The 72,089-nt window shown below is 40.6% G+C and overlaps 1 pseudogene; it reads right to left on the bottom strand.

Annotated features, from left to right (window-relative positions):
- Positions 1–42,019: 42,019 nt before the first annotated feature.
- On the bottom strand, positions 42,020–67,544 carry LOC110595543 (annotated as a pseudogene).
- Positions 67,545–72,089: the final 4,545 nt, after the last annotated feature.

The following is a 72,089-nucleotide window of genomic DNA, read 5'->3' as shown; positions in this document are numbered from 1 at the left end:
GACCATGGGAGCTGCTGAAGGAGTTTTATCCTTGAGGTAATGGCAGGGGCCATCATAAGGAGGTGATCACAGCCTTTCAGGAGAAAGGAGAAACTGTGGCAGCCTGCACCAGGTAGTGGCATCGGGCATGGGGAGAAGTGAACAGATTCCAGAGATATTAGAGAGGTAAAACTGGTCAGATGTTGGTGAGGTGTAGGTGACATGTCGATAGATGGAGACTATCGATGGCAGACATCCAAGCATCTGGGTAGATGAGTCACCATTCACTGAGATAACAGGGAATGCTGGAGAACTTGGGTGGAGAAAGTGAACTTGGTTTGGGCATTATATCTACACATACAGATTGGGTTGATCCAATTTTAGGAAGCTTTGTAGAGGTATAATTTACATACCATAAAGTACACCCATTTTAAGTGTATAGTTAGACAAGTTTTAGTGACATATAGTTGTGCAAACATCATCATTACCCAGTGTTGGAAGATTTCCATTGTCCCAGAAAGTTCCACTGTGCCCATTTTCAGCCAAGTTCCTTCCACCCTGAGCTCCTGGGAATCACCAATTTGCTTTCTGTGAGATCCACTTTTTAAAGTATAAATTCCATAAAATGATAAGTGCAGAGATTCTCTGATGGGGAAGGGGGGGGTCATGATCACCCAGAAAAGTATACAAGAATCACCAGGGGGCTTTTTCAGACTGCACATCTGTCACACCCCCTTAAGGATTGAGTTCCCTTCCTCTTCCCCTCCCCCAGAGCAAACCAGTGTTAGAGTCAGGAGTATGCTTTAAGGAATATCCTTTAAGGGCAGAAAACTGTAGGAATCCCTGAGCATGCTGGTTTTTAATAACTAGCTTGATAGAAATTTTATTTTATTGTTTTCAACCGGGCATTGATAATTATCTAGATAGAGCTCAGATTGTGGTTGTGTCCCCAATACTATGAGATGGTGCTCTGACGCACACTCTGTATGACTGAGTGTCTTTCAGACCCTTCGTTTTCCCACAAAGAGTGTCTCAATATTACTGAAGTAGTGACCCCAGTTGCCCCTCTTTGAATAAAGTTCTTCAAGTGCAGTTCAGCGATTTACAAACCCAAAGGGTGCCCAGCCTCACTTGATACTATAACCATATTTTTTGGCTGTGAATGATTCCACATGTAAACACAGATGGATGATTCTTTTTTAGTGGCAGTGCAACTGTATTGAATGGTTTGAGGACACAATGGTTTTAATGTCCCCAGTTTTCTTCAGGAAGCCTGTTCCGTCACCCTTTCTTAGTACTTGACTTTAAGCTTATTATAGATATCTAAAGCCTCTCAAACTCAATTTCAATTATATCTATCTTGAGTAATATCAGGATTTCTTAATTAGTTGCTAACACCATCAATACTATGAAGCCTGACTGCTGTTTCAGAAATAAGAATTAGGCAGGCACTTTTTCCTCTGCTCTCTTAATTGTCTCAAAGCATTAAGGATTAAAAGTGGTGGCTTTTTGATGGAGACTGGTTTTATCATGTTTCCATTCCGCAAAGGGACTTCTCCACTGTTTTAACCTCCCTTGTATAGATAGGAAAAGTGATTTAAACCTCTTTAGAAATCACAAGTTTTAAAAACCATCGTATCAGATATTCTTCAAGTTCAACTTTCCTTCAACTGGTATTGCAGCTTCTTGAAATCAATGCACAACCTTTCCAGGAAAAAATGGCAAATGAGGTCCCCAGGCATTTCCTCATCCCACAGATATTTTTTGAGCACCTGCTATGTGCCAGGGCCTATTCTTGGCACAGGGGATACAGCAGTGAACAAGACAAGGAAGATCTCTGCTTTCTGGGGCTGACTTGGGGAGGGATATCAGGGAGGCCTTTGGAGGAAGTGGAATTTACACTAAGTCCTGGGATGAAGAGAAGGAGCAGCTGTCAGGAGGAGGATCATTCCAGAGAAGGTGCCGAAGAAGGAAGAGGGCTTGGCATGCTCCAGGTGCTTCCAGGGGGCTGGGGGTCTGCAGAAGAGAAATTGGTGGGTGGAAACAGGCAGTGGGGCAGCATCAAAATCAGCTGTCCTGTAATCCATGGCATGACATTTGGACTCTGATAAGGGCCGTGGAAAGTCAGTTACTGGAGGAAGGGCTTTAAGCAGATGAAAAGCAGGACACACTTGGCCGGGTAGGAAGATCACTCTGGCTGCAGAGTGAAGGCTGGATCATGGGCGGGGCAAGAGAGGGGACAGGGAGACAGGTTAGGAAGCTCTTGCATAATGGAGACGAGAGATGACTGGCTCTGAATTGAATGGTAGTGAGTCAGGCGGAGGGAAGGGGTGAGATGGGCATATTTTGAAGTTGGGGCACTTTCCTGCAGTGATATGGGGAATTAGGAAAGAGAGGACTCGAACCTGGCACCAAGGTTCTTGGCTTGGATGATTGGATGGTAGGGTACTGGGTCCAGGATGGGGAGGAGAGTGTGGGGAATTGAGAGCTCTATTTGAAACATGTTAAGTTTGAGATGTCTATTCACTCACTCATTTGCTCATTCATTCATTTGCTCATTCAACTCTCTCAGAATGTGCACGCACCAAGCACTGCCATGGGGATCATAAGGGTAAGCTGGAGTCCCTGTGTTCTAGGTATTCCTAGTCTAGTAGAGGAGACAGACGTGTAGGAAGAGAGTTGAGATAGGGGTATCAGTGACATAACAGAGGTGTGTTGATGGACCAGCTGTCCCCAACCAAGGGACGAGGGGTTAGGGATGCTTAGGAGGTGAGCTGAGTCTTAGGGGGTGAAAGCAGCAGCTGAGTTTGCCTATAAGGGGGTTTCCCCTGGACAGTGGAGGTGGTGGCTGTGGGGGATCAGTCATTCAGCCCTGGGAGGAAGGACCCTTGAGAGGAACCATTGAACAACAGTGACTGTGGCATCTCTTTTGAGCCTGGACCAAGTTGAGATAGTTACACTTATCAGAGATCATAGACTCAAATATATATATATACACATATATATGGCCAATGTAGTAGGGTATATTTGGACATACGATATATATATATACACATATATATATATATCGTATGTCCAAATATACCCTACTACATTGGCCAAACATAAGAATTCTGAAAAGGAAAATGTATTTTCCACAATATTGTTAAAGCTAGTTTCTCCATATGTAGGGGGCATAGAGACGTGAAGGGACTTGCCCAAGGTCACTTAAGTAGTAAGGACCTAGCCAGGATTTCATCCTAAGAGGTCTGGCTCCAGTACCTGTTCTTGCCCTGCCTGCCTTTGCACCATCATGAAATGATCAACTAGTGAAAACTAGAACATCCCCGAGCCGTGTGTTCAGTGTAACCATGCTGATCCCATTTATGTTTACGGTGAGGGTGGGAGGGCACCACACCACAAACATATATTCAGATGTCTATTCTGTGCAGAGAATTTTTCTAGAAGGATTTTTTTTTAACCTAAACATTAACTTTTTGTTTTAACTTAATGATTACCTTTGGGGAGTTGGAGTGAGGATAGAGGAAAAGGACATTTTACTTTTAATTTTATATCTTTCTGCCACTTGGATTTTTAAAAAGTGAGAATGTGTTAATTTGTCATGAAAATACTGAAGGTAATTCATCCAGGCAGGGCCATACCAGCACTCACGGTCCCTTTGCTGACCACCCATTCCACCTTTGTGGAATTCTTGGGCACTGGGTCATTTTCCACCTGGTTGTTGTCAACAGCCATTTTGACCTCATCCCAGGTCATACCTGAGTGGCAAGGATGATCACTTTTGGAAGCTCCTCTTTTGGAAATTTAGCTCCTTACCCCTCTTGGTTTCACCTCACACCAGTCTCTATTGCCCTCAGCTGGGAGCCTACAGCAAGAAGAGGTAATTGAATTCTTCCATGATTTCTCCCAAGGGAACATTCCCTGTTCTCTTACCCTGAGAGATTGCAATACAAGCCAGAGATGGTTTAGGAATCAAAACCCTAGACACAGGACATCTGGAATAACTAGAAGGTACAGGTAACCCAAGTGGGATACCTCCGGGCAGCAGTAAAGAGAAAACTGAGCATCTGAAGTTTAAACATGTCTTTTCTACATTATTTACCTGACACCATCTCAGTGTGATAAATACTGTGGTAAATAGGTTTTTACTACAAGTAACAAATCTGTTCAATGACCATTGCCTGCCAGCAATACTAAATTGAGAAAACTTTTGAGGCAATGTCTGAGCTCTGCAGAGAGAAGGGAATTAGCAATTGATTAGTGATGTCTGCCACAGGCAAGGTATAGCTAATACAAGTGTGTATGCCACGTGGCTCTCATCCCGGCTTGAGTTCAGTCCTACCTTTGACTCTGTCCTCAAATGCAATGAGTAATTCAGATTCTCCCAGTTGATAAGTATCTCATTCTTCCCACTACACTCATAGCACTCAGTTCATACTTCTGAAATCGCACTTGCCACAGCCTGCCTCGTGCCTGAATTAGTTATGTGTGTCTTTCTCTCTCTCTCTCCCTGGCTTACTGCTCTCGAGGGAAGGGGCCATGCCATATTCTTGTTTCCAACCCCACTTCACTCCATGGCATTTTATGAGGAACAGCACACAGGGAATGCTTGTGGGCTCAAACTATGTGGAGCTGAATGCTAGTGGGGTCCCTGAGACAGGGCATAATAGTGAGTCCCAAGGAAACACAACAAGGCAGAAGAGAAGCTGTAAAGAGAAAGGGGGCCATGTGGGTAAGATCAACTTCATTAATTGTCTATTGTACTATTGTATTCATTGTCTATGGCTGCTGTAACAAGTCACCATAAACTCAATGGGTAAAACAGATTTATTATCTTATAGTTCTGTAGGTTAGAAGTCCAACTCAGGGCAGATGCATGACTTTTGAAAGCTCTAAGAGCAGATCCCTCCCTACCTTCTCCAGCTGCTGGAGGCTATCAGCATCCCTTCCTCTAGAACCAGCAACAGCATCTTCCTGTCTCCAGATTCTCTCCTTTTGGCTGCCCCTCCCACTGATAAGACTCCTGTGTCTAATGGAGCCCACATCAATGATCCCAGAGTCTCCCTGTCTTAAGGTCAACTGACTGGCAGCCTTGATTCCATCTGCAACCTTTACTTTATCTTGCCATGTAAGGTAGCATATTCGTAGGTTCGGGGACCAGGGCGGGAACATCTTTGGAGGGGTTGTAATTCTGACTCCCATCTTCAATAGACTCACAGATAACTCTGAACCTCCAGCCATGGAGTTGAGGGACGTTTCGCCTGACTCACCATCAGAGCTCCCTCCTGCTGTATCACAAAGATCAGGGAGGCCACAGATCCCTAGAGACATGGCAGGGGACTGCGACTCTCCATCCATCATGGTAGCATCATGGTGGCATGGGTCAAGTCTCGGGGTCCCTGGGGGCGGCTTTTAGCTTCTGTAGCATTTTCCAGTCCGGGAATCTCAGCAGGGGGCATCCAGCTTTTCTGAGGACGAGCAAGAGCTTTTCTTCATCAAGACAGCTCTCTCTGTCCCCATTCTGCTTTGGGACTTCCAGCAAAACTTGTCCAGTGAACTGGAGTTCTTCCAGACAGGATCCCCTGCTAGATGCACACATGCTTCAAGCTTTTAGTGGAACAAAAATCCCTGGGGTAAAGAATTACAAAAGGCCTGACAGCTTGCTTGGAAATTGTGGAGGACGGAAAAACAGAGAAGGAAACAAACATGAGTGTCTCAGAAATGTCTCAGGCCACGCCTCTTGCCCAGTTTTGCTTGGGGCCTGTCTCAGCTCATAAATGCCTCATTGCAGGCCCTGTTGGAGTGGGCTTCCCATGTGAGCTGTAGGACCTGGTCCTCTCTGAGCCTTGGGCAGGAGGCAGCCTCCTGTCTGCTGACTGCAATGATAGTGAATACCCAGGCCAGGCTGGGCACGTCAGAGCATCCCCAAGAGCTAGCACATGTTTCCACTGCTGGCAAGAAGTCCGCCTCAGCGTGAGAAGAAGCCTGTTTAGAGTAGAACGCCCGGAAGGATTTATGGAGGGCCGCTGCTGAAATAGAGCAGTCATTAAGGAGAGGTGGGCAGCCGTTGGAAGCGGGAATATTTAGTAATGACATGGGCACAAACATTGGTCAGGGAGGGCCTTCCTAGAATGTGCTGTTTTCTATTTGCTTTGGGGGGAGGAGAGTCTGATGCCTTTTTTGGAAAATGGGGATGAAAAGATGTGAATTTAGTGCTTGTGAGAGGCAGAGGAGAGCCCTAAAAACGAAAGTCCTTAACTCAGCCCCAAAGGCACAGATGGGCCCTGATGAAGCCCCCAGAGTGGACAGGACCTGGAAACTTACCCAAGCAAATCATGCTGCCCCAAAGTCAGTAAGAGACACTTCTGGCTTTTCCATCTTGTCGGTACTTCATTTTATCTGCAGACACCAGCAAGACAAGCTTTTACTCCTCTTTTGGGATTCTTTTTAAAATTCCTAACACTCCTGAAAGGTTTTAGCCTTAGAGTCTAAGGCTTAGATGGGTACAATTTTCATATGAACTGCACAGGGGTCTTTACAAACTCTTCCTGAAAACTTACTGCTTTTCTGCATTGACCTTCCCTAGGCATAGTTAGATGCATCAGAAATTATTTCCCTAATAAATTTTTGAAATTGGAAGCTCCAAGTGTTGTGGTCCCCAAGTTCTTTGGGTCTGTCCAGCACCCCTTTCATTGGGGAAAACCCTCTCCCTCATCTATGTGATCCTGCTGGCCGGTCAATGATGGGACTCTCATCTCCCTACACGTGATGGGCACATGATCCAGGATAGGCAGTGATTGGTCAGGGGTAGACATGTGACCAAGACATGGCCAGACATAGGACCACTACCTCTGGACCCAGTGATTGATTGGTCCAGCATGAGCACATGACTCAAGCAAGGGCGTAGAGAGTTCCTTGGAGGAATGAATGCACGTTAATTTGAGGAGAAGTATGCTTTCTACTGGAGAACTTAAGCTAGGCCATCCTACCTAGCCACAGGAGGAAGCCTGTTTAGGAGAGAACAGAACTATGGCATGGGAAGCAGAATGGGCACAGGGAAAGCAGAGGCAACCAAAATCATTTTTGCCCTGGACTGAAACTGTTCTTGGAGTCAGTAACACTTCTGGGATTTTTAGTTGGGTGAACTGAGAAATTCTCTTTTCATATTTAAGCTGTTTTGACTTGGATTTCTGTCACTTACAACCCAAAGAGTCCTGACACATTTAGCAAATACTTTTTTTCCTAATAAAAAGGCGTGTTGTTTCTCTCCTTCACGGCTAATGGCTCAATCCTTATTTGTCCCTAACTCATCTGTACTTCCTCATCCGTCCTGTAACACTGAGAGGTCAAATAGCCTGCTCTTTGTCCCACCGGTGTTAGCAAGATCTCACCCCAGCTCTTTCTGGCAAGTGTATGCAGCTGAGGGGCAGCTTGAAGGAGTCACCCTGCTGCTGACAGTGAAGTGCCTATCATGAGAATGGAAGTCTGCACCGTGGATTTTGTGCCCTGATGCTCCCAGAGCTGCCCCCACGATGGTGCAAAAGAAGGAAAGTGAGTCACTGGGAGGCAGTATGGTGTAGTGGTTTATGGCAGAGTTCAGAAACCAGAGCAATCATGGTGCCATCCTGGAACTACCCCTTACCAGCTGTGTGAGGTTGGGCTTGTTCCTTAAGTGTCCTGTGTCTTGACATTCTTATCTGCTAAATGGATCTGATAGGAGCTAAATGGATCTGATGAGTCAGATGACCCATAGGACTAAGTTGAGGAGTCAGTGAGTTATTATTGTTACTCCTTGGACCCCAGAGCCCAGAAGCAGGACTACTTAGGCTCAGAATTTAACAAAATCTCTTGATATCCCAGTTCAGCCTTTTCCCAGCTGTATAACTTTGATGGGTTTAAATTTTAATTTTAATGCCCCTAAGTCCAGTTCTCCTACTTGAGAAAACAGAATAATAACGACAACTTCCTAATAGGAATGTGAGGACTGAACGAAACAGTGCCTGTAAAATGCTTGGTACTTTGCACCTACACTGGACACATGCACTGTCATGGTGATGATCAAAATAGCTCTTTTCCAGCAGTTTGAAATTGACCCACCCCAGCTGCCTTTGCCAGTAGCAAGCGTCTCCCAAGCATAAGGTGTGGCAAGGGGCACCCAGCCTGAGACAGCATTTGAAGTTCTGCTTCAGGCACATTCTCCAACCCTTACATTTGCATGTGCACAGACATACACACACACAGAATTGGGGACACCTTGTGCCAGGAGCCTCTGCTTTTTCATGAACAACAGGCCATTGCTGTGACAATTAGTTCTAATATTTTCTATTTGCTAACTACCGATTTTAACTCAAATGGAATCTCCTGAGGCCTTGCTTCAAGAGTTTCTTCCTTGTGCTGCATCACCCGACACTCCCCTCTCTGCTTTTCCAAGTCAGGAAGTACATTTCCTTGAAACTGTATTGTCCCTTCAAAAGGTATCTATTTTGAAGAGTTCCATTGTCTTATTGTATAGAAATAAATCAATACATTTTTATGTAACTTGCTTTTAAAAGTCATCAGATATTTACCCTTAACTATGTTTTTGATCCAAATTTTATTTGATAATTTAGACATTGTTCATTATTATATGTACTGTCATTATGCTAAGATAATTTGGCATAGTATATTTTATTTTCTCCTCCAGAGGAATAAATGATGCTCTAGAAACAAAAAAATTATTAAACTGTCTTTTCTTTTTTAAGAAAACCAAGGGTTTTTTTGGTCGTTTAAAACTTTTTTAAAAATTGACATATTTAAACATGTCTGTGAACCATTATTTTCAAGAATGAAAAGCATGAAGAACTGGCATTTCTAAACCATCTCTGTTGAGAGGATAGGAAATCCCTGTCTATAAACATAGCCTTGCAAAAGGACGAGGAGAGGTTCAGTGGAGAAGTGAGAAGGCGTTCTGCATGCAGGACACTGGTACGGCTGTGGTTTCCCTGGGCACAGAGGAACTCTTTGGAGATCTGCCCTCAAACTTGATGGGCAGGCGGACCCAGGAGTGAATGAAAGTTCCATTCATATGGCTCTTTTCATCCCAGAATCAAAAAGGACTGCTCAGCGCCCAGGTCAATGAGCCATGGTGTAACCGCAGACGGACAGCCACCTTCGAGACGAAACACAAACCCAGGTTCTGGCCAGAATATTTCACCAAGGGCATGGGCAGTCACCACACACACCTTCAAGGAGCCGTGGGCTGTATTCTAATGTTTCCCTAGCTATGCCAGATATTTTAGCCCTTTATTGCTCAGCTTAGCATTTTATCCTATCTGCCTTATGTTTGTCTTTGTTTCCTGCCTATAACTATAACTACAACCAGCTTAGGTATTTTTTTTGTTTTGTTTGAGTCGGTGTCTCACTCTGTTGCCCAGGCTGGCATGTAGTGGCATGCTCACAGCCACTGCAGCCTCGACCTGCTGGGCTCAAGCGATCCTTCCTCCTCAGTCTTCCAAGTAGCTGGAACTATAGGCACATGCTACCACACCCAACTTATTTTCTGATTTATTGTAGAGACGAGGTCTCACCAAGTTGCCCAAGCTGGTCTCGAACCCCTGAGCTCAGACAATCCTCTTACCTTAGTCTACCAAAGTGCTGGGATTAAAGGCTTGAGCCACCATACCCAACCAAACTGCCTATGTTTTAAACCAAGCAGACCAGGCTCTGAATCCCAGCCGAGTGTCTTAACAACCAAGAAGAATTTAAGACATGCTTACTATTTGTGTATTTGAAGTTTTTATTCTAATTCCCTTCTGGTCCTGTTTCCTCATCTGTAAAATAGCAATGCTGTCTGTTGTATAGGTTTGTTGTAAGGATTAAATGCGATAACTCAGAGAAGGCACCCAGCACAGAGGTTGTCACCTAGTAAGTTCTTAATACATATTAACAATTATTTTTTGTATTTTGACTTTCATCATCGGAAAAAATGTACAGGCTTCCAAGGTTTTAAATGTCTTACTTTGAAGAACATGAGTCACTCAAGACTAGCTTCTTGCATGTTTTTTTAAAAACTTATTAAAAAATAAAGTCCACCTCATTACAATCCTGTATCAACTTTAGAAGATAATACCTTCTCTACATTTGAACACAATAGGGTAAAATTATTTAAAATGTAGAAATAAGGCTAGGCGTGGTGGCTCACATCTGTAATCCCAGCACTTTGGGAGGCTGAGGTAGAAGGTTTGCATGAACCCAGGAGTTTGAGATCAGCCTAGGCAATATAAGAGACTTCGTCTTTACCAAAACAAACAAACAAACAAACAAACAACAAAAACATTAGTCAAGCGTGGTTGATGGGCACCTATAGTAACGGCTACTCCGGAGGCTGAGGTGGAAGGACCACTTGAGTCCAGGAGGTTGAGGCTGCAATGAGTCATGATCATTCCATTGCACTCCAGCCTGGATGACAGAGTGAGACACCAGCTGAAAAATAAAATAATCAATACTAGCATGGGTTTTGTAGAACTCCACCTGGTATTTTCAGCTCTTCCAAGGTCTCATGCACAATAAACAGACTCATGCACAATTAACTTAACGTGAAAACTGCAAGATGAATGAAACTCTTCTTCCTCAACCTTTCCAGACTCAAGGTAACTCACCCCGCCACTTCAGTGATGGCATGTAGGCTGGTGGCTAATAGAACGGTAGATTCACACTCACTTATGTAGGGACAACTTGTTCCTTCCAGTCTCGATCATTGGTGGGACATCAGTGCTACTGGACTGACCACGATCTGTGCTGAGTCATGAAGTTGTCAGGCTTCACTCACAAGAGTCAGTATAATGTGGGAAATCCTAGGTTAGATGTGAGTGAAATACATGAAGAAAATAGCTGCTTCACTTCTGCTAGCAAGCATTTGGAGAGTAGTCTGGAAGCTTTTGCTCTGGTTGTATTGTTACTTATTATACAGTATAAGTCCACAACTAGTATTAGTTGGCAGTGCTTTTTATTTTGTAGTAAACTATCAGTGGCAATGACCCCCAAACAATGTAAGTGCATGTTTAATGGATATACCAGTGGCTGGCACTGGGGCTCAGGCTGGGGCATGGGGATTGGGGAATGACTGGTCTAAACTTTTCTTTTGAGGTGATGACAATGTTTTAGACCCAGATAGAGGTGATGGTTGTCCAACATTGTGAGCGTAGTAAATGCCACTGAATTGTGCATTTTTAAATGGTGAGTTTTATTTCCATTTTTTAAAAAGCAAGGGAGCAACTGAGGATGTTAAACTAAGTGATTTAATTTTGCAATTCTGTAACTGTACTCTAGAATATCTTGGCTTATGGAAGAAATATTTTGGGAGAGTCTCCTATTTTTTTTAGATGTTTATTATTATTTTCAGTAGCAGAATAGAATATAATTGAAAGACCTGAATTTGGTGAAACATTAAAAACAATCATAGAGATGATTTATTTAATTAATTTTGCCTTGTACAAATATTTGTCGAGGAAAGATTTTCTGAGTGAATGTAAATGACAATACCTGTGAAAAAGGATTGGCTGAAATATTTGCTTATTTCAAATACTAGAAAAATAGAATACTCCATTTAATATAATTTGTTCTGCAGTTATGTGCTTCAACACCTGTGCACAGAGAATCTGATTGTTAAAACTTATGCTCTATAGAGAAAATACAGTTGAAGATGTTACCAATGCCAAATTTATTATGTATAATAAAATGCATTTTTGAGGATGGCAGCAGCAATTTTATGAAAAACTAGTAAGACCATATTGAAAAAAATAAGCTATTAGAAAAAGTAAGGCTAGGAAACTGAAAAAGTATGTGAAGATTCACCAAGATTAGTGATTCTGCTTATGTTTTTTAATGTCCAGATAATCAACATAAAGGCATTTAGTTGGGTTCAGTGGCTCACACCTACAATTCTAGGACTTTGGGAGGCCAAGTCAAGAGGATTGCTTGAGCCCAGGAGCTTGAGACCAGTCTAGGCAACATAGTGAGACCTTATTCTGCAAAAAATTAAAAAATAAAATAAAAACTGTAAAGGCATTTGATTTTTTCTGTTAATAGATATTGTTTTCATTTTTAAAGAAATGTATTTCAAAAATAATTTTTGAATAGAACTATTTTTACAATATAGTAAAACAAGTTATTGTTTAATAAATAAATATTTTAAAATAGCATTTTATGCTTTAGTGTCCGATTACACTATCAAAAGTATCAAGACAGTCAGTCATATGGTCACCCCAGGGAGTGCTGGGAGACAGGGAAGAGGACTTGGTCCAAGTCTGCTGCTTCTCTTTCCTATTTTACCTCCCACCTTGACAGAGGAAGGAGAAGTAAAGGTATAAGAAAGTCCGGCCAGGCTCGGTGGCTCTGTAATCCTAGCACTTTGGGAGGCCGACGAGAGTGGATTGCCTGAGCCAACGGGTTCGAGACCCACCTGGGCAATTTGGCAAGACCTCATCGCTACAATAAATTTAAAAAAAATTTAGCCAGGTGTGGTAGCGCATGCCTGTAGTTCCAGCTACTTGGAAGACTGAGGTGGAAGGATCGCCAGAGCCCAGCAGGTCGAGGCTGCGGTGGCCGGGAGTGTGCCACTGCACTCCAGTCTGGGTGACAGAGTGAGACTCCAACTCAAAAAAAAAAGCAAAGAAAGTCCAAATTTGACTGAATGTTCTGAGTTCTCAAGGTCTGGAAAATGTTAAGTGTGCACTTTCATGGGGTCTTTAAAGATTCTCTAAATTGGGAACCTCCACTGAAGATTTCAATAAGCCAACATTGCATTTGTTTTGGTGACCACTCCCCACCTGGCTCCCTATAACCACCATTTATCTGCTCTGATTCTGTCTATTGGAGTCATGCCATTCTTCCAGGAAACTCTTTTGTATTGAGAGCAGGATTTATTGGCCGGGTGTGGTGGCTCATGCCTGTAATCCTAGCATTTTGGGAGGCAGAGGTGAGAGGATTGCTTGAGCCCAGGAGTTCGAGACCAGCCTGGCAACTTGGTGAGACTTTGTCTCTACAACAAATAAAAAAACTAGCAGGGTGTGGTGGCACATGCTTGTAATTCTGACTACTTGGAAGGATCGCCTGAGCCCAGTGGTCAAGGGTGCAGTGGCCATGATCGTGCCATTGTACTCCAGCCTAGGCAACAGAGTGAGACACTGACTCAAAAAAAAAAAAAAGATCAGGACTTAACATTAACCTGGAAATCTCATACCAGAAAACAAAGAAATGCTCAAAGACCAACATAATTATGTCAAAAGGAAACAAGAGAAATTTGAATGGGTTCCTGCTGGCCAAATGTAGGGCAATATGTGTATCAAAATAATAATGGCTATGGTTATTTAAAACATATTTAATAAAAAAATAAAAACTTAATGTAAATATATTTAATGAATAAATATTCATTAATGACAAATAGAAAGCAATGGGAATATAAGGGGGGAGAAGCTCTCTTTTACAGAAAAAAGTCACTTGATAAATGTACAGGTGTAAAATGAGAAAAAAAATGACTCTTTTTTCAGCTAGCTCTCATGTACCAGCTGATCCCAGCAAGGGTCTTCTACAGTTGGTAAAAGACTGGATATTTGCATGATGTCAAAGCATCACTCTCTTTTTAAAAAAAATATATTTTTATAGTGAGAGTTCTGGACATTTATCTTAATGAATAATCAAACGACATCACTAACAGTGGAACAACTGACATTACCTGCCTCTGCTATGGTGCAATTTAAAGAAATCAGAACTGTTTATGAGATTCTTGCCAGAAAAAAGAAAAAAGAAAAAAAAATCCTATCCTAACTATGATCAAGCCTCTAGATTTCATCTCCAGATAATAGAAATAAGGGGAGTAGAGAAACAAGGTCAACAGCAGCATGAGAAAAAAACAGAGAAGTCTTGAATCTAGAGTGTTCTACAAGAAAATGAACCTGGGTGCTTTAAAAAAAAAGTGTCATTCAGCACCCATATTTTGGTCTCTAAATACCATTATCCACTAAAAGGACACAGAAATCTTTGGAGAATTTGTCAATGACAGGTCTGGATCAGGGATGGTATATGAAGAGCCCAGAACCTGTATTAGAGAGCAGAGAAACTATCAAAGTCTTTTGGAATCATGTTAAAAATCTCAGGAAGCTAAGAAAGCCTTAATTCAGGAACTCCTTTCAATACCCCGGGGAGAAGGACCCTATGGTGTCCTATGGGTATATATACTTTGTAAAACTTACAAAAGAGTTAAACCACAATTGGTTAAGACCCATGTTTTCTTCGCTTCCAACTTTCTCTCCCTCACACTTCTCATGCTAGCACTGGAATGGTACATTTAGTTTGGGTTTAGTGGGTTATATGTATGTGTATGCCGGGGGTGCCAAAAAATGTATACACATTTTAAGAGATGTCAAGAGATGTTTGGCATCAGAAGTGTCTGGACACAGATGGTAACCACTTTGAGCACCTCTTGTAATTGCAGAAGTCAAATGTGGCTTGTATTCATCTTATTGAGTATTACAATTTTAATACAGTTTTTTTCTTAAAATGTGTGTACTTTTTGTTCACCCTCTGTATTTGGTTTTCATCCCTTTTCATGCCTAGTGGAGTTACTGCTAGGTGTTCTGGTTTAGGAATGGCAATGAACATAGATACATCAGAGGAGTTCATTCAACAGCTGTGGTGTGTCAGGAATCCGGATGGTCCAAGTAGTCTGAGGAATTGACCAAGGAACTACTCACTAAGTAAGGAGAGGGCCTCTTCCCAGGGTAGTTCTTAGGATGACAAAGGAGATGCTGTGTTTTTAAGTACTTTCAAAACTGTAACAAGTATTAAATTTAGGCTGTCTCCTCCTCCTCCTTCCCTCCCTTCTTCCTGTTCATCACAGTGTTTCAGCAAGTTTTTAACATTATTAAATAGATAACTTATAACAACTCAAGGATTCACAGAACAAATCTTGGAAACAACATAATTCTATATATTTGTTACTGCTATTGTAACATTTTAATGAAATCATTTTTTGTTTAAGTGAAATGTTTTCTTCTCGAAAACAAGGACATGATAATTTTGTATGTACTATAGCTCAGTTTCTAAAAATTTTAAATGGAAAGTTCTTAGGAATAATTTTCCAGAAATAATAATCCTCTTCTTTCAATTCATAGAATCCACTGCCAGTTTATTATTTAGTCATTTTATGAAGGGAAGGCTTGATTTCTTCCAACATCTCTTCATCTTTTGATGTCTAGTATCATGTTGTGAGCTAAAATATAGAATTATTTTCTCAATGAAAAAGCATCCTTTCATTAGAAATGCTAACAATAGAATATAAATTTCTGTCTTGCCCCGGTGCAAATAATAGTAGGAGTGCAATGAACATATGAATGCATGAAAACAAGGAAGTTCTTTATTAATCCTTGCAATCCAATGTCATCCAGAAAGAGTATTTATTTATTTATTCATTTATTTACTTATTTTATAGGTGGGGTCTCACTCTGTTGCCCAAGCTACAGTACAGTGCCATGATCATAGATCACTACAGCCTTAAGATCCTGGGTTCAAGTCATCCTCCTGTCTCAGTCTCCCAAGTTGCTGGGACTACAGGCACACACCACCACACCTGACTACTTTTTAAAAACATTTTTGTAGAGACAGAGTCTCACAATATTGTCAGGCTCAGAATGAGTTTCAAGTGCTCCTTTCTAAATTACAAATAAACACAATAACACAATTTTGATCCAAGATACTTCCATTACCCATGAAATCCACCCGGGACTGAGCCATGGACAGACACTCAACCGTACCTAAGTTTCCCATCGCTGCTACTGAAAACTGTCCTAGAAATACAGGTTTATGTGTTTTTACCTGAAATGAGACAAATAGAGACTGAGCTGATGGTTTTTCTGATTTGCCAATGACCCCTGTCACAGGATCTGCAGGTCTGCCACTGTCAGCTAAAGCAGGAATGTGTCTCAAATGGTTCACAACTACAAAAGGTAAAGTATGTTCATTGAAGAAAATTTAGAAAAAACAGAAGGGCACAAATAATAAAACAAAAATTACCATAACCCTACCTCCCAGTAAAAGCCTATTAGGAACGTTGTGTGGAAGTCTTTTCCATCTGTTTTCTAAGCAGATGTGATCACTTTTTCATGATAGTCATCAATATGATTTGTAACTCAGATTTCTCATGTAATGCAGCATAAGTGGGATTTCATATTATTAAGTATATTCTAAACATAATTTTGTAAGTATTTTCACAGTTGCCATTCTAATGACTGCACCATAACTTACTTGACAATTCAGGATTTAGTGACATTTGTAGACGACTTCAAGTATATCCTTTCATTTACTCACAATACATCCTAAAAGTGGAATTTCTGGAGCAAAGGATCATCATGCAGTAACAAGCTTTTGATAAATAGATTTAAAATGATTTCTAGAAAACTTCCAATAATTTAAATCTAAGACGCCCTCAACAGACTCTAATATTATCAGTAAAGCAATAATGCACTTAAAGAAAAAAAGTTACTTCATTATTTTAACTTTCCAATTTGATTACTAGCGGGTCTGAATTTTTAAAATATGAGAGACCCCCCCCAAAAAAACCCTGGAATTATTTTTTGGAGGGTGACCGCCTTGTAGTACAGGCTTCCTCTGCTAGGTCAGTGTTCTAGGTACCCATCGCATCAGTGTGCCAGCTAGCATTGTAAGAGGCTGCGTTTGGCCTCAGGGAATTTTTTTTTTCTTTGGAGATTCTTTCAATGCATTTGCCCATCTCATGATGGGTGACTTATGAGTGCACCTACCCCCACACCGTGCTGAGTGTTCAGCAATTTTTGACCAAAAACTGCATGATTTTCATGTCCCGCCTTCCCTGTTCACCCAGTCTCGCCCCGAGTGACTTTTTTTTTGTTCCTCTGGATGAAAAAAGTCCTCAAAATGAAAACATTTTGCCGATGTGTGGAAGAGATCAAACAAAAAATGGCGGAAGTACTAAAAGGATCAAAATTGATGAGTTCAAAAACTGTTATGAGCAGTGGAAAAAGCATCTTGATAGGTGTATTGCATCAAACGGAGAGTTCTTTAAAGGTGACTGAAGTTTCAATATGTAAGAATAAACACACAATTTAAAATAAATCCTGGATTTTTTGGGTCCCCCTCTTGCATATGTCTAGTGGTAATTATATAGGTTTTTTTTTTAGGAGAGAGAGAAATCATCTCTGCATGTCTACTAAGGCAAGAGGCATCGTTTCACAAATGACAAATTTCCAGGACAACAGAATAAGTTAGTAGATGTTGGTCAGATTATATAATACAGCACAAATGCTACCATTGTCTGTGGGTCAAAACACTCACTGGACCGGGTTTGGTGGCTCAGCCTGTAATCCCACCACTTTGGGAGGCTGAGGCAAGTGGACTGTCTGAGCCTGTAGGTTCAAGACCAGCCCAGGCAACTTGGTGAGACCTTGTCTCTACAATAAATCAAAAATTGGCTGGGTGTAGTAGCACATGCCTGTAGTTCCAGCTACTTGGAAGGCTGAAGCTGAAGGATCACTGGAGCCCAGCAAGTTGATGCTGGGGTTGCCATGAGCGTGCCACTGCTCTCCAGCCTGGGTGATGGAGCCAGACTCCGACGCAGACAGATCCTTTCTGAGGATCCACAGCACTTCCCAGAGTGCAGATCCAGTGCATTCCCATATTTCCATCAGGAACAGGTTTCAGGGAGGGGTGGGATTGTCCTGCCCTACGCAAGTTGTAGTAGAGCACATGGTGACAGGCAGACCCCCGCATCTACCAAGTGGATGACCCTGGACGAGCTCCTCTCAGGGAAGCCTCAACACCATTTTTTGTGAAATGGGAATAATTGTAGCACGCCACTCATCAGACTGGTGTAACAAATGAGCTAAGAGGGCTAAAACACTTTGTGTAATAACACACAACACATATTAAATGTTTAATCAACATCTCAAGTACAGGGAGGCAGTTGACTTTTTCTTATCAATTTATAGGAAAAACCTTGTATTTTGGAAACAGCAACCAGAACTAATTTTCTGGGATGACTTAACTAGCTGGTTGATTTCTGATTACTCAACTGTAGAACACCAAAAGTATTATTATTTCTACTATTTTTCTACAAGACTGGCAGGTAAAGGAGAGCAATAGAGAGGAGAGGAGGGAAGAGAATGGGCTAAGAGCCTAGCCCCAGTGAACACAATTTTGCCAGTTCGGGTTGGTTGACACTCCCTCTCAACTTCCCACAAGTTTCTCTCTCGGAGCAAGACAGTCCCCACAGCTCTGATCACCAGGCACACACTTCAGTCTCTCCTCCTGCAAAGCTACAAAAGTACAAGGCTCTCTCTGGACTCCTGGTCCTACCGCTGTTGACTCTCACTCAACGTGGCAGAGCAAAACACATGGAAACATAATGGAGTCCTCATCCTCCGCCAAAATGCTCGCTGCAACCAGACAGCTGGCCAGGACGCTGCTGTCAGTGGAGGACGTGCGTGTCACTGAGGATTCCAAGGATTTTGGCTTGTTCTAGGCTCTGGCTATCCAGCCAAATGATTTCCACTTGTTCCCCACGTACGGGAGCTGTTGATTAGGCAAAGTGGTGGTATCCCTTCCCGGTACAATTGAAAACACTAATAAAAATAGATAACGTATTTTTAAAACCTACAGCAGATTGTCATGGCAATAAATAATTGTATCATGTTGCTGTCATAGCAACGAAGTCTGTGTAACAGAGACAAATCAAGCCTATATGGAATTTTTCTAAATTTAGGTGTTTGAAAAAAGTTAAAATAGTCTATAGCCCTGGGGAGGCACATTAAGACAAAAGTCCTCAACTTTCATTGAAAAACATTTTAGTCATTTTAAAAATGTGAATGCTTATTGTTATATTTTTCCCTTCTCTTCAAATTATAAAAGTCAACTTCCCTTTTTGTCACATATATTTTTAAGACTTTTTATAAACAGTAGAAGACTAGATCTCTCTCTCTCTCTCTCTCTCTCTCTCTCTCTCTCTCTGCCTCTTTCATCTCTATCTCTATCTCATTTCTATCTCTGTCTCCCCTTCTCCCTCTGTCTCTCTCACTCTTTCTCTGTGTGTGTGTGTGTGTCTCTGTCTCTTACCCTTTCACTTTCTCTTCTTCAAAAGTAACTCACAAGCATATCAGAACTCTACTAATTTCCCTTAGAGGCTAATGGCACAATATTAATGGAATAACAAGTTGCATTAGCTAAACCATGCCATATCAAATTAATAGCCAGTTTCCATACTCTTTGCTCCATTATTTTAAAAAGCATTTATTACTGCATGATATCCAGTGTGTCATTAAGAACTAAAGACTACAAGAGCAAACTATGATTATTTTCTGACACGGTAAACTTTCCCTCCTGACTTCAACTAAATGCTACTAAAATGACAAATAAGTGACATTGCCCAAAAAGGAGAGAATAGTTTTTTTTCCCCACAGATATGCAATTATTGTGCCATTAAGAGAAATCTCCAAGTCCAAAATAATTGCATTAAAAAACCCTGCAGTTTCCCGCATGACAAAACAAGACCTTGATTTTTTTTTTCCTTTCATTTGGTTTGATGAAATACACATGTCTCTTTTTTCTTTCGCAAAGATTTCTTCTATCTGAGTCCTCACCAAGGGCTGTTGTATCATAGAAACAGGGTTTCAATCTGAGCTTCGCTACATGCACTGTGTGACCTTGCAGCACCAATAAGGCAATATTATTTAACTCTGTAAACTATGTATAGATGTTATCTTTTTTAAAAAAATAAAAGTTAGATTATACATTTTTAAAAGATAAAATAACTAAATAAGATAGTACATGCAAATTTCGCTGTTTTTGATTAAAGCCAAAAATTGAATTATATATTCAACTTTGGTAAGAGAATAAAATGATGAGCTCCTTAAACATCCTTTATGATGTAGGAAAAAGCTAATATAAGCATCAAAGTAAAATGTATCTTAAATCAATGGCTCTGATGCTATTACTTTTTTGTTTTATTGTGTCCCTTTATAATTGTCATGACTCTGTGTTCTCTGACACACTATATTAAAGTGACTGTCAAAGAGTGAACAGATGCTGGCCTTAGTCAGGAAAAGAGGAGAGATGGTGTCAACAAATGACAGCATTTGCCTCACCGAGGTCACCAGTTTTGCTGCTTTGTGCCCAGGAGCAATTGGGACTTCGTGGAAGGGGAGACAAACCTCATGCTTCTGTGTCACCCCAGGGTCCCCAGCTCTGCCCCCAAAACCTGATGGCAGACAATAAATGTCTATGGAAGAAATCTGGAAGGAATTAGATTGTGATGCCCCCAAAACAAGAACTGAATAAAGTGAGCACCAAGCCCAGGAAAGGAGGTCCTTCCTGCCTCCTTGGGGGCTCTTCCTCAGGAACTTGTTCTTAACCTTTGCTGCAGACATGAGATCTTTTTCTCTTGTCAGCTGTGAAGACACAGAGAGAACCCAGTGTCTTCACAGAGAGAAAACTTCCTTTGGGCTGTTCTGACTTCTTCTCTTCTACTTCTTAGAAGAGTCCTTTCTGCCTTTACTGTCTGGGGTTTTGTTTGATTTATTTCATTTTGCTTTGTTCTTAAGAGGACTTTAAATGTCACCAAAGAACAGTTCAACTTTTTGATAATATTTTACAAGCAAATTATGTCTTTTAAAGTTATACATCCATAAAAAGTTATCACAAGTGTGAGAAATCCTTCACCGAACACATAACGATGCATGATTTCGCCATTTTTCTCACTGCAAGACATGATTTCATAGAATTACCACCTCATGTATGTAGAATAGGAATTTTGAGGTATGCTTATAGAGAAGGAGAAATGAAATTAATTATTATTTGAAGAACAAAATTTATTTCATCGTGATGGCACTAGGGATGGTTTTTATTTTCTTCTTTGTTGAAAAAGAATATTCTGTAGGAGAAATCAAATCAAATTCATCTTCATGTGTATTAATTGCCATAGCTGTAATTAGAAATTAAATCAAAATGGTGGGGTTGAGTCAGATACATTCTGTGACATCTTCAGATTTTAGACCCTGTGGGTTCAAGTTCCACCACTATGCCAACTGGGAAGAAGCAGCACAGATAAGGTCATCCTATTTATTATCTTAATTGCTATATTTATTGTTTGGGGACTATCACTAATATTATTATTGCATTGCATATGACATTTTTAAAGCTTTTCGGTTTCCACATTCGTTATTTTCTCGAGACTGTAACATAACTTTATCCATTTTATAGAAAAGAAGACTAAATCCCCCCATATCTGGTTTTCCAGAATCACTTTTTATACTGTCCCTCTAGGAAATCCAAAAGTCATTTAGAGTTGACATTGATTTATAAGTGGCATGAGGGGTGTGTGGGGGGTGCGACAAGGAGGAAGGGAGAAGGAGAGGGAGGCAGAGGTAACAGTAAATCATCTTCCTAATGATGTTTTGCTTAGGCGAACATCAAAATCGGCTTACATTCTCTGAGCATTCGCCAGCTGGGAAGTGGAGAGTGTTTGGAAATAGGGGGAAGCTGCCTTGAGATTCAAACTTGGCCGTGTTTAAAAATAAACAAATGGGGGAAAACATTTGTAGCATGTGACCAAGCACGTGTGCTGTGTATAGCAAGAGTTAATATCTTTATTAAATAAAGAGCTCAAGCAAATTGATAACAGCAGCATTAAAACCCAACAGATAAAATGGGCAATGCTTCCTATTTCTAATGTTTTCCATGACTAGGAAAGGAAATATTTCTGGTTGAAAATATAGAAGTGTTTGCTCAAACATTATATTTTTGCTCAAACTTCTAATATCCAAAGAAATTCAATTTAAACAAAATTGGGGTGAGACACATTCTAAAATAAACATTGAAAATGTGAAAGCAATATGCTTAATTTTGAAAATAACCCCTTTGAAAACTCAGTCTGTCAATATTGATCAATATGTATCAATAGCCATCAAAATGTCCAGTTATTTTGTAGTTTTAGGGGTTGCAGTTACATATGTGGAAAATACAAGAAGATGTTTGTGATATGTAAAAAGGACTATTCAGCAATGTGAAAAGAATGCCCCTGATGAAATGTTCACTGGGGGGCTGGGCTCAGTGGCTCAGTCCATAATCCCAGCATTTTAGGAGGCCAAGGCAAGTGGATTGCCTGAGACAGCAGGTTCGAGACTCACCCGGGCAACTTGGCAAGAACTCATCTCTACAATAAATAAAAAATTAGCTGGGTGGGGTAGCACACACCTGTAGTTCTGGCTGCTTGGAAGGCTGAGGCAGAAGGATCGCCAGAACCCAGCAAGTCGAGGCTGTGGTGGCCAGAAGCGTGCCACTGCACTCTAGTCGGGGTGACAGGTGAGACTCCAACTCAAAAAAAAAAAAAGAGAAAGAAATGTTCACTGGGAAAAGGAATACAAAATTGCCTGTTCCCTATGGTTATAACTGTGGGAAAGCAATGGAAAAGAAGGACATCTGGGTAACAGTGCTTATGGGGGTTTTATTCTTGTCACCTTCTTTCTCTTCTCAAATGTGATTGCTGTTATTTTTTCCTCTTTTAATCTTTATTATTTCCCTCCCTTTTTCTTCTCAATACTTTAATGAAAAAGATGAAGCCATGGCACATCCACACCTGGAAGGCTGAAGATGGGTTCACTACTCCAGAAACGTGATAGAAGGCAGACCAGTCAGTATCTCTCCCTCTCGGTTTAAGAATGCATGCGTGTCACTCTGTAATATAAACAACAGGAACTTTAGATGGGCTTATGTGGCATGATGTCTTTTTGGACATGTCTATATCATCAGGACTACCAAATCTCAGAAATGCTTTTTATTCAGTGACCATTTAAGAACTTCTATAGAAGGTGATTCTGAAAATGATCGATTTGAGCAGAATTTTTCTCTCTTGCAAAATCATACTTCCAAATGGTATTCTCTGAACCACTCACTTACCCTTTTAACAAGGACTATGCAGTAAATTCCTGCTTGAGTTTAGTTCTAGGAAAAACATTTTTACAAGAAGCTCTCTTAAAGAAGAAGCTCTCTTCTTAAAACAAAACAAAATGAACAAAAAACACCACTCTGTAGTTCCATCACCTGGATGAGAACTCTTTTTTCTTTTTTCTTTTACCCTGCATCTGCCAGGGAGCTTCAAGCCAAAGTCATTGCCTATTTGACTATTATCACAGTGCATATCTCCACTTTCTGTTTCCTTCAGATTGGCTGTGTCCTTTGGTTTTAATGCTTTGATGTTTTATCTTGAAGTTCTCTCAGAGTAGATACATACAGAAATCAAAAATAAACAAATGAAGAAAAAGACTGTGTTATACAAACTTAGCACACTAATTTTTTTTAAGATGCAAAAAATCTAAGTAAGGAGACATTGAGAAAATCACCAGTTCTTTACCCCAGTCCTGTTCCCAGAGGTGACACAGTTTGAAGAGTATCTTTTCATGTCTGTGAGCAGACAAATGCATTTTTTTTTTCCCAAAAAAGAAAGACACGGCCGGGCTCCATGGCTCAGTCTGTAATCCCAGCACTTTGGGAGGCCGAGGCGAGTGGATTGCCTGAGCCCGTGGGTTCAAGACCCACCCTGGCAACTTGGCGAGACCTCGTCTCTACAATAAAAATCAAAAAAATTACTAAATAGTGAATCAGACTTTTCTCTGAAGAATCTGAACTGCTTAGTGATGCAAATTCAAATGAAAACTTTGCAGAAACACAAGGGAGAAAGCCCTCAACTGTTGTTTCTGGGTTTGGTTTTTGTCTGTTTGCATTTTCTTTTGATTTTATATTTTCCCTTGGCAGGAGAAGACCTTCTGTCTGATAGTTCAGATAAAAAGCAATGCTTTCCAAGGGGAGCTTTGGATAAATTTCATCTTGACTCTCTTTCTGAACAGGAAGCCTTCATGGACACCAGAGAAAGAGTGGCCCCAACCTTTCAAAACTTAACTCTGAGAGCTTTCTGCTTTAAAAGAGGAGTGATTTCAGCCTTTTTTAAATAACAAAGAAGTGATAGAATTCTTAGTAATTTTCGCTGTTGTAGAAGGTAAAAAGATGACTGGGACGTATCCCATGTTTCATATTATAAATATTGGAATCAGGTTTGAAAGCTTAAAAAACAAAATTTTAAGATTAATCTTATAAGCATAATAAAGAAAGCACCAGAGGGTTATATAAATGTGAGCCTATAAAATGACTTAATTTAAAAAATATATTTCTGGAAATATTAAAGATAATTTTAAATCAGAATTACTTGTTATTTCCAGGGCTTTCTTTTAGATCTAGTACTTGTTGGCAAAGAGTATGTTTGCAGTTTGCCAAAAATGGATAGTTGTGTCATTACAAATGAATGAAAACAAAACAAAACAAAAAATTGAAGTGGATTATATTACCTAAATGACTATTGATATTTTTTAATGGAGAGTGTTATCCCTGTTAGAATAAGGAATTATACTTAATAGTTCATTTATTCCACCTGCAAGTAAGCTGAAAGGTCTACATTTTTTACAAAAGAGGCATTTTATTTATTTAAAAGGTGACAGAAGTTTACGATGGTTAGTAAACAAAATAATTTAAAATTGTGTTGGAAGGCTGGCCAGGTGTATTGTAGAGGATGGGTAAAAAATAGTGTTAGGAAATTCTATTTACTAACAGGAAATAAACATCATCCCAAATCAAGAAAATTTATATAAGAAAAAGCAAAAAAAATGTTCACTTGAAATATTCATGTGAACACTATGCAATTTTCACCTGACATAAAGACACTCTCTGTGATGCTCCATGTTAGTTTTAGATGGTGACCAGGAAGAATAACACAACTTTGAGCAATTTGGTGGTGATTAGGAACTCTGTCATGATTTAGAGAAATCTCCAAACCATAAAATCTGAGCGCCCGCGCGTGCGCGCACACACACACACACACACACACACACACACACACACACACACACACACATCTTAAAAGCAAAGTTGTTTTTGCATTCAATTTAAAAAAATTTTGTATGAGAGAAATTTCAAAATTACATTTAATTTTTTTTTTTTTTTTTTTGAGTTGGAGTCTCACTCTGTCGCCCAGACTGGAGTGCAGTGTCCGCTCCCGGCCACCGCAAGCCCCGACCTGCTGGGCTCCGGCGATCCTTCTGCCTCAGCCTTCCCAGTAGCCGGAATTACAGGTATGCGCTACCACGCCCGGCTGATTTTTTGATTTATTGTAGATATGAGGTCTCGCTGCCCAGGCGGGTCTCGAACCCGCGGGCTCAGGCAATCCACTCACCTCAGCCTCCCAAAGGCGCGGGATTACAGGCTGAGACACCGAGCTTGGCACATTTAATTTTTAAAATTCAGCATATTTCACCCTTAAAAATTGTATCATTCTTGGTTGAATGGTGAAACAAACTGTGATCTAGCCACACCTTGGAATGCTATTGGCAATGAAAAAGAAGGAAGTATGGACACATGCAACGACTTGGATGAATCTCAAAGAAATTATGCTGAATGGAAAAACCAATCCCCAAAGGTCATATTCTATGTAAATCTATTTCTATAACTGTCTTGAAATGAGAGAATTGTAGAAATGGGAACAGATTGGTGGTTGCCAGAGGTTTTAAGGAGGAAGGGTGGGGGGTACAGAACAATAATAGGCATGGAACTGTTTTCTACCTTGACTGAGGTGAGGGATGTGTGAACATACATGTGATCAAATTGTATAGAACTAAATACACACACAGGTGAGTGCAAGCAAGACCAGGGGGATCTGAACAAGATCATGGATGGTATCAATGTTGATAACTTGGTCGTGATATTGTATTGTCACAGTCTTACAAGATGTTACCATTGGGAAAAATGAGTAAAAGGTAGATGGGGTCTCTCTATATTATTTCTTACAACTGCATATGAATCTACAATTATTTTTAGATGAAGAGTTTTATGTTTAAGAGTCGCATTGTTTTAGGATTGTGTCTCCTATCCTAAGTTACAACAGTGTGTTGCTCCTCAGAATAAGAATAGTAATAAGACAGGCCAGGCGTGGTGTCTCACACTTGTAATCCCAGCACTTTGGGAGTCCAAGGCTGGAGGATCGCTTGAGGCCAGGAGTTCAAGACCAACCTGGACTACATAGCAAGAACCCATTTCTCAAAAAAAAAAAAAAAAATTAGCTGGGTATTGTTGCATGCACCTGTCGTCCCAGCTACTCAGGAGGCTAGAAGATCACCTGAGCCCAGGAGTTTGATGCTACAGTGAACTATGATTGCACCACTGCACTCCAGCCTGGTTGACAGAGCAAAATCTTGTCTCTTAAAAAAAAAAAAGAATATTAGTAAGACATGTGTGCTGAGAAAAAACGTATATTCCCCACCTATCCACCTTCCCTGCCTCTTTCTTGATGGAGCTGAATAGGCCTTTCTTTCTTTCTTTTTTTTTGGTCAGGGCCTCACTCTGTCATCCAGGCTGGGGTGGAGTGGAGTGTAGTCCCAGGCTGTTGGGATAACAGGCACATGCTACCACACCCAGCTTATTTTTAAAATTTTTGTAGAAAAGAGATTGTTGCCCAGGTTGCTCGCCTCAGTCTCCCAAAGTGCTGGGATTATAGGCGTGAGCCACTGCACCTGGCCAACCTTTCACCCTAAAACAAATAAATCAGACAAACTCAAATTCCAAAAGCTTCCAAATATTCAGAGGCTCTAGGTCCTGCCATGCTTCTCCTGGCCCCAGAAGATCTTCAGAAAAACCCTTTCAGAGTGTTGAGAACAAAGTTCTGATCTTCTTGTTCCACATAGAAAAGTGTCCAGCTTCGGAAAGCAAATGTTATCTAAAACATTTTCTCCCTCTGTGTGAACTTTCCTCAGCTGGTGTTGTGTTTAGATAGAACGGGAAGACAAGTCCTCCCTTCCAACCATGCATTCTACCCATGTTTGGGGTGTCCTGTGTGCAGGCTTCATGTACTCCTCCCCTGTGGCTCACAAAAGCCTGTGCACGTCCACACCCACCTCGGGTTACTCTCGCTGTTCCTTTATCCCCAAGCAACAGAATCTATCCAAGAAAACAATTGTTTGTAAGGGCTCTGAGCCACTCCCTGTTGTGAAGCCTTCAGATGCTCTTTGCTAAACTTTTCAACTATGTTGTGATTCTCCAAACCAGCTGATCTTCCAGGGGTAGCTGTTAACAACTGCTCTGGAAAGAAACAACCCTTACTGCCGTTAACACAGTAAAGCATCCTCCTGTGTGCCAGAACCTGTCCAACTCTTGACCCTCGTTTGGCTTCCCCTGTTGTTATTACTCTATTATTATTTTAAAATCGGGGTCTCACTCTGCTCAGGTTGGAGTACAGTGGCATGATCACAATGATCATGGCTCATTGCAGCCTCAACCTTCTGGGCTCAGGTGATCCTTCTGCCTCAGTATCTCTTGAGTACTTGGGACTACAAGCATGTGCCACCACACCTGGCTAATTTTTTTACATTTTTTTGTAGAGATGAGGTCTTGCTATGTTGCCCAGGCTGGTCTCAAACTCCTGGGCTTGAGCAATCCTCCTGCCTTGACCTCCCAGGGTGCTTGGATTACAGGCATGCATCACCACAACTGGCCTTGGTTTCCCCCGTATTTACTCCTGTTCTTCCCTACTTTCTCCTGTTTCTGTCTCCCAGAAGGTATACCTGCTTCCTTGCATCTTTTCTCCTTCAAGTCTGTTTAATCCACAGGTCTCCAGAGCCACTAACCTAACAGGTCTCTCCAGGTAGGATGCCACCCTCTAAACCTTGCCATGCATGAAGTTGGTAACCATGCCTGCCTTTTGTTGTTAGGGGGTGAGCTACGGAATGAAGGAGTTGCCAAGCTCCATGTAGGCAAGTTGACGCACGAAATTTTAATGCTCTTATCTGTTTGCAAAAGACATTACATACAAACTCTTTGATAGGGATACTTAACAGATTGTCTCCTGATAAAAACCAGAGTGAATCAGGATCCTCAAGCAATTGAATCATTCCAGGGGGACCATGGTATACATTATGTAAAATAAGTTTTGAAGCACTCCCTTCTTTGGCTTGCCTACTATGACAGTTTTGAAACCTCAGAGAACAAATAAACAAGAAACTTTCTTGACTGCATTGAAAATATGGCAGAAGGGAGCATGCTCTGAGCTATGGTGGCTCAGACAGCCCTGCCTGGAGTTGTGAAGATACTCACTGCTCCTGGGCTCCATCACCTCCTTGCACATTCGTGGGTCCCATGGCTCCATCAGAAATTTGGCCATTAACACAAGCCACCCTGCAGGTGATAGGTGCACCTTTCTGGGGGCCAGACCAGGCCACTCTTCCCCCTCCTCCCATTTGGCTAAAGAGATTCCATTCTCTCCCTTGTGTCCCCTCCTACAGCCACTTTGCAGGCAACTAGCGTGGCAGGTCTGGACAGACCCAGGTGAGATGAGGTGGGCAGCAGAGGAGGTTGCCGCTGGAGCCCATGATGGGCAGCATCACTGCCAGGGCTGCCCTAGTGCTAGGTGGGAAGGCTGTCCCGCTCACCTGACCCTCACCCTCGCAGCCTACTCTGCTGACCCCAGCTTTGGATTCCCTCCAGCCCTCCCAAGTCCGTCTCTCCTTCAAGGCTCTCTGACTTGGCTGCCCCATACTCCCCACCTCCATTCTCCCTGCCAGTCTCCTTGAGCATCACAAGAAAGGGCTGGATGACTAAAAATTATATTTTACTTCTTAATTGTATTCAGCTTTTGTACTAACAACATTGTAAAAGACACAACAATAACAACGAATAAGGAAGTTAGCCAGGCATGGTGACTCACACCTATAGTTCCAACTATTAGGGAGGTTGAGGCAGGAAGATCACTGTTTCTAGGAGTTTAAGTTCAGCCTGGGCAGCATAGCAAGACCCCATCTTTTTTATTTAAAAGTTAGTTTCTAAGATTTTATGCATTTTGTGATGTGAGACACACAAACATTGGTCATCTGGGGCTTCAGGGACCTAATTAAAACCATCTGTGTGAAACAAAACATTGGCGTCAAGTCATGTCCACCCAGGAGCCTCAGAAAAGCCACTCCCTGTCCCCAGATCTCAGTTTCTTCTTTTGGAAAACAAGGAAATTGAAACACATGATTTCTGTTTACTTTCAAAGCTGACATCCTATGGTGCTAGGACATTTATAAATGAATTCTTTTGAAGAAGGAGTTTCCTAAGAAATGCAATTCCATTTTAAAAGAGTTTACAGATTTGTGCACTTTTAAAAACCTGCAATTAGACTTAGATGCTAAGGATCCTCCTATCTGAATAATTCTAACCAAGAACTAACAATCTAAAAGTTGCATAAAGAGGTAAAAGTCATCACAACAAAGAAGATTGACTAATGAACTGATCAATTATAATATATATTCTCAATTTAACATGCTTCCAGGTGTAAGCATCTACCCACTCTTATCACATCAATATTATTTTAGGTCAGTCTCTCTCTGATGATGAGGATGCTACAAATACCTGACACTACAAGGAAAACAACAGCCAAACTGCCCACAAAGTGAAAGTATGAATTGAAAAAGAAAAAGCTACGAAGGTCAACTCTGATTTAAAAAAACAAGGCACATTATCCTATCATTCTGGAACCATTTGGCAAACCCCTACATCAAAAACGATAGCCAGATCACCCTTTGCTCTTAAAATCAGCACGTGGTTGTCATTATTGCTTAATTAATTAGGGTTTACATTTTAGATTATATTTTTGGCATAAAGTTCCATTAAAACATGTTTTTGCCAACCTGAGCAAGACCCTGTCTCTACACAAAAGTTTAAAAATTAGCCAGGACTGCGTGTGCTAACTCACACGCCTATAATCCTAGCACTTTTGGTGTTGGAGGCAGGAGACTTGCTTGAGCCCAGCAGTTTGAAACCAGCCTAGGCAACATAGCAAGACCTTGTCTCTAAAATAAATGAATAAGCCAGGTATAATGGCACACACCTGTGGTCCCAGCTACGCCGGAGGTTGATGAGGAAGGACATGAGCCCAGGCGGTTGAGACTGTCATGAGCTGTGATTGTGCCACTACACTCCAGCCTGAGTGACAGAGTCGGACCCCAACTCATAAGCAAAAACAAAACCCTTGTTTTCCACATTATTTGCTATGCAATTTGGTTCCTGCTTTAAGTGGGTTTAAGAGATGGTTCTCCCAGCATCAATCGTCAGATAATGAGAACCCACTAAACTTACTGAAGAAGGCCAAGAGAGTGTGCCAGTTTAGAAGTAGTAGCCAATACCTCAGGGAAATTGTCAAGTAAAATGGATAACTTAAAGCTTGTTCCATAGCACTGACATCCAAGAGCCTTGGGGCTGCAGGCTCATGAGAAAAGAACTGTAGGGGATTTGTCCCAAATTCTGTTTGGACAATAATAGGTATTGTTTACCGAGGACTGATTGTGCTTCACAATTCACATATGCCATCTTTTTTAATCCTCACATTCTTATGCAATAACTGCTATTAGTACCCCAATTTTACAGACCAAGAAGCAAGCATAGAGCTGTCCCAAATTCACATATCCCTGAAGAGACTGAGACACAAGCGCAGGCAGTCTGCTTCCAGAGCCCGGGCTCATATAGACCAATGGCTCTTAAACTACCTGTGGCTACTAGAGGTGGGGTTGGGGCCTGGGTTCCTTTGAAAGTCTCCCAGATGCTATAGCTGTGCAGCCAGGGAGGCGACCACTGCCTCAGGGCAGCACTTATCCTGTTCCGATGTGTACATGAACTCCTGGGTATCTTGTTAGAATGCTGACTCTGGTCTATAGGTGCTGCAAATTCTGTGATTCTGTGGTTGTAATAAGCTCCCAGAAGCTCAGGCTGCTAGCCCATGGACCACAGTTTGAGAAGCACCTTAGAAGGCCTCTGTCTTTGGGTGTGATTTTGGAGGGCTGAAAAAAAGCTCTGGTAAGGGTAAATTCCGGCCTCATCTATAAGCTACCCTTGGTGGCATTGTTCCAAGGGATCCTTGAAAATTTACCCTCTAGACAGCCCACAGACTGGGAAAAAATATTTGCCAACTGTCTAACTGACAAAGGCCTAACATCTAGGATCTACAAGGAACTCAAATGTGCCGAAAAGGAAAAAAACAAACAGCCCCATTACAAAGTGGGTAAAAGATATGAATAGACACTTCTTAAAAGAAGACATACGAGCAGCCAGCAGATACATGAAAAAATGCTCATCCTTACTAGTCATCAAAGAAATGCAAGTTAAAACCACACTGAGTTACCACCTAACTCCAGTCAGGATGGCCATTATCAATAACTCAAAAAACAACAGATGCTGGAGAGGAAGCAGTGAAAAGGGAACACTTCTATAATGTTGATGGGAGTGTAAACTAGTACAGCCTTTGTGGAAAACAGGGTGGTGATTCCTAAAAGATCTAAAAATCAACCTTCCATATGATCCCACAATCTTCCTACTGGGAATATACCCAGAGCAACTCAAATCACTATGAAAAAAGATACCTGCACATGCATGTTTATTGCAACATTATTCACAATAGCAAAAACATGGAACCAAATGGGCTGCCCATCAAAAGAGGACTGGATTTTTAAAATGCGGTATATATACACGATGGAATATTACACAGCCATAAAGAAGGACAAAATTATGAACTTCACAGCAAGTTGGATGGTCTTAGAGTCTATAATACTGAGCGATCTATCACAGAAACAAAGAACCAAGTATCAAATGTTCTCACTCATAAGTGGACCTTGAACAGCTATTATAATACTGTAAGAAGCCAGGCTCAGTGGCTCAGCTTGTAATCCTGCGCCTTTGGGAGGCTGAGGTGAGTGGATTGCCTGAGCCCGTGAGTTCGAGACCCGCCTGGCAGTGAGACCTCATCTCTACAATAAATAAAAAAATCAGCCGGGTGTGGTAGCGCATGCCTGTAATTCTGGCTACTTGGAAGGCTGAGGCGGAAGGATCGCCGGAGTCCAGCAGGTCGAGGCTGCGGTGGCTGGGAGCGGCGATTGCACACCAGTCTGGGTGACAGAGTTAGACTCCAACTCAAAAAAAAAAAAAAAAAAAAAAGACTGTAAGAAAATGATTGGCAATAATGGGAAATTGCCAGGGGAAGGTGGAGGATGTGATTGGCAGTAGTGAGAAACTGCCAGGGGAGGTGGGGACGCACTTTATCAACAAGAGTACCTGCATAATGAACATTTGTATACCTAACCCTGAATTGTACCCTGCATATTTAAAATTAAAAATTAAGGCCAGGCTCAGTGGCTCAGCCTGTAATCCCAGCACTTTGGGAGGCTGAGGCAAGTGAATTGCCTGAGCCTGCGGGTTCGAGACCAGCCCGGGCAACTTGGTGAGACCTCATCTCTACAATAAATCAAAAATTAACCAGGCGTGGTAGTGAGGACTTGTAGTTTACAGCTACTTGGAAGGCTGAGGCGGAAGGATCATAGCAGCCCAGCAGGTCAACATTGGAGTGGCCATGAGTGTGCCTCGGCACTCCAGCCTGGTCAAGAGAGTGAGACTCCAACTCAAAAAAAATTAAAAATTCAAAGGAAAAAAAAAGAAAATTCACCCTCAGCCAGTTTTCCACGGGTAGGTGGCCTCCCTTGCTTCAGAGGAAGGGAAATAAAGGACAGGCTAGTCTTTCACAGTCTTGAGCTGCGGAAACGCCAACTTGATCTAAGTAGGAATGGAAAGGAAAGTCAATTCTATGCACCATCCCTACCCCTCCTCTATGCTGTGGTGGGTTTTAGTATCAGCCTAAGGGGATGCCTGTCATTGCTCAGGACTGAAGCCACTCTATGTGTTCTGGCCCTTCAAGGGCAAGACTCTACTTTGCAAAGGGACCTTAAGGTCATTTGGGTTTCTTCTGGAACGCCAGAATCAGTGGCACTGGGAGGAAATAGATGTGCCCCTATTGGTTCCTGGAAGAAACCAGAAGCCCTTTGAGAGACATTGTAACCCTCCTACTTGTAGCTTCCACTGTCCTTACAGCCCTTTTGTCTCCAAGGTGCACACGTTGCTGTTATTAAATAACTATTATTGTTTAATAGTGAATAAATACATTGTATACAGAAAGATATAGTCCTTACCAGATGAACCTACAATCCAAATGATACAGATAGGTACCAAACAGACACATAGAGAAAATCCATGCTCCAGAGAATTACATAAGACAAGGAGTCCCAGGAACACACGGCAAGATGTTTATTGTCATGACTGGATATGTGTAAAGACGAAGCTGTGCTGTTTAACTCCAGAGTGGATGTAAAGAGCCATGTGTATATTTGACAGCTGGTGAGACACAGCTCAAATGCCAGGAAACTTGAAGCATTGACTTCTCTTCTTCCAGAGAGATGTGCAAATTGTGTTTAAAAGGGAGGGATGGAGAGGGAGCTATTTAAAATTAATAAGGATGCTACGATTTTTCCTTTCATTATGTTACATTCTATCTGGAAATGGATTACATTGTTTCAGTGTTTCAGTGTCTTTATCATGTTGCTTGGGCTTCTTCACTTACCAAGAGCAAACATTGAAGTCCCTGAGAATATGTCGCTGAGGGACCCCAGTAAAGAATGACTCTGCTCACTACTCCCACTCTGAAAATGTCTCCAGGTCTTAAAAATGTCCAGACCTGGGTGGAAAGGAGTTTTCTCTTTCCAGAGGCTAAACTGCAAATGACTGGCTGGTTCGTTTCATTTCTTGTTTTTACTATTTTGTTTTGTGTGAATAGGAAGCCATAATTGCCAGCCAGACATAGGAGGGAAACATGTAGCTTGGTGCCTCCGTCATTGCTGACACCCAGCTGGTCCCCTGACATCAGCCATCTCACCAAGCCTTCACCCATCCTCTGCATAAGGGATCCCTCTTTTCTGGCATCAGCCCATATCTAAAGCTACCTTACCTTGTGGATGGGCCCCTCAGCCACACCTGGATTGACCAATTTCATTTTCTTAGCACTCTGTCTCCCTTCAAAGAGTGTCCCAGAGCAGAAACTATGACTCATGTGACCAGGAGCTCATTGCTCTGGTCCTCTAAGAGCAAAACATCAAGAACAGAGAGATTCCCCAGCGTGTTTTTGAGGATTCTAATGGCATCCCAAAGGAAAAGCAAGGGCTCTCTGGACTCCCAATAGTTCTATAAACACCGAATATGGATTTAAAAATTAAAAAAAAAAAGAACCTCTTCCATCCTTTGCTACATCCTAAATTCTCATTAAGATGACTCTTTGCTCCGAAAAGATTCCAGCTGGCATTTTAAGATTTTCTTTTTAAAAGCTACTTAAATATCTGATGTGTGAAAAACATTGAATTAAATTTACCATTTGTAATTGGAACTAACATTAAGCAGAGTTTGTCAACAAGATTTGTGTAGAAATGTTTATAAATACACAGCCTTTTAGTGTACATATATAGCATATATTGGATAAAGAGATTTATGAAAACATACAGCATATAATGTCATAAAGCAACAATTTCTTAGAAAACACATTTCAGGGTAAATTTTAGATTAAAAAAAAACTTTAGGTGAGAGTTGGCTTTATGAGAAATATAAGAAAGCCTTCACCCGTGGTAGGTCTGACTATGTGATGACTTTCCCATTAGACTATGAGCTCCACAATCTGGGAAATAGGGATGTGGGTTTTGTTTGTTTGTTTGTTTTTGTTTTTACTACTATATCCCTGGTGAGCCCCCAATGCAGCACTCAGCACATAGACACAGTGGGTATCTATGAGCATTTTGTTTTTATTTTTATTTTTGAGTCCGGTCTCACTCTGCCACTAGAGTGCAGTGGCACAATCACAGCTCACACAGGATCACCTGAGCCCAAGAGGCCAGGTGGCCCTCCTGCCTCAGCCCCTCAAGTAGCGGGGACTACAGGCATGTGCCACCATGGCCGGCTAAATTTTTTTTTTTTTTGGAGATAAGATCTTGCTATGCTGTCTAAGTTGATCTTGAACTCCTGGGCTCAAGCAATCTTCCCACCTTTGCCTCCCAAAGTGCTGGGATTATAGACATGAGCCGCCAGGCCTGACCTTCTGTGTGTATTTGTTGAATGAACTAAGTCATTCCTGACCACTAGGAAAGCCCACTGTTGCATTTAAAAGAAAGAAGGAAGGGAGGAAAGGGAGGCTTGTTGCTTTCCAATTAATTTATTTAATTCCACCCCTAGAAAAGAAATCCTGTAGCTTGCCATTCCAGCACTGGTTGTATATAAATCTGTCGTGGTGGCTAATACTGGGGGCTTACTATACATCATAGGACACCTTACTGTATTTTGACAACACCTTTTCAGGTGGATAGGATTACCCTCATCATAATGTTCATTTCCCAGATGAGGACAGTGAGGCTAAATTGTTGTCCAAGCTCACAGAGCCAGTGAGAGGCAAAGCTAGGACTTGAGCCTGGGTCACTTGGCTCCTCAGCCCTGGCTAGATTTCTGTGGATGCAGTTCCATAAACCCATTCCTGGGAAAGAATACTGGCCTTTGGATGATAAAGACAAGCCATCTACTTCCACCCCCAAATCATGGTTTTGTTTTGTTTTCAATTTAAAACATAAACCAAAGCTAACAAAGTTTCAAAGCAGGACCTACTGGACTCAAATATGAGCTCAGAACATGTAACTTTGAGCAAATTACTTAATTTCTTTGAAGGCTAGAAAAACACCTGTCTCTCAGAGATGATGTATGAAAATGCTCTGGCCAGTGCCAGGCACAAAACAGATGACCAGGAGGTGCATTTGCTGTCCTCACTATAGTGAGGAGAGCACTGGGCAGAGCTCATGCTCTTGGGAGGTCCTTGTGTCCATTCCCACCCCTCTTACTTTCTTCTCTCTTTCATACACATTGGGGAGGAGTATGGATTTTATGTCCATGTCATTGAGATAAAAGATATTTATCAATAAACAACTGCAGTTACAACAGGAAACAAAGACAAGAGCGTGAGATCGGTGATCTGTGTAAATGCAGATAGCTGGGATGTGATAGCATAAATGCTGGCAAAGATTTTGTGCCCAAGAGCCAGTGAGCCGCAGAACTACCAGCTCCTATTTATAGCTGCGCATAGACAGCCCGCGGGCCTCGCCACCACGTGCTCCTCTTGCCGCTCAGGATGAATGGGGGTTTCAGACCACATCCCAAGTCTCTTGTAAAGATCCACACCAAGTTTTAGATTTAACATTTCCAGGGCCCCTATGTCATGAACTAAATATGTGAAGTTCAAAAAACTGGAATGGAATTTTATTTCCAGAGGGATCAGGACCTTTGTTGAGTGAGTACCTAGGGTGCATAAAATGAGAACACATGTGCGGAGAGAGCTCTAAGTATGAGGGCAGACCTGAGGCCTCCTTAAAAAAAAGTGGTAAATACAATTCCGAGAACAAGCAGGCCCCTCTGTTTCTTGAGCTGCAGAGAATTGGGCATACAGGTATGTTTACAAAGACTGGGCTCATTGAAGAGGTAGTAAAAGACTGAAAAACGTCTAATTGGGAAAAGATGCCCTCTGCCCAGTCACCCCCTCCCCCCATCGTGCACCCCCCCCACACACACATACGCTTGCAAGCATACATGTGCTGCACTGTCAAGGATTCCATCCTCAAGGCTGCAGGCTCCTGCGGGTGGTCATTGCCCAAAGAATGTGCTGTTTTGGGTTCCCCTGTTAGAAGGCCTCAGCCTCTCTCCCGGCCTCTGCACTGCTTTCTGCCAGTCGTTTTTGCTCTCACTTTTTTCTCTCCATGGAAGCCCTTTTCTGATTTACACAGACAGTCTGAAATCCTACAAATTTGAAGCTGCCACTCTGTGTCCATAGTAAACATAGTGTATTATCTAATTTCTCCTCAAACAACACAAATATTTACTTGAAAACAATTATTAACAGGAATTTGGCCACGTTCTTAAAATGGGAAATAACAAAGTGACCAAAGAAAGCTTCAAGAAACACTCAGGGAGAGCATACAGATGCATCTTCTGTACATTTTTGTTACCTTACAAAAATGTGTACCTTTATCACTTTTCATATTAGGACACTGAAAGCAGACACAAATCACTCTAAAATGGCAAGACAGTCTTACAGAAAGGCTTGGATAATTTGAATTGTTTCAGTCTCTCTCTCTCTCTCTCTCTTTTTTTTTTTCCCTTTAATGATACCTTGTTGTTAAGAAAGTGAAAAGACAATTAACAAAATAGGGGAAAAACCATTTGCAGATCCTATGTTTGGTAAGGGATGCATGTTCAGAATACATAAAGAATACTTCTAACACAATAACAAAAAGACAAATAATCCAATTGAAAAATGGGCAGAGAATTTGAATAGCTATTTCTCCGGAGAAGATACACAATGACCAGTAAGTACAATAAAAGATGCTCTACATCATTAGCCATCAGGAAAACACAAAACCACAATGACATACCACTTCACACCCTCTAAGGGGGCAACAATAAAAATGACAGACGAAAGCAAGTGGCAGTGAGGATGTGGAGAAACTGGATCTAGTGGAAGTATAACATGGTGCCGCCACTTTGGAAAACAGTATCACAGTTTCTCAAAATGTTAAACACAGAGTTAGAATATGACCCAGCAACTCCACTCCTGGGAAGTTACCCAAGAGAAATGAAAATCTATACCCACACAAAAGCTTATATCCAAATGTTCACAACAGTATTATTTATAATAGTCAAAAAGTAGAAGCAACCTAAGTATTTATCAACTCACAAATAAAGTGTGATATAGCTGTGCAATGGAATATTATTAAGCCATGAAAAGGAACGAAGTACTGATGTATACTATAATGTGGATAAACCTTGAGAACACCATGGTAAGCAAAGAAAGCCTTGGAAAAAATAGCACACATCATATGATTCCATTTACATAGAATGTTTAGAACAGGCACATCTGTAAAGATGAAAAGTCCATTAGTGTTTGCCTAGGGCTAGGGATGGGAGAGAGTGGAAAGTGACTGCTAAAGCCACAGAGTTTCTTTTTGGGGTAATGAAAGGTTCTAGAATTAGATCACAGTGGATGGCTTCATAACTCTGACTATACTAACACCACTGAACTTAACACTTTGAGTGGATTTTATGGCATGTGAATTATATCTCAGTAAATATATTAAAATTAATACCTTGTTAACATTTCTATAACTCTGTGCTAAATGCCTTAATTTATCATTTTGTTCATAACACACCTTAGCATACCTGTTAGACTCTTTATCTCCCTAATGGTAAAAAGAATATATGTTTTGACATTTACATTTGAAAGAAATGACAATGGTTAAGAGTTAAAATTTCCACTTTTCTCAATATAAGTACTATAAAATGCCATTGTACAAAGTGCAGAATTCATTTACTTCGTAGAGCAACAGAGGACATACTTTTCTTTCTTTTCTTTTCTTTTCTTTTTTTTTTTTTTTTTTTGAGTCAGAGTCTCACTCTGTTGCCCAAGCTGGAGGGCACGGTGTGCTCACAGCCACTGCAGCCTCGACCTGCTGGGCTCAAGTGATCCTTCCACCTCAACTTTCCAAGTAGCTGGAGTTACAGGCATGCACTACCATGCCCGGCTAATTTTTTTATTTATTGTAGAGACAAGGTGTTGCCATGTTGCTCAGGTTGGTCTCGAAATCCTGAGCTCAGGCAATCCTCTCACCTCTGCCTCCCACAGTGCTGAGATCACAGCGGTAAGCCACCACACCCAGCCACGGATATACTTTTCAATGTTTTTCTCACTGAAGAATGCTAAGAATTCTTTAAAAGGGTAATTATGTTGAGAATTAGAAATGCCACCTAAGTGTTTTTTTCCAAAGCTTTCAAATAAGCACAACCTAACAATTATTTTACTTTCTCAGGCACCAAATAAATATCTTAAATGGAGCCTTAAGTGTGCTATTCTCTACCACCCAGGGCCTTGCATGCAGCTGGTGCCTCATAAGTGTTTGTTACGAGAGTCCGTGCACAAAATAAATGCTGTCTGCCACATAAGATAGTGGTACTGCTGGTTACACAATTTCCACTAGATGCACAAAGCAAATATTGAATGAGTTTTAAACACGTTCTCTAAGAGTTAGAGTGATCATTGTCCTGCTCTGTCTGGAGATTCCAGTTCAATAGGTGTGTGTCCACAGAGCATCTGGGACATGCGAGGGTGGTGGCAAGTGCTTCCTGGGGAACAGAGGTGAGGAATGCAGTCCCCATCCTCATGGCACCCTCCATCCATGTGGGAAACAGAGGCTCAGCTGACACATGAATGACACAGAGCGAGGCCTGATGCCAGGGTGGGTGGGCTTCTGGGGGAGACTGGGTTTGTTATGAAGCTGGGGAAAGGAGGGAAGGCAACAGAGGGAGGGAGGAATGAAGGGGGGAAGTGAAGGGGTCTTTCCAGGCAAGAGGGACACCACGAATAAAACCTGGACCCACCTGGGAGAAGAACCCGGGGAAGATGGAGATGACTCAGGGAAGCAAATGCCCATTTTCAATGCCACCATGTGGGCAACTCTGCCGGAAAGAGGTAAAGGGGAAGGGACCAGGAGCACCCATGGAATACAGACTTGGTGAAACAGACCCAGGGAAATGGGGACCTTGACTGCTGAGTCCAAGGACTCTCCTCTGCACATATGCACTTAGCAGAGTGGCTGGAAGGCACCTGTGTTAGAGAAGCAGTTCCTGAGGTTGGTGGACTGACTTCTCCGGGGATGGCTGGTTCCACTGTGGGCTGGGACAACCTGACACTGAACACTGCAGTCTGAAGTGTTGCATGAATGTTTGCCATTGTTATATTGCATGGTAATGAAATAATGATTTATAGATCTATTTCATCATGGTCCAAAACAGAAACACAAACTTCCCAATAGTATGAGACTTGAGAACACAGGAATGGAGTTGAAATGCAACATAAACCCAGCTGCAGAGGCTTGGAGGCTGCAGGCAGCAGTAAATTCATCTTCCAGCAATCCCAGGTAAGAGTGAGGAAAGTTAGCTAACAGCTCTGTTCCTCTTGGTCAGGGTACCTGCCACATGGCAGATGGATAGCTTCTGGTATGTATCTCAACTGTTGAGTAGGTGAGTGAGCTAGTCAGGGCAGGAAAGGACCCCCTTGGTGGTGCAGAAGTTCTCAAGAGAAGATTCCTTCTTCCTCATTCATTGATTCCTGGAGGAAATCATTGCATCTTCTTGTATTTCAGATAAATCTCTGTAACTGCCAGGTGCAGTGGCTCAAGCCTGTAATCCCAGCACTTTGGGAGGCCAAGGTGGAAGGATTGCCTGAGCCCACAGGTTCAAGACCAGCCCGGGCAACTTGGTGAGACCTCATCTCTACAATAAATAAATAATTAGCTGGATGTGGTTGTGCTCACCTATCGTTCAGGTTACTTGGAAGGCTGAGGTGGAAGGATCATCTGAGCCCAGCAGGTCGATGTTGGGGTGACCATGAGCATGCCAGTGCACTCTAGCCTAGGCGACGGAGTGAGACTCCAACTCTCTCCTCTCTGTCTCTGTCTCTGTCTCTCTCTCTCTCTCTCTCTCTCTCTCTCTCTCTCTCTCTCTCTCTCTATATATATATATATATATATATATATATATATATATAAAATCTCTGTAGCTTTTCACAAGTGGTGGACTAGGGACTTCCCCATCACCATTGAGAGAAAGCTGGATGAGAAGGTCGGAAGTGGACTGGGAGGTGAGGTGAAGCCATAGGGGGCATATTGCACAGAGAATGCCTGCTCTCACTCCTCCTGGGATGCATCTGCCTCTCAACCCACCAGGTAACCCTCTCTGTGAGGCCCTGTTTGAGCATCTCCTTCTTTAGAACCTTCCTTGGCCCCTTCTTGGCCTCACCATGCCGTTCCTCATCACTAGTCTTTCCCTTGACCAGAGGGTGGAGGCTGAACCCAAGCATTGTCTATATGTTTCTAGCTTCTAGATCAAGCCAATACATGACAACCTCCCAATAAAATGTCACTGAGTGAAAAACTGACTGTCTCTTTGGTACATGATGGTAATTCCAGATGGAAAAGATTACCACCAAAGTTTTTTTTTCTTACTTTGCTTTCAGTGGGGTCTACCTGGCCAGTGACCTGATCCCTTGGCCTTTGATATGGAGCAGAGAATAAAATTGGGTCAGGACTTCGGGGGATCCAAAGGTCATCTAGTCTAAATTCCTAATTTTATGGATGAGAAAACAGGACTTTCTAATGCTAACCCTGATTTAGCCACGTCTCCTGAGCGCCCAGTACTCATAGTGCGATCCTGTTATAGATGGGATATGGCATTGGATAGAAATGGATTCCTACAGTTTGATGGAGTAACATACAGATTGGCTGTACAAACAGGAGAAGTTGGTTTGAGTCCCAGCCCCTCTGTAACTTTGAACAAGTCAAGTAAATGTTCAGCCTCAGTCTCCTCATTTAGAAAATGAACGAGAATTATGGTTACTATAGCGTTTTCATCACAGGACTATTGCAAAAACTTTGATCGGAAGGCTCCTTGAAATGCATAAACATCTTATAAATGTTAGTTATTGTTTTGTTTGCTGTTATTCTCCATAAACCCAAGGCTATTTAAGAAGGGAGAAGACATATTACAGTGTGGCAGTGGATTTTATAAATGCTGAAAGATTACAAAAGGAACACCCGAGGTTGGCCAAAACTGTGTGACTTGTAAAGACTTCCTAAGAGTGTGACTGGGTTCACACTCACTGGAAGTTGCCAGGTGTTGGCTGCTCTAGTTGCAGAAAAGCCCACGGCGACTGACTGTGAAATGTTAGGGCCACCACTGTGACTCTGAACATGTCCTGTTGGCCCAGGTTCAGACCTCTGCAACACCTAAGAGGTTGCTGTATCTGTCACCTCAACACCCAACTGGAAGCCCTTGTCTTGGGTGTGTTTATGTCACCGGAGGGCATAGGACAGCATTTCCCTAAGTTCTTATATATTAGCAGAAGCTTTCAAGGATGAATTATACAAACCAGGATGCAGACATAGGTAGAATTAAGAAAGACAAGCAAGTTTAGATTGCCTCAAAAGGCTGCAAAAATGACTCCTTCTGAGAGTGTAGGCCCTTAATCTTCTGTCCTTTCTAGCTTGTCCCTCCACAGACAGGTATGGTCTGTGTTGGTGTCTGGGGCCGTGACCTTCCGAGCCTCTCGTTCACCTTCCTCGGCCAGCTTTTTTGCCCTTCCGTAAAGAGAACAGCAAGGCCCCCTCTTCATTCCTGTGGGTGACAAATAGCTAAGGAAACAGGAATGGTTGTGCAGCCAAGGACCCAGAACACTGATGGACCCTTTACCTTTGTCCTCTTGCTTGGCGAATATGCAAATGCATGGAACCCAGGTCCTGCCACTTGGTGCCTGATTTTATATTTTCCCTTATGAATAAACTGCACATTATTTTCATACATGTATCATTTATAAATTAGCAGGTTCAATGGCTGAGATGGCAGATGATATTTCTTGGTTTTTTTAAACAAAAGGAGAACACTGTTATTGATTCATCTATTTTTTTAATGTAACCATTTATAATAGATTCCCCCCAAATTCAAAAGCAATGCAGACTCAATTCATGCCTGGCCTCATTCAAATGTCCCAGCGGGGCAAGTCAGTTTGGATGCATCTCAGAGTCCTACATGCGGTGTATTTGTATGGTTTAAAAAAAAAAAAATGACCCTAGAGCAGAGAACCCTCCCTCGGTGGCACACTAGGCTCCTCTGGTGAGACAGCAGAGATATATATATATATATCTATATATATATATATATACACACACACACACCAATGTCCAGGTCCCACCTGGATCAGTTAAATCAGCCACACTGGAGGGGGGCCCAGACACCAGTAGTTTTAAAGTTCCCCAGGTGGTTCCAGTGGGCAGCCAGGCTGTGGACCTGGACTCAAGAACACATGGATCCCGGCAGTTTTGTAGAGTGAGTCATGTAGATAGGAATGTCAATTAAGTTGTGGTATGTGGGCAGGTTTTGCAGTTCCGATTTCAGGGGCATGGGAGTTACAAGGTTTGCTTTTAAGATCATAGGTGTTTAATAAAAGTCTGAAAGAACATCGACCAAAGTGTTCCCCAAGGTGAAAAATAAGCCAATGCTCATGTTGGTGGGGTGTATGCATTGAAGGGGCACTCTCTGGGTGCCAGTGGTACAGGGATATTCAATTTGTTGTATATAGGAGTGTTCATGCAGCTGTGCACTGATGATTTGTGCTCTTTGCTGCAAGTGTGTTATACTCTGCTAAAGCTTTAAAAGACACACACACACACACACACACACACACCCCACACACAGATTGCCACAAAACGGTTAGCAGTAGTTACCTCTCAGGTGGCTAGAATTTGAGCATTCTAGATTTTTTCTTTGTGTGTCTCTACATTGTTTTAATATTTTACTGTGAGCAGGTATCATCTTACAAAAATAAAGAATTTATTTAAAAGAAAGTTGACGGAGAAGAAAGAGAGGGCACAGGAAGAGACAGACGTATTTTTTTATTTATCAGGGTAACTCTGTTGGTGTCTCATACACATAGTAAAGCAAATAGTCATGATTTTATTGTTGTTATTATTAGAGCTGGGGTCTCTCTCTGTTATCCAGGCTGGAGTGCAGTGACACAATCACAGCTCACTGCTGCCTCAAACTCCTGGGCTCCAGCCTCAGCCTCTGAGTATCTAAGACTACAGGCACAGTCATCATGACTGGCTAGTTTTTATTTTATTTTTGAGACAGGGTCTTTCTATGTTGCCTAGGCTGATCTAGAAGACTAAACAATCTTCGAGTAATCTCCTCAAGTGACCCTCCCCCCATTGGCCTCCCAAAATGCTGGGATTACAGCTGTGAGCCACTGTGCCTGGTTTACTATTCACAATCTGGTTGCTTCTTATTGCAGACCAGTTCCCTAGCAAGCAGTACAGCCAGTCCCTGATAATAATTTTCAATCCTCTTCTTGAAAATCTCCACCCCCCCCCCCTTAAGACCTAAGAGCCCACCTTCAGCCCCCAGCCTCCAGGGAATTGTGGCTACCTGGATCTTCTCTGAACCTGGACGAGGCCTTTGTTCAAGGTTAAGCAAGAGCACAGTCATGCTCACTCAGAACACCTGTCCAGGAGATTGGGAAAGGCCTGGGGAAATCTAGGCACAAGCGCTAACAGGAGAAGTCCATTATGTGTGGAATGGCACAGCTCCATCGGGCATGTGCTTGAATGTCCTGACATTCATCTGGCTAAACTTATAAATCAAAAATTCATTTTCCCTCTTGTACTTTATACTCCCTTCAAAATTTCCCTGCTAGATAAAGGAGAGAAGGAATAAGTGTTATCACAGAACAAGTGTGATCTGATAGCATGAAAGACAGCAATGATCACCCAGTTGTAGAGAAAATTCTCTGAATAACTTTCTTGGACTCTTACTGATGACTCTTAGTGATTGGTTGATGGAAGAAGGGAAAAAGTGTTGTTGTCTGTCAACCCATCTTTTAAACTCAAGAAAATTTATTTAAGTACACCATTGACCAAGCCTTATAAGCAATGACCAGATCCCCATTTCAAGGACAATTATCTACAGTTGTGTCAGCAGAGGTTGCCTGCTTCCAGTCTACCAGCATGAGTGCCCATGACATTTTGATAAACAGGAGTCAAATCTCCACCGCTATCTGAAATTAGTGGAGGATTTCTCCTGCCTCTTTCATAGTCAGAATCATATCATGTGGAGATGGTCCTGGCTCCCATCACACCAAGTAACTACCCTGAGGGGCACACCAGGTGGGCAGAGAGTGGAGCCCGAGGGATGAGAATGCTCAACTCCCCTCCCCAGCAAAATGCACCCTGAGAAGTTGAATTCTGTGCAGTAGCAGCTTTCTTGTTTGGCATGCATTTGGCTCCTGGGGCTGGGAGCGATCATCCCACTGGGATCTCACTGTCTCTTCCCTTTAGAGCAAGTACAGTGGGAATAACACCAAGAGAAGAGAAGACTCGAGTTCAAGTGCAGGCTCTATGTAACCCTGAGCAAGTCCAAGCCTTGAGGCCTTTCCCTCTGAAATGAGGATGATTGTTTTCTCTTTGGGTTAGTGAGAAGATTTCATCAACTGGGACACACAAAAGTACTCTGTAGCCAGAAAACCACCACACAGCAAGAGCCGGCTGTACTTTGACCACATTCCCATTTCCTGTTTGTACTCATCTTCTCTTCTCCTCACAGTTCTGGCCACCATTTGCGTGGCACTACTGGCTGAGGGGTGGCCCAGGGAGAGGGTTCACTTTGTCAGGCTTAGAGGGTGAAGGAGAGCATGCCAAATCATGTATTTACATGCTTATATCTTGTCTCATCATGTCACAATGCCAGCTCTATGGCATGTCCATTGTAGTAGCCCAGTAGCTAGGACGATGCTCAGATCCCTTTACCAATGTTACGAATGATCAGTCTTACACTATCATCATGGATACTTATAATCAAGGATTCTTATCCTGCGGCTATATTATCTGTAACGTCCATTTATAATAGTATTGATTATATAATAATATACCATCACTAGTATAAATTATAAACCCTTTCAAGGGGAGCACTTGTGGCACAATGGCAGGGAGGAACTCACCTGAGAGAGAACTTTATATCAGTTCTGATTGAAGGGTTGCAGCACTTTCGAGACATGCTACAGGAACCCGCAGACTTCAGGCCTTACTGTGTTGCAGTACCTGAGTGATGTGCACCCCTCAAGCGCTGCCAGTCATTGGGGTTGCTTTCCTTCATCTGACTAAGCTAGAATGCCATGCATTACATATGTTCCCACCCACATCTGGAAGTTTCCATGACCCTCAGGAGACTTTTCTTCTCTCTCAATATTTATTTTTTATGAACTCCAGAGAAACTTGTCAATTCCACATGGAATGTCCAAAGCCTTATTTTTTTTTTCTTTAATTCTACTAATCTCAATTCCATTTTACACAGTTGGATGAATTTTCCTGTGGGGGAAGCTTGTGAGGGCTGGGAAGTTCCTCGAGTTTCTTCAGTTGGGGCCCCAGTAAAGGTAAGTCATCTCAGGGTTTCCTTCCTTCTGAGGGGGCCAGGTTCAATGGCCCTGGCATGAAACTGGGAAAGCATTTTACATGCCTGGCATACAGTAAGTGCCCATCACATCTTAGTTTGATGTCTAAACACATAGAATACAAGATTTGTTCTGGAAATCTCCTCTCCTCTTCTTTCCAGAACAAATCTTAGAACTCAATGGGAGAATTATAGAGAGCATCCAAAACGTGAAATAGGAAAAATGGAGTTGAGGTTTAGTCTTGAATAGGAGTATCAAGGGAGGCTACCAGCTGGAAACCACAAGACAACAGACCACGCCAGAGGCAAAAAAAAAAGTTGCCAGCTAGAGTTTAGGCACAAACTAACCAGGAGCCAGGACTTTGTGAACTTGCTGTTTTCATTCCCTTGTTTGTGTTCTGTTTGTTTTCTCTTAATTTTTAAGAAAGTTCCTTGTGAAAATGCTTCCATGCTGTTATGGCTCTTCTGAGGGAAAGTGGGGGAAAGGTCTGGAATCTGTCTTGAGCCAGAGATAAAGGATAACCCAGGCTTGGGAAGTGATGTAACCACCCAGCACATATTGGTGCAGCTTTTCCATACCCAGGGAGCCCTGTTCTCTCTGTTTTATCAAATAACCAAAATCAACTAGAGGTAATTTACAGAGAACCCAGCAGAGAAGAAAAAACTCAAGGGGAGCCCACCAGTACAGCTCTCCCCTCCTCATACAGCCCCTCAACCATCAAAGAGGATTCTGGGGCCAGGGTTCTTCTCTGGGTATGGCAGGCATTTCTTAAACAGACGGTTTCAAGGTCAAAGCAGAAAAGCCATCATTACCACAGGACATCTCAGAGCCATTTCTGTGTATAGTAGGCTGAATAATGGGCCCTAAAGTTATTGGGTCCTAATCCTTGGAGCCACATATAGTTTAAAAATAATAATAAAGGGTATTTGCAGATGTGATTAAATCAGGATTTTGAGATGAAAGATTATCTTGGATTATCCAGGTGGACCCTGAATGCCATGACAAGTGTTCCTATAAGTGGCAGACAGAGACTTTTGACACAAATGGGAGAGGAGAAGGCAATGTGACCATAGAGGCATAGATTAGTGTGATGTGACCTCAATCTAAGGAATGCCAGCAGCCACCAGAAGCTGGAGGAGGACGAGGAACAGATTGTTCTCCTCCCCTAGAGCCTCCAAAGGAAGCACAGTTCAATGGGCACTTTGATTTTGATGCAGGGATACTGGCTTCAGACTTTTTGCCTCCAGAGCTGTGAAAGAAAAAAATTTTGTTGTTTTAAGCCATCAAGTTTGTAGTAATTTGTTACAAACCCCACAGGAAACTAATAAAATATGTTAATTTAAAACTGTAAATTTTCTGAAGGGTTGGTACTCTGTCTGATTTGTTTCCTGTTTCATCCCTAGCCCCCAAATAGGACTGGGCTTTGATACATGCTCAGTACATATTTGTGGAATAAGTGCTGGATGTTCATGCATCTCCAAGATGAGGGTAATAATTTGTGGTGCTTCCCAAACTTATTTACTAAAAGAACCCTTTTCAAAAAAAACTCTTTTGGTGTAAATGTTACTCACTCTGGAAAACAGTGATTTTTTTTTCCCTCTGAATTTCTGGAAAAATATGGGTGTTGTTTAAATGGTATATTAAACAGTGCTAGCTTTTTATCCTCCCCTCCCCCAACATGGTTTTTGTCCTTGGAATGCCCAGCACTATACAAAGTGTTCCATTTTTACTGGGTGATGGCACAGGCTTGTGGCTGTTGGTGTTCAGATTGTGAGGAAAAATATTTATGGGAGTGAATGGGTCTGATCACACATTTGTAGTAACAAAAACGTGTTGCTTTGAAATGTTTAAATGCTACACAGGCACTATTTATAGATTCTCCATTTAAAAGGAGAGGCAGTCAGAAATGTCATGCCTGCCCAGCTTTACAGTAATAACACTATTTATTGCAGGGATATAAATTGTCACGCTAGCAATATTTAGCAGTGGCACCCAACTTCCCATTTCCAGCGCATGCTAACTCAGTGTTTTGTGTGTCAACTGCAAATTATCAATTACAGTTCTCCTGAAGGCGGCCAACTTACTTTCTTCTCCAAGGTGATTGGCGGTGTCTTCAAGAATGAGAGAAGCCCTTACTCTCCTTGCCTTCTCCAGCGTGTTTATTTTAGGTTTTTAAAAGAAAAATGCATACAGACATTCCTCAGATGTGTAGAGACTCTGGGTCCAGAGGCTGTGGTGGATGCAATTTTTTTTCCCAGCACACAATAACACACAGCAGTAGGTCCTGCTGAGCCCTGTGCACATGTTATTTTGAATTTACTCACAAGATGCACTCCTGGGAAGGAGGTTGAGAAACACAGGAATAAACCGGTAAAAGCTTCAAGCAAAATGCAGGCAGCAGCTGGCTGTGTTCAAACCATTTCCAGTCTCTGTTTAAGACAGATTTTGCTGTTTTTCAAAGTGCTTGTTTTTTTCCCCAAGAAAAGATAACTGTATTGATAAATTATAAGAAGTTCTGGAAAAGAAAGTATTACACACTCAGATGGAAAGGAACTGCTAAGAAGGAGAATCATATTTAAATGATTAGTAATGAGAGGTCCAACTTCAGAAATCAAAAAAATGCCTGAGAAGAAGAGTTTTAAAACAAAGATACAAACAGAGAAGGAACAATACTCTGGAATATTGAATTACTAAGATAAAGAATAAACTGGAAAATGAAGTGTACAATAAAAAAGGATTAACTCCTCAATAAATAGCATGAAAGAAAAAAAAAAGTAAGAAACTCCGAGTTCACGACATGGCTTTTCAACCTGGAGCAATCAATGTTAGCCAATATTGCTACTATTCCTCCTGAGGAAATTATTAGTGCCCCAGACCATAATTTAAACTATAAGCAAATAGAATTTCCAGAACTGACTGAAGAGCCTCTATTGGAAACTGAAGCAGACAGTGGTGAATATATACATTTGATTTTACAAGCATTTTAAGAATTCCACATCTCATTCCAAAAAAGAATCTCAGCTGTATGGGACAGTTACATAACAGACAAGCTATAAATAAAGAAAGAATGAGATCAATTGATATATAAATAAATGAACTCTGGGATAGCCAAATCATCCCCAGAGGTTTGGCCCCTTTGACCACTCTCAGCCACTCTTTGTGAATATCTGAAGTTTTAGAGAAGATGCTGAAGTTGGTGGCAGAGCTAAATTTCGAATTCTAAACTCTGTGCTCCTCCCAGCAAGGGCCCACAAAACCTGACAACCACAGACAGGCAGCCAGCTAGTAATTCTAAAATTTCCCAGTTGAGAACAGAGAATACAACCGTGTTTTCTCAGTGTAAATTCTGAAATGAGCACAAGACACTAGCATGCTCTTTACCTGTTCTAGTCATATTCTTTCTTACTTAAAATGTAATAAAAACTGGGGATTTCCTGCTTTTAAAAAACGCTTTAAATTAGGATGAGATCAAATGTAGCAATTGAGACTGTAACCTTCCTAAATGCAATGGAAAACTTTTGTCTTCCCAAAAAGAAGAAGAAGAAAAAAAAAAGACTCTCATAGATTATCTACCAGATTGGAGAGCAGATACTTTTGACCATGTACTTCACCTCCAAATAGCATTTCCAGAATTATGACATTAAATGAGCAGCATCAGTGACAGAAAAGTACAAGAATTATTTTTTAAAATGATTGATCTCAGATATACAAGGTATGTGGAATGAAAAATGGAGAAGAGAAGAGGGCAGGTATAAAGTTAAGGGTGCAAAATTCTATGTGTCAGATTTTTCTGAACAGTTATTCTATATTTATAAAAATACCAATATTGGTTTTATGTTTCTTTTCAGAATTAAGAAAAATAAAAGCAGCCTCAATATAACCTTTTTCCAAATAAAGAAACAAAAAAGATACATAACAAAGAAGAGGATAATGAAAATATGGCTACAGTGGTTTAAATACAACAATTATAAGAGTATGCCATTATATGGATTAAATTTCTATCTTAAAAAAATTTCAGGTTGGATTCAAGAAAAAAAACATGAATATTCAACTTTTAAAAAAGATGAGTAGGTGTGAAAAAAACCTAAAATAATTGGTTGGGTAAGAAAATATCAGTTAACTATATTATAGTCTCAAAGCAGAATATAAAGCAAAAAAGGTTTAGCAGTAAAAATTTGTTATTAACAATAAAGAGCAAATTAATTAGTGAAAACAAGAAGTACTAAATTTATGTGAACTAAAACATATTGCAACAAAGTACATGAAGAAAGCTTAATATTGCAAGATGAAATTGAGAGAAATCAAATTGTAGCAGAAATTCTTATTCCACCATAAAAATTAGACAGATGAATTGGGAGGGGTGGAAGATAGGAATTTATAAAACTTAACACTACAAGTAAGAAGGTTGAATGAGCAGTTTTTCATGAGAATTTAAATAGAAAAAGCAGAATATGTAAAAATTTCACAGAAAAAAAGAATAGAAATTTTTAATAAAGGAAAAATATCAAAACTTACCTGCATTACATTATGTGACCTCACTGCAGAAATGTTAATATTTTATTTTAAATAAACAAGAAACAGCTAAATATTAATGAAACAAAGATCTTTACCTGGTCAAAGAAATTTAAAATATAATAACAAATCATTTAAAATATAAAAAATGAAAGATACTACCCATTAAATATTTAAACTTAAAGAAAATATATATTTAGAGAAAATGCATTGTTTTAAATGTTTTATTAATAAGAAAAGTAAAAATTTAAAAGCTAGAAATATACTTTAGATAATCAAGCAAAAACCTCAAGAAAAAATACATGCAGCAGTAAAGAAATTGATTTGGTGAAATTTTCACAAAAGAATCTATGAAATGCTAAAGCAGAGGTCTCTTACTTTAAAAAGGCAAAAAAATTGAATTCACTATCAAATTTAGTGAGATAAAAACTGAACTGAACAAAATTTTAAAAATCAATAGAAAGAAACTAAAAAATCATTATGTTGCCCATTTACAATAGTGATGCACTTACATATTTAAATAAAGTGGAGGTTTCACAAAATTTGAGAATTTAAAATGATAAAACGAGAGATTGAGATATGTAAACAGGCCAGTAGTTAAGAAAAAAATTAAGACAGTTAGCTGAGACTGCTTTCCTTGCCAAAGTGAGTTAGCTGGAAATTTTTTTTCAAAATTTCCGATAAAAACTAATTGCAACTAATAAAAAATTGTCTTAAGTTAAATATTTCTTATTTTTTTCTAGCAGGCAAAAATGACTGTGCTCTTATATACTGGTAATACTACAAAGGAAATTCTTTCTAGTCAAAACACTTACAAATGTAAAAATGTCTGTTAATAAAATATAATTCTATTTTTAAAGAATTGTTAATCATAAACAGGTAGGGTTTATCACTGTCACATGTTCTGTTTAAAATATATAAAGTTATTCATAAAGTACACAATTTAAATAAATTCAAGAATAAAATTTATGTGATTTTCTGAATAGAATATTTAAATATTTGATAAAATTTAATGCTCTTTCCTGGTAAAAGTTGTAATACAAACATAAGAAAATATTTCATTAACATGATAAAACTTACCAGTCTGTAATAGAGAAATTTTGAAGCATTCCATTAAAAATCAAGCAAAACAAAGATGATTTTGTTAAATTATTTAGCATATATTTGGGGATTCTTGTCATTCTAACAACGCTTCAAAATGCACTAGAGAATCAATACTAGAAAATAAAAACCAAAATCATTGAATCTGAAGAAACTAAGAATTGCAACTAAAAGTGTTAGAAACAAAAAAGAGACGTTAGGAAAGTGTCCAGATAAAGGCTAAATACACAAAACTCTAAAGCATTTGTAGTAAAAATCAGCAAATACCTGGTAATTGATTTGGGGTAGTCCCCTTCACAGTACTGACAAAAATAAATAATATTCTGGAACTTTCCTAACACAAGATGCTCAAACAAAACTAGAAAATGTTAAACTATTAAAAGGAAAGTTAAAGAAAGATAACAACTGCACTACATCAGATAATTGAATATAAAAATAATATATTTATCTCGTTAATTTTTATATCTGAATTAATTTTAATTAAATCTATAAAAATACAAAAATCCAATTAAACAATGATTTAAAAGTTATGTTTAAAAAATAAGTAGACATGAATGGCAAATACAATTTTTAAAGCTTTTCCTAATCATGAAATACCAAAAACAAGTGAAATAAAATGCACACTCATTGAAAATTTTCAGAAAATACATAATAGCGTGAACAAAAAAATCAAAATCACTATGGGTTTGGCTTAAATACAGAAACAAATGTAAACACAATAGAGAATGCAGAAGTAGACTATCATAAGTAACAAGTTGGTAAATGATGAATATTAACAAAGCAAATGGAAAAGAAATAGTTATTTAATAAATGCTCTGGGAATACTTAGAAATGAGAATGAAAAAAAATTACCTAGTCCTAGACCTCAAACCCATTACCCATTAAACCTGTTGAACAGTGGGAAGATTAAACAGTAAACATAGTAATAATCATGGAAATTGGAAAATTGAAGAAACAGAGTAGAACCATGTATAAAAAATAATTTTGATTATTCAAGCAACAGAAAAAGTAGGTTGACAGAATTCGATCTGTAAAAATCATATTTAAGATAATAAAAGATATTTGAAATAAATAATAGGCAAATACTTACTATCTAAAATTGAAAGATTTGTGCAGATTTATTAGAACGGAAGCAAATAACAAGGCTCAAGAGACAAAGGGTAAAGTAAAGGGGAGTTTAAACCAAACCCAAATAGGAAGTCAACTTCTGAGGAACCAACCACTTTTTCTAAAATTTAAAGAAATTCAAATGGAATAAGTGTTATCCTTTTACACCTATTAAAGTAAATTAAAGAAAAAAGTGACAGAACCCATTACTAGCTATGCTTTGGGAAAACAGAGGATTCCTGTGTTGATGATAGCAATAACAATGTGTTGTTTTTTTTTTTCTAGAAGGAAATAAGCCAATGCATATCACAACTCCTCCCACCCCCCAAAAAGTTACAGTCAGAAAAATTTTGCCTCTCTGGATTTATCTTAATGAAATTAATTTTTAAAAATTACATATAGAGATGCCTCTAATAGGGCATTGTTTAGAATTTCAAACACTGAAAGCAATTTAATTGCAAAGAAAAGGAAACTGTAGTTGTTGATAACTATCATAGTGGATCTTCAGGGCAGATTGGGGATCCTACCACATCATGTAGAATTTTGTTTGGTAAAAGAAAGTCTAAAAACTACTCCTTTCCAGGAATAACATTTTAAAAAGATGATTGCAGAAAGCATGTAAATAGACAATTAAAAGTAAAAACAGGAGAACATAAAAATGAAAGAAAATGTGTAGAACTATGAATAAAGGTGGTATAAAATCCACTAACATATGGATAAAAACCAGAAGACAAAGTACTAGAAGTAATTGAATGATTTAATCAAGGAAGAGGAATATAGTTTTTAAATTGGTTTACCAATAAATCAAATTAAAATATTGGGTGAAAGAAGAGAAAAGGAAGGCTGAATTCTTAAGCTCCAACTGGTGTAGGAATCACATGCTTTTGATGTGCATTTTTCAAATCTCACCTCAGCAAGACCACCTCATGGAATAAGGTGCATATTTATCCCATTTGGGAGGGACAAAGCAGGAGAAAATTATTTCAGATCTGGGATCTTTACCACTTTTCTCATCAATTTCCTGGAGATTATTTCCCTTCAGCAAAAATTGCCAAAGAACAACTGGGGGCTAGTCAAGTAACCCGAAGACAAATCTCTTGACTTATTGGTGTGTATAACATCCCAGGATCCATACTGTTGTTTCTGGTTTCAATTAATGATGTTAGGTAAATATCTTTATGATATTTTGTTTAAAAATTAAAACAAACATATTTCCATTGAAAGCAGTATCATTGTTCCACTCCCTCTTATTCCTTCTTATTGATGTTAGGTGTGTGTGTGTGTGTGTGTGTGTGTGTGTGTGTGTGTGTGTGTGTGTGTGTGTTTCCTGGAACACATGGAGCACATGGAGGGGTGGGGTCTTTGGGGCCAGTGATTCTTGCTTGCTCAGCCGAGGGAGTTTTTGAGGACAAGGACCATGTGAGTTTCGTTTCTATATGACAGCCTAACCCAGTACTGCTCCTACATAAACCACTGTTGATTTAAAAAAAAAAAATCTAAACTAAAATAATTAGAAAGGAATACAATCAATTAGAATCATAGACTAGATAGCAGTAAATATATTTATACATAAATAAGTATAAATGAAGTATATGCACTCTTAAAAATTTTACCTAAACCATTTGTGACCGAAATATACCCCAACCCATTCATTATTAAAATGCCACTCACACTTTTCACCCTTAGAGCCTCTACAACAGCAACATACAGCACCTCTGTGCATTTTAACCCCTTTCTTTCATAAAGGACACACATACTCTTTTATATTGTTTTCAGAAGGGTGGTTTGAATGTAAGTCGTTTAGCAGTTAGTTCTTTCTAAACTTTGCACCTTGACCTGACATTTTCACATCAGAAAAGTCACAGTTCTGACAGAGGATGGCCACATTTCTGGGAGACAAACTTTGGACTGCCCTGAGGAGCTCTCTGAATGTGGGGTCAGAAGTCTTGGGTGTGAATTCCTGCTGTGTCCAGCATTCCCAAACCTCAGAGTCCTCACGTAAAATGGGACGATAATCATGACAGCGTGCATACTGCCAATTTTACATTTTAGTTCTAAGACTCAAAACATTTTTTTTACAGATTACATGTACAGCATGTAACACATGTGTAACGTGTGCAACATGTGTGCCACACTAACTCAAGTTATTCTTTTTTTTTTGGAGTTGAAGTCTCACTCCCTCGCCCAGGCTGGAGTGCAGTGGCATGCTCACAGCCACACCAGCGTTGATCTACTGAGCTCTGACCATCCTCGTGCCTCAGCCTTCAAAGTAGCCGGAACTGCAGGCGAGCGCTACCACACCCGGCTAATTTTTGATTTATTGTAGACATGAGGTCTTGCCAAGTTGCCCTGGCTGGTCTCGAATCTGCGGGTTCAGGCAATCCACTCGCCTCTGCTTCCCGAAGTGCTGGGATTACAGGCTGAGCCACCGAGACCAGCCAAGATATTCCTTTGCAATATCTGAAGACAGTACTTCTGGTATCTTAAAATCTGAGTGCTGTTCAAGAATTGAGCGCTCAATAAAAAAGTTACCATGCTCCAGGCAATGGGGTTGTCTGTCCCTCCCACCCTGCCACCCCCGTCTCCCTCGCCAAACCTGGCCCAGTCACTCATACAAGGTCCAAACTTCCAATCTTGTGCATCAATAGCTCACAGCTCTGCCCCAGATACTCCTATCTTGCCTCCTACCTGGGTCCCAGCATCCTCACCCCCACCTCCCACCACCTGTTTCAGGCGGCTATTCTGTGCCTGTGGCAATCCCCAGACTCCTCTCAAAGCCTATTTTGGAAGGAGCTTGCCACCCTGCCCATTTATGGGTTGAATTTGTACCTATGATTTTTCTTCTTCCTTGTAGACCAGGCTGCTCTACCTCTGGCCTATGGAGGTTCTTTAGAAAGGATATTGAGGATTGAGTGGGTCTGTCCTTGAGGAAATAGTTGAACAAAAGTATTTCATGACAGAATGGCAGAAGGAAAGACCACAAGACTGGAAAGTGCTGAACATGCTTCTTGGTGTGGCTGGAGGGACATTGGAGGGCTAAGGGTGCCAAATGTAACTCCTTCAGAAAGGAGAGCCCCGAGGACATCTCTGTCCAGATAACGGTTAGAGGATGACTCATAATTCTAACATGACATATTGCTTTAAAGTCTTCCATCCCTCTTTAATCTATGAAATGTATCTTTTTTTTCCCATATCAATACTATCATTAGTCCAAAGTCATCATATTTCTATGGAATTTATGCTTCTCAATTTTGAAGAGACCTTTATAAGATGTAATACTCATTGTTGGTGAAGCTGCAATAGCATCTTCTCATACTCGTCTACTGAAAATGTAAATAACAGAACTTCCTGCAGTGCAAATTAATAGTACACAAATATTAAGAGATTTTTAAAAATCTATATTCTTTGAAAGTAATTTTACTTTAAGAAATTCATCTTAAGGACATAATCAAATGCTCACAAAAGGTTTGTACAAAGATGTTCATTAAAAGACTCTTTACAATTAAGAAAATATTGAAAACATTTTACATATCCAACAGTAGTTGATAGGTGTAAAGAAATTAAAGCTCAGGAATAAGATTGGATTCTGATTGTTACAACACACAGTGAGAAAAGCAGGCTATTATGCTGCATAATCCTCTGTGTGTGTGTGTATCTGCAGACATATAAACATATGGCCAGAGAAAGAGAAAACACATTAATCACATGCTATAACTACATAGTGAGAGATCAGATGGTTTTGATTTTTTTCTATTGTATAAGCTTCCCAAGCTTTCTTTAATGATTATGTGTTGTTTTCCTGGGGGAGGGTTGAAGAAATCTCTTTTAAAAAATTTTACTGTGGTAAAATACATGCAATATAAATGTTGCCATTTTTACTATTTTTAAGTGTATAATTCCATGGCATCAATTACATTCACAATGTTGTGCGACCATCACCACTAATTATTCCCAAACTTTTTGTGATCTCCAAACAGATACTCTGGATCTATCAAACAATAACTCTCTGTTCCCTTCTCTCCATAATACCTGAAAAACTTTAATCTACTTTCTCTCTATGAATTTATTTATTTCAAAATATTTTATATAAGTGGAATCATGCAACAGTTTTTCTCATGTGTCTGGTTAATTTCACTCAGTACAATGCTTTCTAGGTTCATATATGTATCAGCATTTCTTTTTTTTAAGGATTGAATGCTATTTCATTGTATTAATATACTGTATTTCGTTTTTGCATCTGTTGATGGCACTTGTGTTGTTTCCACTTTTCAGCTGTTGAATAAAGATGCAATGAACACTGGCAGACAGGTTCCCTGCCTTTATTTCTCTGGAGCATCTACCTGTGCACTAGAGTGGAGTTACTGGGTTGTATAATAATTCCATGATTAATTTTTTGAGGAAACTGCTGCTTTTTAAATCAGAATAAAAACGATATAGTTTAAATTTTAGTGTGATTCAGCTTTCAAGAAATAGCACAGAAAGGAGTAGTTTGATGTCAATATCTCTCAAAAGTAAAATTGAATGCTTCAAAATGTTCTGTGTTTTACACGTGCCCCCACCAGCTAGAAACTTAGCCAACTTTTAGAAAATGTCAATATAAATTTAATTTATCCAAATATCCGTAAGAGCCTCATGGATGCCAAGCATTTCAGGGCTAGAAGCTAAAAGAAACTTTGTGATCAGTAACTCTTCTTGGAATGTTTCAAGTTGCAAAATCACCCCTGAGAAAACCACATCATTTACTTTATTGCAATCTTTTGCCAACACTTAGATCTTTTCCTCACATTTCCACACGCTAAATTTTCAGTTCCCGGCAAACTCCAAGTATTTTCATTTAGGCGTGTTTTTTTTCTTCTTCTTATAATCAGAATGTCACTTTAAAAATTTAGTCTGAAATTCAATACTGTTTAGTTCAAAGAAAATTTTCTTAGGTAACTTGTCAGAAAAGCTTGATTGATTGCTTATGACTTGAAAATTTAAAAAATGAGAATCATGGAATTTAATAAAGTATATTGTTTTCTCTTGGGCTTAAGACATCTACAAAGAATCCAATTCAAATATGATATTTAACCTTCCCGAATTTTTCCCACAAAAAAATCTTTTTCTTATTAATCTGGCAAAGGAAGTAAAGCTGACCAACAGTTATCAGGACAGGGGATATCCCTTTTTCTCTGTGTTAAAAACTCTTGTGTTCACAGAGATATTTCTATAAATAGGCGACTGGATCAAGTAAAGGTAGAAAAAATAAGAATCTCTATCTCTGAGTTTTAAACTTTTCTAGTTATACCAACTCACACAATGTAAAACCACAGTTATCTACAATATGTTCCAGGAAAAAAGCAATCCAATGTATTTTATAGTGGGACAGACATATTTTTAGTGGACTTATTTGGAGAGTGGGGACATTGGGGGGAGAATATGAGTAGAAATTTAATGGGCAGAAGATTCATATCTAGAATGCATAAAGTATTCCTACAAATCAATAAGAAAAAGAAACAATTCAGCTTAAAAGTTGACAAAGGGTTGAAATGTAATACCCCAAAAAGGAAACTGAAATGGCCAATAAGCATATAAAACTATGCTCAGCTTCACAACTCGCAACTGGGGAAATACAAATTAAAACAACCTGGAGAAAGCATTTTATATTCATGATATTGGTCAAAATAAAAAGGTCTAATGACATTGGGTATTAGCATGCAAGCTGGGAAATAAGGACTCTTGTCTCCTGGTAGTGGTGTAAATTGGTAAAACCACTTTGAAGAGTAATTTTTGAAAAATCTAGAACAGTTGAAAATGTGCATCCTTGTGACCCAGCAATTCTGTTGCTTGATGTACACCCTAGAAAAACCCATGTGCTTAAGGAAACACATGCAATATCATCTATTGAAATTAGCAAGGCTTCAGGGGAAAATAGGATTGGGGCACACTACTCAAAATCTATAGAACTTTCTCACCCCAGCACTAACAAAAAACAACAATGTTTCAAAAATCATGAAAAAAACCCAGACTTGATGCACTGGTCCCTAGCATCCCAGATGCCTGTGTTTTACCTCTTCCTTCCTGGGCAGGTAGGTAGGTGCATGTGAGCAGTTGTCTCTGTAGAGTGAATTTCCCATGGTCTCACTCCATCTCCCAGGCTGGAGTGCAGTGTCAAGATCACAGCTCACAGCAGCCTCGACCTCCTCGGCTCAGGTAATCCTTCTACCTCCCTAGTAACTGGAAATACAGGTGCACGCCATTATGCCTTGCAAACTTTTTTTTTTGTAGAGATGAGGTCTCACTATGTTGCCCAGACTGAACTCCTGGCTTCAAGCAATCCTCCCTCCTTGGCCTTCCAAAGTCCTGGGATTACAGGCATGAGCCAGTACATCTGGCTGGTCCATTGTTTTAATATAGGGAGAAATGTTTCTAATTTCTTAATTTTTTTCATTTGCACATGCAGCATCACCAGACATTATAATGGTGGAAAACTTAGTGGTCCTCAAAGTCACTAAACTTGTCAATATTTGCTCCAAAAGAGGACATTTCAGTAGATTTTCAGCTCCAGGTCTTTATTCATTGCTAAGACTTTCTCTTTTAATTGTTTCAAAACAGTAACATGTTGGGAAAAATCATGTATGAGCTAATACAACTTCCATGTTCTAACATCCTTCCCCTGTTTACCAATTGTGTGTTAAGTAATTTGTACAAAAAGTAACCTGGGTTGTGGGCATTACAGTGTGGTTTGTTATAGTGAAGAGTTGGGCAGGGGACCCAACATGCCTCTCACATGGGAATGGATTAGGAAAATGTGGTATAACCACATCATGGGATATGATATAATAACTAAGGCCATCAACTAGATCTATGTCTATCAACATGAATAGATCTTGAAAACATAACATCAAGTTCAAAAAGCAAAGTGCAGAATATGTAAAGTTCAAAAAGTCATATAAAACAATACTAAGGATCGTACACAGTAAAAGTATAAAAATATTGATCAGAAAGATGCATCCCAAAATAATGATCATAGTTTTCTCTGCAGGGGGCAGAAGGGGAATAAAACCAGGGAAAGGAACTTCTATTCTATCTGTCAAATGTATTTCTTTTAAACAAAAAATATGTAAAACAGAAATGAGGAAATTGTTTTCATTTGCTATGTCTGACTCACAGGTAAAGTATCTCTTCAATACTTTTCTCCTTAAATTTTTCCAATTCAAAAAAAAATTGGAATTTCACTCAATTTAGCAGACGTTTACTGAATGCTTGGTGTATGCAGTCACACCCCTAAGTAACATTGGTTAAAGAAATGACACAAACACTGCCTGAAAATCATTTACAGTGGGTGGAGATGGTGAAAGGGCTGTGCGGATAGGGAGAGGAAAAGTCGATTCCCCCTTTGGGGAGCCAGGGATGCTCCTTCCGGAAAGATGCAGGAAAGAGTGAGCGAGTGAATAGGACTCAGGAGGGAGTTTTTTCTTTGAGGTATGACATATTAGAGAAATAGAGTTTCTTTTTTTATTTCTTTCTAAACAAAAACCCAAGAAAATGAGAGGAAGGAAACCAATGATATCATTATAAATTTCACAGGAAATCCTAATTCCCCTGAGATCGAATGAGACACAATTCAAGTTTACCCATAGTAAAGTTAATTCCACTTTGCTCAATAAATTCACTTTGTAAAATGTATATTTTATTGTATTTTATTTTATTTTTTGAGACACAGTCTCACTCTGTCGCCCAGGCTGGAGTGTAGTTGCATGCTCACGGCCACCCCAGCATCAACCTGCTGAGTTCAGGCAATCCTTCTGCCCCAGCTCTCCAAGTAGCCAGAACTATAGGAGTGTGCTGCCACACCTGGCTCATTTTTTGATTTATCATAGAGATGAGGTTTTGTCAAATTGCCTAGGTTGGTGTCAAATCTGTGGGCTCAGGCAATCCTCTCACCTCGGCCTTCCAAAGTGCTAGGATTACAGACTTGAACCATCATGCCTGGCCGTAACTGTTTTGCAAAAGTTGGTCTCGAACTCCTGGGCTCAAGTGATCCTCCTGCCTTGGCCTCCCAAAATGCTGGGATTACAGGTATGAACCACTGCACTTGGCCAAAATATATTTTTTAAATGGTTACTGTGTCTGTGTTTAAGGCAGACTGTTAAACACTCTAATATTATAAATTGCATGACACTGGGAATGCCTCTTGTGCTCTGCTTAGACTTCAGATTTTCTGTCTGTGAAAATGATAAGCACTTCTGTCGGTTAAGGAAAGGGAGATGGTACATTAGGTGCGATATCTGGTCTAGAACTGGCACCCAACCAAGCTATTTTCCTCTCCTACAAGAATTTGTTTATATAAGCGGTATCTATGTTTACAAATTACAAATATTCCTTATTCATTCACTAATGTATATTTTCTTTTTATTGCCATTTTTATTTTAATAAGAATTCCTTTTATAATTTTGAAAATAATAAGAGCTACAATCTGTTTAAAGGAGGCTGCATTACAAACACTCCTCCATTTCTTACCATTTTAAAAAAATAACACAGAGGCATTTATATAACTTGAGGCAGTTTATAACTTGAGGCTCAAAAAATGTCCACAGAGGACCTTAGGAGTCCCTGACCCCTAGAAATTGTTTGTAAAATTATGTGTATGACAAGAGACAAATTATTCCAGGGAAAGTACTCATAACTTTTATTAGATGCCCTCTTTTATCACAACCACTGCTGTCACCTTATATTGTGTTTTACTCTAACCCAGTTTTGCAAGTATATAGAAAATTAAAACCGACTTGCCTACCTTTATTTTAATAATAATAATAATAATAACAATAATAATAAACCAAGGAGAGGAATGAGAGTGGGGCATGAAGATAAAAGAATAAATTGGTAAAAAATGAAAAGAGAGGAGCCTGGTGCAGACCAATGAAGAAGATGGGTGGAACTCTTGAATCTTATGTAAGAAAAGTAAGAAGCAAACAGCAGGGTTCTGATAAGCAGGTGAATAGGAGATAGTTGTAAGTCTATCCAACACATGGTCTATTGTACAATTAATTTGCTGGGGGTCTAATTTACCATATTGCCACCTACCATATGCCCAGAACTGAGAAAGGTACTGTGTGATGCATGAGGAATAAAAGAACCTAGTTCTTTATGCATTGTATCATTGTGAGAGTTAGGCATAGGCATGTGAGATAGCAAAACATAACTAGAATGCAATATAATACAATGTAACTAAAATGTAACTGTAATGTAAGGATAGTGCAGTACTCAGTGTCACCAACATTTTGTCATTTATTCCTTCCCAGAATCCAGTGCAACTTCTGCCCATTTTTCCAGGCAAGGAAACAATTAGAAAAGCCTGTGACTTGCCTGTGTCACCTTGCAGCAGCGCCAGTTCCCAGATTTCCATCACTGTGGCTAGTTCTTCCTTCAACCCCTGTTCATAAAATCGTTCTGAATTCTGAGACTGCAAACTCCACACCGTATCTTTCTGCAGTGACTGAAAGGTGAGTCAATAACAGTACAACTTTCTCTCCCAGAAAACCATTGAATAAAGCCTTCTCATTCTCTCTTTTTTACTATCCTAGTTGTAATAAACTACAAGAAAATACTTAATGAAAATTTCATGCCTCTGATGCAAATGTCAAAATTTGGAGCGTGAGGAAGCATCTCTGTCTTTATGCTCTTAGTGCTGCTGACTTGGGGGAAACTCTGGTTCCAGCAGGAAATGTCCAGACCCCTTCCCTCTTCTTCACCTTCATTCCCCATGTGGGAGAGTTTGTGACAAAGGAAAACCCCACACGCCTTCCCTCATTAGTCCTTCACAACGACTTTGATGCCTTTTCCTTCATTTTGGTTTTCGGAACTTCTTTATCAGTTCCTGGGCATTCCCTCTTCCTGAGGTCAAGAGACTGCAAATTGCCAGGGTGACATGCATGATGACCTGGTCATATCAACACCCATTCTTTTTCTTTTCTTCCACTTCCCCTCACTCTCCCCTGCTCCACCTCTTCCTCCTTCTTCTTTGAGACAGAATCTTACTCTCTCATCCAGTCTGGGGTGCAGTGGTACAGTCCTGGTTCCCCACAGCATCAATTTTTCTGGGCTCATGTCCCTTTTGTCTCAGCTTCCAGAGTAGCTGGGACTACAGGCATGCCCCACCACACCCAACTAATATGTGTGTGTGTGTGTGTGTGTGTGTGTGTGTGTGTGTGTGTGTGCGCGCGCGCACGTGTATTTTCTGTAGAGTCTCACTATGTTGCTCAGACTGGTCTTGAACCAGGGCTCAAGTGATTCTTCAGTCTTGGCCTCTCAAAATGCTGGAATATCAGGCATGAGCCACTGCGCCTGGTCCCACTCTTTCTTCTTGTAAGTGGACACGGTCCCTTTTCCCATGAGCAGAGGAGGACAGCTTCTGAGGATTACACAAAAAAACAAAAACCACAGAAATTTGCCCCAGTCCAATGGTGAGATTTTAGCACTTATCAGGAGTTTTTAGTTCCAAAATGAGGGTCTTGGCTGCTGTTCCTTTAGGGAACCCTAAGACTCCACTCCCAGCCCCCATAGTGTGGCAGGATAAGCCAGTCCTTGGCCTCCACTGACCTGAGGCTCTTGCCTCCTCTTCCCTTAGTCTCTGCCTCATCCCTATCCCACCCCACCACATGGTCTCCACTGAGGTATCTCACAACAGGCAGTGACTTTCAAACTTTTAAGAAAAAGTAGTGGAATCATATTTTTTTCTTCTGAACCATTGGGCTAAAATCTAATTTATAAAACTGAAGCCAAGCAGAGCTTGAGTGGTGGAACCAGTCATATCTTTACCTACTTAACTTCTCTTGACTCCCCTCCCAGCACCAGAAGGACTCTAAGTACTCTTCAAATCCCGTGAACATCAGCAAGGCATCACTGATGCAAACAAAACAGTTGCTTGGAAGGCTGAGATGGAGGGATCGCTGGAGCCCAGCAGGTCGACGCTGAAGTGGCCGTGAGTGTGCCACGGAACTCCAGCCTGGGCAACAGAGTGATACTCTAACTTGATAAAAACAAAAACAAAAAAACAGTTGCTGGTCACTCCCCCTATCAAGGTTCCTGATCACAAACAGAAAAATCCAGTTCTGGGTCCCTGATCAGTACAGGAATGTGCTGTAAGACTACTGGGTAGCTGAGAAATATAAGGAAGCCTGGGAGAACCAAGTTCAAAAAAAGGGGATAAGACTGGGGAGGGAGGCTAGGTTAGCTGAGCTCCTTTTGAGAAGGAAGGAATGTATATCATGCATTTTATGTACTAAGCAATTCCAGTGGTCACTACTCTTGTGCAGTGCACAACCTGGACAGCCACCTAGGCAAGTCCTTGGGATCCTTTCAAAGGGAGGTGGAGTTCAGTTACTGGGCAGTCCAGAAGGACAGTGTCCTTCCTATTCCTCTGTGCCAGGTGCTTTACTTATTTCAGCTTCTTTTATTCTCTCCAGCATCCATCATAAAAATCACTGGGGGCATTTGTTAAAATGCAGATTTCCAGGTTCACCTCACCTCCCTGGATTCTATCTGATAAAAAAGTTCTGTATGGCAGCCTGGGAAATTTCATTTTAAAAGCATCTCAGTGGATTTTGATGAGGGTAGTAAGGAAGCACATTTGGAGAAATACTGCCCTATGTGCAAGTTTTTATGATTGCTGTTTTGCAGGTGGAGGGAGAAGTTTCATGTACCCAAGACCACACAGCTGGCAATTAGCAAGGAGGGACTTTGAATCCAGACCCTTCTGCCTCCAAAAGTGTGCACTTTTCATTATACTTAAGACATCCCCTTTGTATCTGTGTATGAAACTTCAGTTTCTTACTGTCCCAAATGTCACTCTTTCTTTCCTTCCTTTCTTCTTTCCTACCTCCCCTCCCTCCGTCCTTTCCTTCCTTCTTCCTTTTTGAAAGTGACTCACTCTGTCACCCAGGCTGAAACACAGTGGTGCAATCACAGATAACTGTGACCTTGGACTCCTAGGCTCAAGTGATCCTCCCATGTCAGCCTTAGACTAAGCAACTGGGAGTACAGGCACATACCATCGTGTCCAGCTAAAGTTTTTATTTACTTATTTATTTTATTTTGTTAAGAAGAAGGATCTTGCTAAGTTGCCCAGGCAGGTCTCAAACTCCTGGCCTCAAGTGATCCTCTCACATCAGTCTCCCAAAGTGCTGGGATTGCAGGCATGAGCCACCACACCTGGCCCAAATGACACATTTGAGCATCAGCTGTTCAAGCACTTGGGATGTGGAGGAAGAAAGCTAAGCATGGAAGGTGATTGAACCAAGAGAGGGACTCAAGGTGTTTGGACTAGGCAGTGCCATCAGGAACAATAGGTACATGGATGGCAAATGGACCAGGTTTCTCAATACTAAATGACACTAGGAGGGAGGAGTCTAGAATGATTCGTGTGCTAAGAGATTCGAGTTGGAGAGTTCAGTAGGAGCCCATGTTTGGCTTAATAGAGATACAGATGGTTACATACAGAAACATTTGCAGATATGTGTAAATATATAAGTTAGTATGCACACATATATTTCCTTGTTCTGACAGCAAAGCAGGCCTAGAAGCAAATGACACCCCAGTAGCAACAAGCGCACCTAACAGCTGGATTCTGGTATCTAACAGCATTCTCAAGTAGAAGTAACTGGAGCTCCTCAGAGAAATAACTGGTTCTAGGACTGAGGCATGAGATATTTGAGACCACCTGGGAGCATCTTATAGTGCCAGAAAGTAATCATGCTAAAAACAAAACAGAACCCACCGTGATGGAGTATGTTGAAGGAACCCAAGAAGCAACCGAAATTGCTCTCAATAGCCACACCTGGAACACTCCAAAAAACATAATGTATAAAGTGGTATTGGATGATTACCCAACATGTGAAAGAACTATCCATGAGTCCATATTGATATAAATAAATGATTCAATAAACAAATGGGGAGAATAGATAAACCTCCTGAAGAATTCTAAATAATTTACATGAATACTTTGCAATTAAGAAGGCAGCCAAGTGCAGTGGCTCACATCTGTAATCCCAGCACTTTGGGAGGCTGAGGTGGGACGGTTATTTGAGCCCAGGAGTTCAAGACCAGTCTGAGCCACATAGTGAGATCTCATCTCTACAAAAAAATCAGAAAATTAACTGGGCATGGTGGCTCACACCTGTAGTCCCAGCTACTCAGGAGGCTGAGGTGGGAGGATAGGCTGAGCTCAGGAGGTCAAGGCTGTGCTGGGCCATGACATGATTGTTCTGATCAGGTCACTGGGCAACAGAGTGAGACCCCTGACTCTAAAAAAAAAAAAAAGAAAGAAAGAAAAGAAAAAACGAAAAAAGAAGGTAAGCTCGAGTATAGCTCCCCACTCCATAAGAGTGAGCTACACAAAGTGACTTTCTTTCAAAAAGTACGGTACGGAAAGAGAGAAGAACTTTACAGCAGAGACGCCTGACAACCATGACCTCAACTAGGGCATCAGTGTTACCATGGACAGCGGTAAGTCATATTTGCGTGATGTGATGAGAAGGGCACTTTACCTCTGTGGTCTTCCTCTCCAAAACACATCACCCCAAACTAATCATAAGAAAAACATCTGAAAAATTCCAGTTGAGGAACATGCACAAAATACCTGGCCAGTGCTCTTCAAAATCGTCAAGGTAGTCAAAAAACAAGGAAGATCTGAGCAACTGTCACAGCCAAGAGGAGTGCAAGGAGACACGGCATCTAAATGTGATGTGGGATCCTGGATGAGATCCCAAACAGGAAAGATACATTAGGGAAAAACTGAGAAAATCTGAACCAAGTAGAGATTTAGTTAATAATAATAGTGTATTAATATTGGGTCATAAGTTGTGACAAATGTACTATAGCAGTGTGAGATGTTAGTAATCTGGGAAACAAAGTGTCGTTATAAAATGTTTGAAATAATTTTGTAAAGGAAAAAACTTTTTTTTTTTTTTGAGTTGGAGTCTCACTCTGTTACCTATGCTGGAGTGCAGTGGCACGCTCATGGCCACCCCAGCAGCAACCTGCTGGGCTTAACGATCTTTCTGCCTTGCTTTCCAATAGCCGGAACTACAGGTGCATACTACCACACCTGACTAATTTTTAAAAATTTATTGTAGAGATGTGTTCTTGTGATGTTGCCCAGGCTGGTCTCGAACCTGTGGGCTCAGGCAATCCTCTCACCTTGGCCTCCCAAAGTGCTGGGATTGCAGGCTTGAGCCACCACGCCTGGCCGAAAAAGCTTTTTTTAAAAAGACAAAGGAAAAATTTATAAGATAGTTCAAGCATATAGAAAAGTACGGAAAATAACTTGACACACATGTACTCATTATCTACGTTCAACAGATATTAACATTTTGCATATTCAGATATTTTTTGTCTTTTTCGTTGTTGAAGTTTTTATGATTTTAATTAAACACAAATAAAATATGAACATGAGTTGCACATTTTCTTCATCATGCAGTCTGGCATTAGGATTGGTGACTCTGATAGTCAGCTGGGCTGCTCTTTCCATGATGGCTTTGCTGTTCTTGGGGGAAACATTGTGAGCAATCTCAGCACAGTAAGATTTGTTGCACTTCCAGCTCCTTGACATTGTGGGCCAGGAACTTCTGGAGTCCACTGGGGAGAATGTGCGTTGTTTTCTTGTTGCTCCCGTAACCAATGTTGGGCATCAAAATCTGGCCCTTGAATCTTCTACACTCCCTGCTGTCAATACCTCTGGGTTTCTGCCAGTTACATTTAATCTTGACATAGCGTCTGACTGGTGCTGGATGAACTTCTTGGTCCTCTTTTTGATGATCTTGGGTTTCACAAGGGGCCTGAGGGTGGCCATGATGCTGAGTAGGAGATGGCTATTACCTCTGCAGGCAGTGCCAAGGAAAAGAGCTCTTTTGTCTTTCAAATAAATAAAATGTTGCCAATATAGTTAAAGCCTCTCTCTCTCTCTCTCCCCCCCCACCGCTACGCTCTTCTTCCTACAGCTAACATATAAAGTTGTTGTTTATCACTTCCATGAATATTTTATTTTATTATTATTTTTTCAGAGAGAAGGTCTCACTCTGCTGCCCAGGTTGGAATGTAATGGCATGATTATAGTTCACTACAGCCTTGAACTCCTGGGCTCAAGTAACCCTCCCATCTCAGCCTTTCAGTAGCTGGGACTACAGGTGTGTGCTACTTTGGCTAGTTTGTCTTATTTTTTGTAGAGATGGGATCCTACTATGCTGTCCAAGCTGGTCTTGAACTCCTGGCTTCAAGTAATCCTCCTGCTTGGTCTCCCAAAATGCTGTGCTTGCAAGAGTAAGCTACCATGCCTGGTCTCCATGAGTATTTTATACTTTTGATACATACATATGTATCCACTAACAATATATGCTGTTGCTTTTGTGTTGATAGTTACATGAGTGATAGCATATGGTTATTAAACCATTGCAAATTGCTCTTTCACACAATTGGCTATGAAATCCATGTTTATTCACTCAGACCTAGTTCATTCATTTTAATCTCTGTATAGTATTCTGCTGTCTGAATAAAGCACTATTATTCTTCCTTCCACTGAGGGACAATTATATTGTTTCTAGTATTTTACTATTGAAAACAATGTTCCAATTAACATTCTTGCTTGTGTCTCTTGGTGCATATGTCAAGAGTTTTTTAGGGTATCCTCTTAACGCTGGAATTGCTGGGTTGTGCAGTAGGCGCATGTTTAACCTCATGGATTTGCCCAAGTTGCTCTCCAAAGTGGACGTACTAATTTATCTTCCCAGTAGCAATGAATGAGAATTCACCCCTCACCATCCATCCTTGTGAACAGTTGGTACTGCCCAATTCTTAATTTTGTCAACCAGGTTGCTGAGTATATGTTCATACTTATTAGCTGTTCTGGCTTCTTCTGTGAATTGCCTGTTTATAGCTATGGCTATTTTTGTACTGGTTTGCTTATAATTTTCTTACTGAATACATATTTAATTTGTTACAAAGGCAACACAAGGTTTTCAGTTATCTTAACCCTGTGATATACTGAAATGGGTTGCACTGTCTTACAAGAGACAACTATGCTCATCTCTTCAGAATGCTGTGCGCAGCAACCTCACACTGGAAGCTGAAATTGACTATGGTGGGAATAATTATACCAGGGAAATTGGCAGACTCTACATATCAGAATCCCTTCTCCCCATAGCCTATGTTAAATATTTACCAGCACACTGCTATCCTAACCTTCACCTTGGCTCCCACCTGTTCCAAGCATCTCCCTCAATATAACTGATTTGACAGCATGCCTTGATCTCCTAACTTGGTTTTTCATCCTGTTGGAAATGGGCTTTGGACCTCTTTCAGGTGCCATTTCACCAGAGTTTCTGTAATATATGATATATTCTATATCCTCTGAACTAATGCATATTCTACTTTGAAGTCGATCACTGTTCAGTAAAGCAAAGTCAGGCTCCTTCAGCAGCCCACCAGACACAGTAATCCAAACACAGAAGTGGAATCTAAATACACAGTGATCCCGGAATTGGAAGGGACCTCAAGTGTCAACCCCTCACCCTCAATCCAGTGTTTCTTTGAACAATTTCTATAGCAGGTGTTGGTTCAGTCTCCGTATGGACTTTCTGACGATGGAAGGTTCTTCCCCACACTAAGCCGTATCCCAGCAGAGACTGCAAAACAATGCTAATGGTTTCAGCTAGAAAAGAGAAAAAAAATGCTTTAAAAGAACAGAAATCTGGTTTCCTACTATTGGTCTAGCTCTGCCGATTGGGGTTAACCAGATCAAGTCTAAGTCATTTTTCAGATATTTGAAACCACAAATCATATAAAATGTCTCTTTTTTTCCCTCCCTCCCTTCCTCCTTCCTCCTTCCTCCCTTCCTTCCGTCCTTCCTCCATTCCTCCTTTTCTTTTTCCTTTTCTTTTTGACAGCATCTTTCTCCGTCACCAAGGCTGGAATGCATGCAGTGCCGCAATCATTGCTCACTGCAGCCTTGAACTCCTGGGCTCAAGCCATCCTCCCGTCTCAGCGTTCTAAGTAGCTGGGATTACAGGCACAAGCCATCACAGCCAGCTCAAGACTTCTTTCAACATCTATATGTCTTAAGAATCCCTCATAGGAGGTAGGAACCTGTCCTTTTCTGTGGTCCCTGTGTCGTATTCAGTGATCTGGCTAATCAATGGTCCGCCGAGGACAAATGTAAACAACTTGATCCTGCAGATGTGCGTTCCACATTGCAGAGCAGCGGAGAGCTGCTTAACTTCAAGATCTTATTTTGTCCACGATGCCAGAAACAGAGTTTGTGCTAGGAAAGAATCCGACACATTGATGTTGCTTAAACAAATACTGACTGAAGAAATGTACAAATATTTTCCACAGAATAGGGTGCCACTATAACTTAGTATCCCAAAGAGAACATTTTGCAGGAACATTCTCAATGATCAACTGAAGGATCCCTTTTATGGGTTACCTGTGGCCACTTCCCCTGCCCTGGCAATGTTTCTGTTCATCTTTCCATGCCCGCATTCTTAGGAGAATATATATGGGAATTCAGAGCCGCTAAACAATTGTTTCCTGTTCTAAGAAACTCTAATGTGTGGAAAATCTACATTAATAAAACAAATTAGGAAGCGTTTATTCCCTGAGCCTGGCTGCTGTTGCCTGTACATTGATTTATAGACTATTAATTACTTGACAGAGAAGGCAAAGGGAGGGAATGTTCAGCTAAAGCTTGAGAGATCAAGGTACTGTTGTCAATTAAAAAGGAAACAGATAAGTCATGGCATTTTAAAGCAGAGAGGTCTACTTCAACATGATCATTTCATAGAAAACAGAGAGGTGAAGCCACCTGCACAAAGTCACACAGCTTTGCAGAGTTGGGTGGGGCAAGGCAGAGGAGTAGCTTGTCTCTTCCTGGCATGCTGCTGATACAACATCTCAGAGCTGGTGGCATTAATCAGAGGGAACAGAAATTTTGATTTAACCCCACTTTTCACGTACATCTATGTTGCATTTCAACAAAGAAGAAGCATCTTTTGTACTGTCTGCCAGACAGGGATCCTCACTATTGATATGTTTGAAAGTTAATTACATGGAGGAGTAAAGACGACACACCCATCTCAGACACTAACCACCGAAAATGACAAGCAAAGAAGGCAGAGCCGTTATAGCGCTCCTGGCCGGGTTTATTTTCCCACAGATCACCATGTGGGGAGCCCCCTGGGTTGGGGGGACAGGCTCGCCACAACCTCTGGAGGGCTATGCTCAGGGCAGTGGTGCGGCCCTAGGAGCTTCCACGCTCCACCTTGAATCCATGGGGATCTGAAGAGTGCCTGCCATTCCTGGCTCCAACCTGGGTTTTCCAGAGACATCCCTTACTGATGTTTCATTGAACACGGTGCTGGGAGTGGTCACAGGAAGACATGATCCAGGGTCTCTCTGTGCAAATGCTCTCTGAAACCTCCACGCTGATTTTAAAGTGTCATGGAGGACGGCAGCATTTATGCCTTGTGAGCTGGCTATCTGTGCAAAGTTAAAATAGAAAACTTTCTCAAGTGAACATAAACAGATCTCAACAAGATGGGGATTCTTGTTGCTGTGTGGGGATCAGAATCAGCTAGAGCATCACTCAATCTTCCCTGCCCTGGATTGCTCTGTGGAGATTGCTGTGTCTATCTTTGTACCTTCCACAGATAAAGCCCCTTGCCGGGGAACCTTAGGCAGATGTGGCTCTGGTAAGGACAGCTGTGGGCAGGGAGGTTGGAGTTTAGCATCTCTACTAATTCATATAATAGCAAAAAATAAGAAGCATTTTGCTAACTTTTTTTTTTAGAACAGCTGCAACTTTCTAAATTATAATGCAATGTTAAAATTTTAAAATTCAGATATAATTACACACTGTGAAGTATACTCATCTTAAGCATACAGTTTGATATGTTCTTGATAAATGCATTTACTAGTATAGCCAACACCCCAATCAAGATATTAGCATTGCAACCACCCTAGAAAGTTTTTTGTGCCTTTTCCTAGTCATTTGAAACTTCCCCTTCCCCAGCCATTAAGGGCAACTATGATTCTGATTTCTAGCTGATAAATCAAGTTTGCCTCTTCTTGAACTTTGCATACACACACAGGTACCCTCTGGCTTACACATTCTGCTTTGGATATTCATCTATGTTTTCACATGAATTAGTAGTTCGTTCCTTTTTTATTGCTAAGCAGTATGGCATTGAATGGATAGATTGTGATGTGTTTATCTCATTTTCATGTATATTTGGGTTGTTTCCAGATTTTTGCTATTATGAATAAAGCAGCTGCCAACATTTCCATACAGGTATCTTTTGTGAGCATATTTTCATTTCATTTCTAGGGTAGAATTGATGGGTCA

This window comes from Carlito syrichta, unplaced genomic scaffold (genome assembly GCF_000164805.1).
Source record: "Carlito syrichta isolate Samal-C Ts95f unplaced genomic scaffold, Tarsius_syrichta-2.0.1 Scaffold302587, whole genome shotgun sequence".
In the NCBI taxonomy this organism is placed as follows: Eukaryota; Metazoa; Chordata; class Mammalia; order Primates; family Tarsiidae; genus Carlito; species Carlito syrichta.
The sequence above is the reverse complement of the archived record's forward strand: the minus strand, read 5'-3'. Positions and strand labels throughout refer to the sequence as shown.